The following is a 72,089-nucleotide window of genomic DNA, read 5'->3' on the forward strand; positions in this document are numbered from 1 at the left end:
CAGCCACTCTGGAAAACTCTGTGGAGGTTCCTCAAAGAGTTAAAAATAGACCTGCCCTATGACCCAGCAATTGCACTGTTGGGGATTTACCCCAAAGATTCAGATGCAATGAAATGCCCGGACACCTGCACCCCGATGTTTATAGCAACAATGTCCACAATAGCCAAACTGTGGAAGGACTCTTGGTGTCCATTGAAAGATGAATGGATAAAGAGGATGTGGTCTGTGTATCCAATGGAATATTACTCAGCCATTAGAAGACCTATCGACTATAGAAAGCGCTAGATTGAAGTCACCAAGTATAAGTGTATTATTATCTAAGTATTTCTTCACTTTGGTTATTAATTGATTGATATATTTGGCAGCTCCCACATTCGGGGCATATATATTGAGGATTGTTAAGTCCTCTTGTTGGATAGATCCTTTAAGTATGATATAGTGTCCCTCTTCATCTCTCACTACAGTCTTTGGGGTAAATTTTAGTTTATCTGCTATAAGGATGGCTACCCCTGCTTTCTTTTGAGAACCATTTGAATGGTAAATGGTTCTCCAACCTTTTATTTTTAGGCTTTGGTGTCCTTCTGTCTATAATGAATTTGTAGACAGCAAATAGATGGGTCCTGCTTTTTTATCCAGTCTGACACCCTGCACCTTTTGATGGGGTCATTAAGCCCTTTCACGTTCAGAGTTACTATTGAAAGATATGAGTTTAGTGTCATCATGATATCTATTCAGTCCTTGTTTTTGTGGATTGTTCCACTGGACTTCTTCTTAAAGGGGAATTCGAAGAGTCCCCTTAAAATTTCTTGCAGAGCTGGTTTCGAGGTCACATATTCTTTCAGTTCCTGCCTGTCTTGGAAGCTCTTTATCTCTCCTTCCATTTTGAATGAGAGCCTGGCTGCATAAATTATTCTTGGTTGCATGTTCTTCTCGTTTAGGGCCCTGAATATATCCTGCCAGCCCTTTCTGGCCTGCCAGGTCTCTGTGGAGAGGTCTGCTGTTACCCTAATACTCCTTCCCATAAAAGTCAGGGATTTCTTGTCTCTTGCTGCTTTAAGGATCTTCTCTTTATCTTTGGAATTTGGAAGCTTAACTATTAAATGTCGAGGTGCTGAACGGTTTTTATTGATTTTAGGGGGGGATCTCTCTATTTCTTGGATCTGAATGCCTGTTTCCCTTCCCAGATTAGGAAAGTTTTCAGCTAGGATTTGTTCAAATACATATTCTGGCCCTCTGTCCCTTTTGGCGCCCTCGGGAACCCCAATTAAAGGTAGGTTTTTCTTCCTCAGGCTGTCGTTTATTTCCCTTAATCTATCTTCATGGTCTTTTGTTTGTCTCTTTTTTCCTGTTTCCGTCTTTGCCATCAACTTGTCTTCTATGTCACTCACTCGTTCTTCCACCTCGTTAACCCTTGTCGTTAGGACTTCTAGTTTGGATTACATCTCATTCAATTGATTTTTAATTTCTGCCTGATTGGATCTAAATTCTGCAGTCATGAAGTCTCTTGAGTCCTTCATGCTTTTTTCTAGAGCCACCAGTAGCTTTATAATAGTGCTTCTGAATTGGCTTTCTGACATTGAATTGTAATCCAGATTTTTAACTCTGTGGGAGAGAGGACTGTTTCTGATTCTTTCTTTGAGGTGAGGTTTTCCTTCTAGTCATTTTGCTCAGTGCAGAGTGGCCAAAAACAAGTTATATTGGGAAAGGGAGAAAAAGAGAGGAGAGAAAGAAGGAAAGAAAAGAGAAAAAGAAAAAAGAAAAAAGGAAGAAAAAAAGAAAAAAGAGAGAGAAGAAAAAGAAAGAAAGGGAAAAAAAGTGTGGGGAAGCAAACAAACCAAAAAAAAAAAACCACGGGGCAGTATCCTCTGACTCTGTATACTTTAAGTCCCTTGACTTCCCCTGGAACTGGTCCGTCTAGCTGGTCTTCTGGGGGAGGGGCCTGCTGTGCTGATTCTCAGGTGTTAGCACTTGGGGGAGCTGCTCTGCCCCTGCCTGGTGCAGGGCTCAGTGGGGGTTGTTCACCCCGTGAGGCCCCAGGAGGAACAACCGCAGTGGCGGGGCCAGCTCTGCAGCCCTGGAGTCAGCTCCCGCAGTAGCTCCGGGGCTCTCCATCTGCAGGGCCTGGAAGCTCCGGGGCGGGGCCGCTGATCCGCTCAGCTCGGGGCAGGAGCGTCCTCGCTGTCCTGGGCCCTCCCGGCCTCTGCCTGTCCCGGGGGAGGCCGGATCCTGGGCTGTGTCCCGGCGCCCTGTGCTCCGGGGCCTGCGCTGTTGGATCCGCGCTCCCGCCCCGCAGCCCCCTCCGCGGAGCCGCCGCCCGAGCCCCTCCGAGCTGCTCCGGGTCCCGCCGTGCGCTGCAGCCCTTAGGGAGCTCGGCGCACTCTCCCGGGGCGCAGGTGCCTGTTAGTGTCCCCGGGAGCCCGAGGGCATCCCCGCCCTCCTGGGTCCTGCTCTAACTCCCCGCGAGCCCCTTTCCGCCCGGGAAGGTCGGTGCAGCTCCTGCTCCTCCGGGACGGGGCTCTCCTGTCCTGGGGACACTCGCCCCGGCCTCAGCCCGGCTCCTGGCTGGGCCCCTCCCCCTTGGAGGGCTTTTGTGTCTTTATTTCTTTTTCCCCGTCTTCCTACCTGGATAGAAGCGCGAACTCTTCTCACTGCAGCATTCCAGCTGTTCTCTCTTTAAATCTCAGGCCGAATTCATAGATTTTCAGGATGATTTGAAGGTTATCTAGGTAAGTTGCTGGGGACAGGTGACTTGGGGACCCCACTCTTCCGCCCTCTTGCCCCTCCTCCTACTCAGCCATTAGAAACGACAAATACCCACCATTTGCTTCAACGTGGATGGAACTGGAGGGTATTATGCTGAGTGAAGTAAGTCAATCAGAGAAGACAAACATTATATGGTCTCATTCATTTGGGGAATATAAAAATTAGTGAAAGAGAATAAAGGGAAAGGAGAGAAAATGAGTGAAAATATCAGTGAGGGTGACAAAACATGAGAGACTCCTAACTGGGAAATGAACAAGGGGTGGTGGAAGGGGAGGTGGGCAGGGGGTTGGGGTGACTGGGTGATGAGCACTAAGGGGGGCACTTGATGGGATGAGCACTGGGTGTTCTGCTATATGTTGGCAAATTGAACTCCAATAAAAAAATTTTTAAAAAGAAATAAAAAGAAAAAAAAGATAAAGGAACTTGTGGGTGGATGTGATAGTTTGGCAAGTTTTATATACAATTAGCTAGCTACAGACAACAAGATGATTGCAGATTGTAATAACTGCTATAACAAATAAGAAAACAATGTAATACAACAGAGAGTAATTAATATGTGTATACATGCTACTTTCATTAGGAAAGACCTGATGGAGGAGAAGAAGCCAGCTAGAGTAAATGCCAAAGAGTCTGAGAAATAATTTTCAAAGTAAAAGGGGAAAGTGCAAAGATCTGAGATAAGAAATAGAAAAAAAAATCAAATATGGCTATATATATAGTAGAAGATGAAATTGGAAACTAGATCGTACAGGGTGCTATGTAGACTATCTTTAAAAATTTGTATTTTAAATACAATAGGATGTCGTTGAAAGATTTCAAGCAGTAGAGTGACATTATCTGAATTTATGTTTTCAAACTCTGCCTATTGGAACATAAGGAGGCTACAATGTAAATTAAAAGGCCACTTAGAAGGCAATTACAACTTTCCAGGGAAGGTATGTTGAAAGCTTGAACTGGAGTGGAAATAAGATATTTTTTGAGGCCTGAGTCAACTAGTCAGTACTAGGTTAGACTGGGAGGCCCAGGAGAGTGGGAATCAAGATGACTTACAGGGTTTGGCTTGAACAGCTGAGTATGTAATGGTATCATTTGCTAAGATGGTGGCAAAGAGAAAGGAACATATTGGGATGGTGGGGGGGAAGGAATGCTCCATTAAGGACATAATAATTTTGAAATGCTCGATAGACATCCAGGGGGAGGTGTTGTGTAGACAGTTTGGTTAATGAGACTGGAACCTGGATGAAAGTCTGACCTGGAAATATAAATCACTGTAAGTATATGGTCTTTAAACTATGTAGCTGGATGAAGTCACTCCCAGAGAGTTTATATAGGGAGGAGGACCAGAACTCAGCCCCGAGGCACTGCAACATTCATCGTTTCAGCAATGGGGGAAGCTAGCCAGGGAGCCAGGGAGAAATTGTTGGGAGAGGGAGGAGGAAACCAGGACTATGTGACAGCAGAAAGAAAGTGGAGCCAGTGTCAAATATGGCTGAGGGCCAGAAAGTACCCATTGGGACTGGTAACCAGGAGGGTAAAAGCAGTGGCTTGGTGAGAAAAGTTGAGGAAGGACGGAGAGAGGAGGAAGAGACAATATGGCCCAAAGCAGGCCCCTGACACTCTCCTCTCTTTCAAGATCCTTGCAGAAAAGGAAGTGCTGGTTTGCCCATACAGTGGAGGGAAGGGAATTTCAAATGATCACACCTCAACTGCTTTTCTTACTAGGTGATGGGAAGATGGCTCTTTTTTTTTTTTTTTTTTAAATCTGTACAGTGATAAACATTGCCAAGTGTTGGTTCCAGGGATGGGGGCTGTGTCCTTGCATGTACTGGCATGTTTTTCATCATGTTAGGAGTTGATTTAGTTTGGTCAAATATTCTTTTAACTTTAAAATGTATTTTTTACAGACCTCACCATGGCATTAAGCATGTTTAATGCCTGCTCAGATTTCTTCTAGTACAACCGATGTTCTAAATTGAAAATGGTCACAGCCCCATCTTGTGGACTTGTTTAGCTAAGTGTGGCATATTCTCTATTCTCTACGACTCTCTGGAAGGCAGTCAAGGCTTTTCTGAACTTACAAGCTATCTGGTACATGGAGATAAAAACCAAATGTTTGGCCACTTTGCTTTATTTCTGTTTTGCTTCTAATTTAAGAGATTCTATGTTAAAGCCCATAACTTTATGGGAAGAATAGAGGCTGGTAGGCTAGCGGTGATACAACTGTGAGATCCAGATCCATACCAAGGTCAGGAGGCTGCAGTACTTTCTAGAAAGTGTCAGAATTATAACCATCCTGTGGCTTCTAGAGGCGAAAGCAGGAAGGGCGGCTCTTCCCTGATGTAGAGGCAGTTAGGCAGTTTTCTGATTGTATAGATAACTGTAATTTTTAGAGAAAAAATTTGGACATTAAAATTAGAAAATAAAAGTCATTCATCGTCCCATCGCTTAAGGACAGTCGTTATTACCATTTTTGTATGTTCTGTTTCATATATCCTGTATATTCTGAGCTTCTTCTCAGAGCCTGTTTTGAAGTGTAGGATTTTTTTACCCTCCAAAAAAGCCATTGAGACCATGTAGAGAGAGCTTTGTATTTGGTTAAGGTTTGAGGGCTTTGGGATTATGTAGGAAGTTACAGCTAATCTATCCATTTCTGTTTATGTATCAGAAACAAACTGATAGTCTGTGGCTTTTATAGAGTCAGGCCACAAGGATTCATGTCCTTAGAAGTTTGCAGTGGCCTAATTTGTGCAGTATGATCATGGTAATTTTTTTTTTCTTTCTAACTTCTCATGACCCTTGGCAAACACAGTCTTAGGCAATGTGAGATTTTGACATTGATGAGTCACTGAAATTTATGGCCACTTTGACCACAGGGAAGTGTTTGTTTTTATGTAGCCAGTGTTACAGATGCTGGTCTTAAACTGACGTGGGATGGTCATGGTGCCTAGAAAGGGCTGGCTTTAGATTTTGGATTGCTACAGTTTTATTTTGAACGACCCCCGTGTTTAATAGCCTTGCAAGGTCTCTACAGACAGTGGGCCATGGGGCCTCAGTAACAAGTACATCTGAGGCAAAGATTCACTCAAAAGGACAAGAGCATCTTGATTGAGGGAAATTATTTGCACTTTTGCAATTTGATTTTTCAATCAGGTCTTCAGGCCAATAATTTAACGCAACTAAACTATATGTGTGAGCTTAAGAACTAGCAAGTAAGTGAACTTTAAATTGAGAGCAGGTATGGGTTGGCTACTTCCTTTTTATGATGTTTTGAACTGAATTCAGAGCCAAGGGAGGAATCTATGGATACACACAGTTTATAAATAGCGTTTAAGAATCATTCCCCACTTTGGTCTAGAGAGCCTGTAATATCCCAAACCCGAAGATGTGGTGTCTCTTGAGTAGAAATGATGCAGGGATTTGTTCCACGAGGACTCTAGAGGCACACTTCATCAAAAGTTTCTTTTAATTTCAGGAACTTGCTGAAAGTGATTCTCCAGCTGAAGCAGTTCTGGGGATGAACATTCCCTGGGAAGCTGGGTTCACAGCCCTAAGAAATTCCATAGCAAGTGGCAGCCACCATTGTGGCTCAAGATCAAAAATAATAGTTTATGAGAGAGAGTGCAGGCACTGGTGCCAAATTGGAGCCTACAGCAATGCAGAAAGATGTGACTCAAGGGGAAATCCAAACTTGAGTGAAAATACTGAACAGGAAAAGCTTCTTTTCAGGATCTGATGCCTGGGACTGCTTCCACTGCAAATTTTAAGGGGGAAAAAAAAGACAGGAATATCTCAAATGACAATCTCTGAGAAAGAAAATGAGTGAATCCCAGCTCCTACCACACCCTGGTCCCACAAAAGTGGTAAACCTCCTAGAGTCAAATTTAACCTCTTTTGAGAGGTTCTTCAAAGTGTTCTAAAAACTGAGAATGCTATGAACATTCTTGTGCAATCCTAACTGTTTTTTAGGGTCACAATCATGGGCCCCTGACAAGCATCATGAGCTGACTAGTAAAGTTGAAGCAAATATTTTTTTAGACACTTTTGAGTTTCTATGATGGCTTTTGACAACACTAGGTACTGGGATTTGGAACATAATTATGTTTGGGATAACTATACTAGGAGTTAGAGATCGCTTTATTTTTTAAAACGTGTAGGTGTGAAAAACAATTGCTATGTTAATTTTCTAGGCTTTGGATCCTTCAGAGTGAGGCTCCTGAATGGTGTAGTAGTGAACAAACACAATTTGAGGTCCTGAAATGCAGCCACTCTAAAGAAAGAGAGTCCAGGCTGCAGCTGCTTAAAGAATGCAGATATGGAAAATTCATCTAACTGAAATTGAGCAGAATGAGAAATTGGGGAGAATGATTTTAGACTTTAAACTGGGATTTGGGACTTTAATTTCTCAGATTTGTTTTTTTTAATCTTTTTTTTTTAATTTTTATTTATTTATGATAGTCACACAGAGAGAGAGAGAGAGAGGCAGAGACACAGGCAGAGGGAGAAGCAGGCTCCATGCACCGGGAGCCCGACGTGGGATTCGATCCCGGGTCTCCAGGATCGCGCCCTGGGCCAAAGGCAGGCGCTAAACCGCTGCGCCACCCAGGGATCCCAATTTCTCAGATTTGTAATGCACATGGACAGCAGGATTTTTTTCACACATTAGCCCTTTAGGACTTTAACTAAAAGATTTTGGATTTTAATTTTTTAAGATTTAAATCTTTTAGTTTTATCACTGGGAAATTAATAATGGAAGGGAGTTTTATTTAATTTTGGAGTATCACGATATGTGGACACACGATTTTTGGAATATTTTATTTAATTTTAATATTTCAATGTCTTTTTTAAATCTCATTGCATAAACTCTAGAGGGTGTGTTGGGCAATATAGCTGGACAAAATTTGGAATGGGAAATAGAACAGAAGTAGAATGTTCATCTATAAATTCAGAATGGCCATTGAGGTCATTCAATTAATACACCATTCTGTCCCATTTCAGAGCCTAGAGCAAAATCTAATTCTCTTAGCAGTAAGAAAAGTCTCAGAAAGTCCCAGAAAGATCCACAATAGAATATGGAAGGGCAGTTATTTTCTTATAGCAAATATTTTCTTCACTATGGTAAATGTATTATTAGTTCTAAGCTAATAATGCCTCATGGAGTAATTTTTAGAAGCTGTCTTAAAAAATAATCAGAAACACACATTTAGAATATTTTTTTTAAAAAAATATAGCACAAGATAACTCTTCTATTCAAAGGCAAAGGAAAAGTACAGGGAAGGATAATTATATTCTCACTTACTCTTCCATCTGAGAGATGGAAAGTTTCTTTTGCTGTAGATTTTTTAAGCAGCTAGATTACAGAGACATTCAAATGTGAAAAAAATAGCTCTGGATTTTCCTCTCTTAGCTGAATCACTGCTACTGCTACTGCCTGGAAGTGTAAAAATGATGATTGGACTTTGGCTCTTCAGTGTTTTCTCCTTGAGCCAAAGTGAAAGATAAATTCGGTAGCTCTTCCAGTGTAGTTCTCAACTCTTTCCTGCCAGCATAGGAAAGAGGCTGGAAACCCGGGATGTTCTTCCTGCCCCTCAACTGTGGCATTGTGGGGTTTCCCAGAATTTCCCCACTTGCTGCTACTTTGCATACTCTTCTCTGGAAAGTGAGTCACTTTTCCATTCCTGGTGTTATATCTTAATTAGGTAAGATTGGACCTGTTTGTTTCATCATGGAAGTTTCATCATGAAAGACCTGTTCCTCATTGTTTTTACTTTTTAAGTTCATGTCATTCACTTTGAAGACTGATTTCAAAAGCAATTTGAAAGGAGAGTGCCTGGGTGACTCAATCGGTTTAAGCATCTGACTCTTGATTTTGGCTCAGGTTGTGAATCAAGCCCCATGTCAGGTCCATGCTTAGCACAGGAATCTGCTTGAGATTCTCTTTCTTCTCTCTGGCACTCCTCTTGCTTGAATGCTTGTTCTCTCTCTCTAAAATAAATAAATAAATCTTAAAAAAAAAAAAAGAGAGATTTCAAGAATTTGTGCTTATATGGCCATTTTATCCTGACTCTAGAACAGTTAAAAATGTTTCAGCCTCTCCTTTAAAAAAAAGTCTGGCATATTTGTTTTGTTAATGCATGGTCACCGTGGTAGGTTCTGATGGAAAAAGTCATCTCTGGAATTTTGAACTTAGAGAAAAATTCTGCAAATAATCCCATCCAGCCATCTAATTCTAGCAGTGTTAGGAAGCTCACCTATTTTTTTTTCAAAGATGATTAAATAAAATATTGCATAGTCAGAGCTTCACATTCTACCTGACATATGGTGAGTGTTCAACAAATAAATGTTGGCTTTTATTGTTATTATTCTTTAATATACTCAGCCAACATAGATCATCACACATGATTTTGCCCTATGCTTATGCATTACCCTCTTGCTCTCCCCTCTCCCATCCTTGACTCTTTATTAGCTGTTTTCTCTCTCTCTCCTTGCTGTGGCCAAATCCACAATCATCCTATAAGTCTGCTCCTGTTTCTATTCTCACTGTTTCTATCAATAATTCCACCAGGCAAATAGTGCAAATTTATATATTTACTTTCTTTCTTTCTTTCTTTCTTTCTTTCTTTATTTATTTATTTATTTATTTATTTATGAGAGAGAGAGCACATAGGTGGTGAGTGAGGAGGGGGGGCAGAGGGAGAGGGAGAAGCAGGCTCTGGCTGAGCAGGGAGCCGGATGCAGGACTAGATCCCATGACCCTGAGATCATGACCTGAGCTGAAGTCAGATGCTTAACTGACTGAGCCACCCAGGCACCCTGTATATTTACTTTCTAGTCGTATAAAGCACAAATATATTTCTTATTGAGGTATACTATTACATTGAAACATAAACTATTATAGATTACTGTAAACATAAGCTAAGTTACTATGTCAACTTACACTAGGAGGTCCTTTATGGTAGTATAAATGCATACCATCCAAATATTATCACTTATGGGGAGATCCCTTTAGTCTCATGGACTGATGCAGCCATGGACATACCAGATTGCATTTATAATACAGAGAAAGGCCTGCTTCTGCTTTCCATGGCACCATTTTGTATTCATAGTAAAGGATGCATGTGAATCAGCTCATGGCATTTTCTTTCAGTCTAGTCTATAGATGTGGGGCATTTGGAATGACATTTTGGCTCATGCTCATCTTATTTCTTTGGTCAATCCAGACATTTCTGGGAAAAAAGTATTTTAACACTTCTTATAATACTGTTTTCTGGAAGTCAATCTGTACTTTCATGGACTCTTAAAAATCAAGTCACATGCTATTTCTAGTGCTTGGAACCATCTCTCAAAGACATTTGCTGATTACCACGTTAATGTCTAAAAAATGTCTTAAAGCTTTTTTCCATGAATGCTTTACCTTAGCATTCAGAATTAAGATCTGTCTCTGATTCAAAAATCAAAGTATAATCATGGAAACTATTTTTTCAGGAAATTAGATTTTCCTGGCTGAGATAACAGTGAGTTTGATTGTCAAGGAAAACTCTGCACATTAACAGTATTCTAAAGAAGGGATAAAGAGGCTTTATCTGGGAATTTCAGAACACTGAGGGAAATGATTGTTTATGGTGGGACCTGGTTTTGACAATGATTCATATTGGAAAAAGTGAGATAAAATGCTTATTTTTACTTCCTTATAACCACAAGATGGCACTAGTTTTCCATTTTTAAAAATTTGACACTGCGGCTTTTCTTTTCTTTTTTTTTTTTTTTCAAGACTACAAGCTGTTGGGTAACATTTGATTATAACTTTCCCTCACATACAAGCTCACAGACTATAAGAGTAGAGTTACTGCATTAAATAAGAATTTGTAGGTGGAATAAGATTTATAATATGCATTGCTTATACTAAAGCTTCAATGTGGAGGAAGTAACTAATGAATAAGGTGGGATACTGTGGTAGCTTTGTTCACAAATGTTGAATTGTAGAGTTTCAAACTCAAAGCCTCATATTGGCAGTTGTATGAGCATTTGCTGATACAAACTCATATATATGGGTACCAACCAGCAGTGAGTACTAGAAGTCTATTTACATGTTTTAGGATCTGGCTATATGTATGTCTTGCTTTCGGGACCAGAATTCTAATGTATTTATGAGCTTGGATGACCAAGACCAATAATCAAAACTGATTGTATCTAATTGCCTCCTGCTTCTAGATTATCCTATAAACAGAATTTAGATTTCTCAAAATGACTACAAAATAGATTTTGTCTATACTTTCCATGATCACATTTTTTGTGATGTTGCCTTTAAAGCACCTCAGAGCTGTGACATACTTATGAGACTCTAAGCCCTTGCAACTTTGGGATAGGGCCCAAAACGATGAGATGTCATTAATGTGTCTTATGAGTATTTTCCACATTAGTTTACAAGTGTTAGAACTGTTCCAAAGGACTTAAGGCAGAGGTGAAATTTTCTCATTGAGCTGAAAAGTCCACAGACAGCCTGGCTTCCAGAACAGTTGGATTCTGGCCTCAAAAATATCATTAGGGCTTGATATCTGCCTGACACCCCCCCCCCCCCCCCATTTCTCTCCTTGCACTGGGCTGGCTTTATATGCAAACTTCCTGTCATAGCCCCTGGAACTTCCAGGCTCTCTCCTTGTGGCAAGATGACTGCAGCAGTTCTAGTCTCAGATAAGTTCAAGATTCAAGTCTAGTGGCAACACAAGCCCCTTAACTGGGAAGTACTCACATGTCCATCCACAAACCAAACTCTGTGGATAGGGGGATGTGATGTGCTGTTTGGCGTGGGCCTGAGATACCTGGTTCAACACTGGAGCAGTGGTAGAGCCCACCCAGCATACGTAGACTAGATTGAGGACAGAATAACCTCCAGGTTGAAATAGGAGACTGCTATGAGAGTGATGTGGTGACAGGATCTTACTCTAGAAGACTCTTACACAGTTCCATGCCTAAGGAAAAACAGTACTGGGTGTAAAGGAGATCTCTATGCTTCTGAAAATATTTTTTGAATGAGTATTTTTGAAACTTTAGGAAAAGCCAAAGCTAAAAAATATGTGGCTCGTACACTTGCATTCTTGGATTCTTAGTGCATGCATTGATAAAAATATGTAGGCAGGGTCTTCTTTGGTGCCCCTCACATATCTTTTTCTTATCTGCTCTCTCTGTGGAGGTCCCAGTTCTGTAAGATTTCTGCATACCTGTATGTTCCAAAACTTTCTTACTTCCTGCCCAAAAAAACTTACCTTTCCAGAATACCATTATGTGTTTGATATAAACTAAGGGCTAGATATTGCCTCTTGAACTTTTAGTGCCTTAATTAAAAGAATGACCAATAATATTAATTCTGTGATACCTCTATGACTTACTATGTTGTGAACTTTTAAATATGTGGAACGTGTTTTGTTCATCTTTGTGACTTGTGCTTAGCTTTCGAAATACGTTGGTAAAATGAATGAAGGGATAATAAGGATTTGAAACTAAGGCATGGGATCCCTGGGTGGAGCAGCGGTTTAGCCCCTGCTTTTGGCTCAGGGTGTGATCCTGGAGACCCGGAATCGAATCCCACGTCGGGCTCCCAGTCCATGGAGCCTGCTTCTCACTCTGCCTATGTCTCTGCCTCTCTCTGTCTCTCTGTCTCTCTCTCTCTCTCTGTGTGACTATCGTAAATAATAAATTAAAAAAATAAAAAGAAAAAGAAACTTAAGGCAGATAGCTAGCAGCAATCTGTGCTTCTCAGAGCTTGTAAACATGTGCCTCTTCTGACAAAGAATCCCTAACCTGCCTGATCTTCAAATGTGGTGAGTAAGGCTAATAAAAGTCACTGCTGAACTATTGCTTTGGTGGTGCTTATTAAATTATACTTCCTTATCTGAGTCATGTTTTGCCTTCTTAATTATTTTGTTCATTTTTTAGAGATAGATGGGGACAATATTAACTGTTTACTACATTTTCAAGATAATTTGGCACAGAACAGTATGTGATATCTGTTTGTTTGTTTGTTTGTTTCTGGATTAGAGTACTAACTAATAGCTCCTGCCAGAGAAAGAGAAATGTAATTAACTGGGATTACTATTAAATGTAATTAACTGGGATTTAGTGATTCAGTCCTGGTAAAGACAGTAGAGGGCTACTCCAGTGAAGTTTGGTTGGTTCTAAAGTAAGTAGAATTGGATTAATGAGAAGGTATCTGAACATGTCCAATTGAGAATAATAAGTAATATAAGATATTGTCTATAATTTACTCCAAGGGTTTGGAGAGGGGATATATTGCCCAAATAAACACAAGGGCCATATGATTTTTATTTTACATCAATTAATTGATTTTTTAAAAGATTTTATTTATTTATTCATAAGAGGCACACAAAGAAAGGCAGAGACATAGGTAGAGGGAGAAGCAGGCTCCTTGTGGGGAGCCTGATGTGGGACTTGATCGTGGAACTCTGGGATCAGGCGCTGAGCTGAAAGCAGACCCTCAACTACTGAGCCACCCAGGCATCCCCATATCATTTTTAAATTATATTTTCCTTAGCATGCAAATGTTTTGATCCACTTGAGTGTGTATGTAATGAGAATAAACGAATGCTGTAAAGGCAAATGCTACAGCATATGGAAGCCTCTTTGATACAGGGACAGGATTTAAATAGTTGGAATCTGAAGGGGAGGGAAAGGGTTTTACAAGTGAAAAAAGCATTGGACAACCTAAATTGGGTTACACAAAGAGAAGTCAGATGTAAAGTGGTCTTGGCCAGGAGTTCCCTGTCTGCTCCAAAGCAACAAATTGGCAGAGAATTCATACAGGATATGAAGGATGATAAGAATGTCAGTTGTGCTGAGAGTGGAGAGCTCTCCTAGAAATGATATTTTGATGTGGGGGGAGTACTGAGGGTATTTGAGGAAGGAGAAGGAAGACATCAGAAGAGGAAAGCATACCTAAGGCAGAAGCAGAAAAGTAGAAGGCAGCTCTACCCACTTCTCAGCTCTGGCCTACCTCTGTTAACATATTGTGGTTTAGCATACTGTCCAGAGCCTACAAAAGACAAAAGAAGGGAACCGATGGGGAACCAGCTATCTTCCTGTTATAAATGGTGTTGTAAGGTTGTCGTCTAGCTATAGTCATGAGACCTTCCTCTCCACACCCTCCTTTCGTCATGTTTTCCCTGTCTTCATAAGTCCAGTTTCTTTTGGTTGTAAGTAACATAACCCAGTGCAAACTAACTTAAGCAAAAGTTTTATCAACACATGAGACTTCGAAGTTCAGGGTTTGAATGACTTCAAACAGTGGCATATAGATGCTCCACTGTTGGCTCTGTTTTTTTTTTTTTTCTTTCTGTGTTGTCTTCATTCACCCTCCCATCTGCATCCAGGATGCAGCACTAGACTTTCATGGTTTGCATAGCCATCCATCTCAGAAGCCATTATTCCCTCCCCCAGTATTCCTGTGAAGGACCCTCATTGATTGGTGTGGTTATGTGCCCATGTGACTGACAGCTGCATAAGAATCACATGGACCACTCAAGGTGCAATACTCAAAAAAAAAGGGGGGGGGGTTGTAGACAGATTTTAAATGTAACCTATGTCCATTGTATCTTCCTAGGAAAGTATCGGGACTGTAACATGGCTCCAGGCCAATGTTCCCAATGCAGTAAGAGCTACTCTACTAAATGCAGTGAAAATGCACAGCTTATAATTATGGGTAAGGACTAGATCTAAGTTTGGAGATCTTCTAGTTAGGAGGAAAGTCCCATGGAAAGAATGACAGGCTTGACCTGTTGTTACCCTCCTATTATCTGTTCCTTTTAGCCATTTACTTTTACGGGTAAGCATAATGGTGGGCAGGTTGACTTGAGAAGAATTTCTTCATCCTTCCCTCTGCACCTCCCCTACCTCATCACCAAATGTGACTGGATTTCCCTTGGCCCATCAAATGCAGGACTTGCTCAGAAGGCTGAAATGGGGACATTCAACAGAAATCTTGGAACTAAAGTCTTTGTGTTCAAAGAGGGGGCTGAGGATGCTTCCTTATGCTGACATGTGGTTATATAACTGTGCCATTAATGAAAGCTCTAGATGTAGCTACTTTCATTAACTTCCATCTCACAAAGGTAACGAGTGTTCTGTAGTGTATGCCTGGGAAGATGGCTCTCCTCAAATCTGGAGAAGAATATATGAAGAGTAGAGTTTTTTGGGTAAAACATTCCTGGTGCCAGGTGTTGGAAGCTTCTGTAGAGCTCAACAGCATACTGCAAAGTTTAATTATACACTCATGTATTTTAGACTAAGTTTATTTGATAAATACTCAACCCATTATATTAACAAAATGACTATGCTTTTCCTCTGGAAAACTTGGAAACTAATAATAAATTTTCCCCTCTACTATGAAAACTAGATCTCTTTAGCTTCAGAAAATTGAATCTGGTTTATCACAGTCTCATACAGACAATTTCTAGACTATTCTGGACAGCACTCTCAGAGTATGTAACATACTTTGATGGCAAAGCTGTGAAAAGAAAGGTTCTAATTGAGTGGTTATGAACCAAAGGTAAGAAGCCTGGCTTTTAGGCATAATTTCTACTTTGTTAATCCTCCTATGGATCTTAAGGAAATGAGATAGAGAATAATCCATTTTTAGTAGGCTGAAAAGGAGCAATGTCTGAAAAGTTAGCACTTACATTGGAAGTTAAATTTCCATTTCATACAATTAGAAAATAGGATGGACTATTACAAAAACAACTATGGAATTTAGGAAAAGTAATATTCCTTAAAGATAAGGCATCTGTAAATCAGAGATGTTATCCTAACATTATTTGAAGCTTCAACACTTCAACATTGGTACAATTGGTGATTGACACAGTTAGTGATTGGTACAATTAGTGATGGCAGCCCCTCAGGTGCTCCCTCACGCAGATGTTCTGCACACCACACCAGTAGTCACTCTCAGGGTCATACCTTGCATCTTGCCATCACCCATCACCTCAACTCCAGAGTCAGAAATGAGCATTTTACCCTCTGAGCACAATCTCTCATTATTCTAGTTCACATGGTCATCACTTTCCACCATTTCAAACCTCCCTGGCACTGACAGATTCTGCACACTCTGCTTCTCCTGGTGCACTGGGCTCTGTTCTTACCACTCCCAGCTTGGATTTCTCTTTTGTCAATGGCTAGTCCTCCCACTTGTATTTCAAATTCCATCATCCTGTTTTTTCTCCAGTTCTTTTCAATATTAATAACCCCTTCTCTACCTTGTAACTTCAGTTTACTTCTCACTTAATCCTCCTGTTAACTTTTTAAAATATTAAAGACTCTCCCATTAAATAACTATCCTTAGGGACACCTGGGTGGCTCAGTGGTTGAACATCTACCTTCAGCTCAGGTCATGATCCCAGGGTACTGGGATCAAGTCCTGCATCGGGCTCCATGCAGGGAGCCTGCTTCTCCCTCTGCCTATGTCTCTGGCTCTCTCTCTGTGTGTGTCTTTCATGAATAAATAAGTGGAATCTTTAAGAACAGATCAATGAAAACTAAAATAAAATAACTATACCTGGTCTCATATACTGCTCCAGCTATGCTTCTATATCTCTCTCCTCCACACTCAGCCTCCTTAAGAGAAGATTTGGAGACACAGCATCCATTTCCTCACTTCCCACTAGCTGTCTAATCCATTCCCATTTAACCTCTAGCTCGACAGAGGTATTCTCAACACCTTTCACTGAAGTCACCAGTTTTTAGATTCCACATATAAGTGAGATCACGCAGTATTTGTCTTTCTCTGTCTGGCTTATTTCACTTAGTACAGTGCCTTCGAGGTCTATCCATGTCATGGCAAGGGGAAAGATTTCCACTCCTTTTTATGGCTGAATAATTTTCCATGGTGTGTGTGTGTGTGTGTGTGTGTGTGTGTGTGTGTACCAATCACGTCTTCTTTATCCATTCATCCATTAGTGGACACTTAGGCTGTATCCATATCTCAACCACTGTAAATAATGCTTCAGTGAACAAGGCGATGCATCTATCTTTTCAAGTTACTGTTTCTGTTTTCTTTGGATAAGTACCCAGAAATGGAATTACTGGATCATACGGTAGTTCTATTTTTAATTTTTTGATGAAGCTGCATACTTTTTTCATAGTGGCTACACCAATGCACATTCCCACCAACAGTGCATGAGGATTCCCTTTTTTTCCATATCCTCACCAACACTTGTTATCTCTTGTCTTCTTATTAATAGCCGTTCTAACAGATGTGAGGTGGTATCTCACTGTGGCTTTGATTTGCATTTCCCTGATGATTAGTGATGTCAAACATCTTTTCAAGTACCTGTTGGCCATCTGTATGTCTTCTTTGGAAAAATGTCTATTCTGAGTATCTGCTCATTTTTAAATCAGACTGTGTTTTGTTTTGTTTTGCTACTGAGTTGTAGGAGATCGTCATGTATTTTGGATGTCCTCTCCACCTCAAGTCCTATTTCTATGTCCCCTTTTCATTGACTGGCACCACCATTCATTTGGACATACTAGTTTATCTCTTATCCTATCTGCCACTGAATTCTAAAATTTTTACCTCTTGATTATCTTTTGAATTCTTCTATCAGCTTCCATAGTCTAGACATCATTTTTTAATGTGGTATATTGCATTATTAGTCTTAAAAGTGGCCTTCCTGGATGCAATCTGACCTTCACCCTTGCAGAATAGCCCTTTCAAATATAAATCTGATGACACCACCTCTTAGATAAAACAATTCAGATATTCCCCCTTTACATTTAGGATAAAGACTCCATTTCTAAACATAGCTTACCTCTGCCTATATGATCTGCCCCCCACCTTAGACCCTACCTTTCTCCTGTACCACCTCCCTCACTCATTTATGCTTCAACCTCTTTGTTGCCACAGAACCTTCTCACATGCTTCTCCTTCTTTCTGGATCATCCTTCTACCTCTCCACCACTTACCATGTTGGCTCCCACAAGGAAGACTCAAACTTTATCTCCTCAAGTCTGCCTCATGGATCTTCCTTGCATCTCGTTCTTGGCACTTATCACTGATAATTTTACATTTGCGTCTATTATCATTGTTAATCAATAATACCTGTCTGACTCAAGCTCCACAAGGTCACAAATTATGTCTGTTTTTGCCAAATCATTGTTCCTGTAGTCTCAGGCAAGAGAACGTGATAAGAGCTCAGTAAATATTTGTTAGATGAAAGATTGCTTATATTGCTTTATGACATATTCTTCTATCTAAAAGAAAGCTAAAAACAGATTAATGTTAAGTTTGAGCTGTCTTGAGAGTGTTTGTGAAGTGGCCAGCAGAGACCTTGATGGCATACACAAAAGGGAGAGTAGAGAGAGTAGCAGGCTACTGTGTATGTTCTTTCAGAGGAGGTTGTGGATATAATAACTCATTTCCTCAGAAGAAATAGATTTTTGCTTCCATATTATTTCCTCTCTGGCCACATAAAAAGCAGACTAAATGGCATAAGTTAATTTAATACAGTTTCAGGTGAAGTCTCCCACTATTCCTGGGATAGGATAGCAGAATAAGATAATCAAGATCATCTAAGATTGGCTGTGGACAATTGCAGTTGGTATTCTCCCCTACACATTGGGAACCATGTCAAAATTTCAAGATGTGCTACCAGAAAAAAATCTTGTTTGCCTACCTCAAAAGCTGCTCCTACCTTTTCTCCTGATGTAGAGCCTTTATTTGCATTCCAGGGGGTAGCCCCGACTCATGTGACTTGAGAAAGATACATTACCCATGCCCCAGCAATAAATTCTCTAATTGATTTAAGCCAGTCAGTCATTGTGATCCAGTTTGCTTGTCAGTTATCGTGTCTGAAGTGGGCATGCCACTGCATTTCTGCCCAGGGGGATATGAGAAACCTTCAGGTTCTTGGAGAAAAGGCTCTTCTCTTGTTATCAGAGGCACATAGATGAACAGTCCCTCTCCTTCTGCTGAATGTTCTTGTGCCTGAATGGGGTCCCGAGAAGGCTGCGGCCAGTTTATGACATGAGAACTAATCTGCAGATGAGAGACATGCCGAGCATGGCAGAGAGGAAAGATAGAAAGCCCTGGACCACAGGCAGAGGCGTGTGTGGCGTGAACCCCAAAAGGGATTTTTAAAGAAGTCAGCTGGAAGGGTATCTGTATTGGGGGATATGGCTGGGTAGGCATGAACAGTTTGCTGGACACGCACACATACAAGCACAAGTTTATATATGTGCAGCAAAGAATTTGGCAAAACATCATGTTCTTCAGTTTTCTTCTACTGTTGCGTGTATGTATGTATGTATAAATTATCTCCTTCATGGGACAGAATCTTGTAGTGCTGGGTTTCAGAAATAAAAGTGAAATTCACTTTCATTTACAAGTGAAAGAAAAATTGTGCAATGGCAAACACTGAAAAATTTCCCAGCCTGTCATGGTCGCTTCCACTTTTAAGAACTTGGAGATTATGTTGGGTCCACTTGGATAATCCTGGACACTGCCTGTTTCAAGCTGAGCTGATTAGCCGTCTTAATTCCATCTGTGACCTTAATTCTCTTTCTGTATGTAACAAAGCGTAGTCAAAAGTTCCGAGTATTAGGGCATAGACTCACATCCTTGCCATCCTAATCTTTCTTCCATTTTAGGTTGATTCAAAAATTTATCCATTTGGTAAACATTTGAGCACTTGCTATGGAAGTGTAAATGAGACATAGGCCCTGCACCTCAAGGAAGTAATGATTTAGTAATGTCTTCCTTACAAAATGTTATAATATGTAGCATTCTATTCAATAATAAGGGAGATGTCATTCGAAATAGTCTAAATAGACTGTTGCAGATATTCCAGATGTGTATGTGCGTGTTTTTCATTTTATAGCTGACTAACTGAAAGTTTACTGAGGCAAAGCTACTCTTACCCAGGTGCGCAGCTGGGAAAACTAGTGTATTGTGATTTTCTTGCTTGTCCAATGGTTTTTCCTCCATATCAGTCAATGCTTTATGCATGAAGAATCCGGGTCTTGTTTTTGTTTTATAATGACTTACAGACATGTAAAACAAAATACGAGCAGGGCGTTTCCTGTTTTCACAGAATTTCAGCTGAGAATGTGGGTGACAGATCCTCACTGAATTCTGTGAAGTTCAGTGACTGTCCTCACCAACAGTCTAAAGACGATAAAGACTTATTGAAGTTTTCTTTGATATACATCGAGAATATATATGTATGTGAGTGCCTGTGAGTATATGAGTGGCTTTTCCTCCTTCCTCCTCCTGGTTGAGAGACACTTCCATGACTACTGCCTAAAGAATTCTAAAGGCCGGGCCTTGGCCGGAGTTACCCATTAGCACAGCAAGGAGAAAGGGCAGCAGAAAAACATGCCAGTTTGGGGGATGTTTGGATATGTGATTTCGTGGATCAGTGGCTATTGCTCAGAGGAGCTATGCCTGAGTGGACAGACAGATCCCTCTCTGGAGGGCAGGGGACCTCAGCAGGGGCTTGTGTGGCATGAACTCCACAAGGGATTTTAAAAGAAGTCAGCTGGAAGAGTATCTGCATTGGGGGACGCAAAACCCTACCAGTGAGATCCAAGAGAAAGTGTGCCTTAACAGTGAACAACAGCCATTTCTCAGGAATGACAGTTACTGTGACCGTGCCCCTTCTCTGAGCCAGCAGCAGGATGGAGAGGAGGAGAGGAGGAAAGGAGGAGAGAGAAAGGAAAGAACACACACAGCCCTGCACCTCATTCCCCTCCCTGATTTCAGTGCCTGCATATTCTTCTGTCCTCGCCAACAACTTTGTGCTAAATGGCTCTCTAAAGGACAACTTTTAATTTTAAATGCAGTGTTTCTCCAATTTGGGTTTCTAAGTTTCTGTGAGTTTCTGAGTCTAAAGGCTCAAGTTATGTCTTGGAGATCAGGCTCCCGACTTGGTTATTTATGTTTTTCACAATGTTCCCTCAGTATAATAATTTGTATTTAGAAAGCTATATTCGTTGACACTGAAAAATCTATAAGACCTCACGTTTTAGGGCAGCCCTGGTGGCTCAGCGGTTTAGCACAGGCTTCAGCTCAGGGTGTGATCCTGGAAACCCAGGATTGAGTCCCACGTTGGGCTCCCAGCATGGAGCCTGCTTGTGTCTCTACCACTCTCTCTCTCTATGTGTCTCTCCTGAATGAACAAATAAAATCTTAAAAAAAAAAAAAAGAGAGAGACATTAAAAAAAAAAGGCCTCACGTTTTATAGTTTAAAATAAATAACCTTGGGGATCCCTGGGTGTCTCAGTGGTTTAGCGCCTGCCTTTGGCTCAGAACATGATCCTGGAGACCTGGGATCGAGTCCCACGTCAGGCTCCCTGCATGGAGCCTGCTTCTCCCTCTACCTGTGTCTCTGCCTCTCTCTCTCATTCTGTGTGTGTGTGTGTATGTGTGTGTGTGTCTCATGAATAAATAAATAAAATCTTTAAAAAAATAAAAAATAAAATAAATAACCTTGACTTGAGGAGACTCTTGTCAAAATAAATATCACATGCACAGGCAGGAGTATGTCAAGATTTGTGTCTCATAATTCTGAGTAAACGTAGTAAGAACCTTCACTTTGGGTTTTGCCATTTTGTCCTTGGGATTTGTTGCACAGGCCCAAAGTGGAGGTGGTCTCTGATCTTTAGGAAATGAAACGGGGTCACTGTGGCAGCAGATAAAACAATTTCTTGTTTTGGTGATGGGCACTGTCTCTGTATACAGTGGCTCTGGTCTGTGTGGGTCCATGGCTAGAGCTGGCCAGGACAGGAGGTGACTGAAAGGAAGGAAATCCCTTATGTTCCTCCTTATATAGGATAACTACCTCTGCTCTTTTCAAAACGTACAGACAGGGTTATCATCTTTGCATTTCTGAACATGTACAGGGAAACCTAGGTACTTTCAAACTTGATTTGTAAGTACACCCAACTGCTTTTCAGGACAGCTGACCCTCAAATAAAGCTGGTAAAGTAATATACAGTACAATATAACCTAAATTGATCTTGGATCTTCATATATGCATCCTTTGGTGCTGGCAACCATCAGTGACTTGAAGATTCTTCCTTTGATCAGGTGAGGATCCCTTAGTCAAATTGAGGCAAGTAGCCATTGTTGATTAGAAACTTTCAAAATCACCTATTCCTTCTAACCAACGACAATGGGGACAAAGTGAAGAAAACACAGCATGTGATTAAATAGAGTTTCACCCCAGAAAAACAGTCTGCTGAAAAGTTTTTGGTCTCAAACGCTAATACAGGAGTGAATCAACTGGGAATGGAATTCATATGAAGAAAATAATGAAGCTTTTTCTCAGGGAATGGATAAAGTATTTCTCAACATTCCTGAAGTCACCTGAAACTGCAATGCATTTCACCACATTTCAGCAAGATAACAAAAGCATGTGGTGGGGACAATGGCTTGTCTTGTACATATTTGTCTGTGTGAGGATGAAATAAGCCATCAGTTGTGTGGAAAATCTGTAAATATTATTGCAAAAGTTATTGAAATTATAGATTATGCTTATTCATTGCTTACTGGCAAAGGAATTGTGCAACACACTAGCTTTTATTCATTTTATTATTAACAAATTGTTGGCAAAAGGCCTCGATAATGTATTTCCTTTTAAACATCAGAGAAAGTATTGAAATAAAAGCAAGCTATTGTTTGTTTTTAAATTTACCAAATTTCTGTTCCAGAAATATTATGACCTTTACTTTTAAATCGTATAGATAATGTAGGAAATGAACTATATTTCTTGGTCAGCAATCTGAAAAAATCATAAAACCCTGTCCCCTCTTTGACTCTTGAACCTAGCAGCAGTAGTGTGTTCACAGAATTTCCATTAGACTTGATGAAAGTCACAGGTGTGCTTTTAGAGGGAACAATATCTGGTGGCCTGTTATTTGAATAACATTGTAAAAGACTGCTTTAGAGATGTAACCAGTATGGGTAGAAGACAAAAACCAAGAAAAAAAAAGGTCCGTGTTTGCTGACATGGGTGTATATTTGTATGATTTCATTAGTTGCCTAGTTTGGAGAATACTTACTGAGAAAATAATTGTGGGGAAAATAACTCAGTAAAAAGAAAAATGGAAAGTAAAACCATAAAGGGTTAATATATTTGGGAATCTAGTTTACAATTGTGTGTGTGTGTGTGTATATGAGAGAGAGAGAGAGAGAGAATGGTAGAGAGAGAGAGAGAGAGAGAGAGAGAGAGAGAGAGAGAGAGAAGAGAAAGAGAAGGAGAAAGAAAGGTAGAGAGAGAAAGTAAGAGGGAATAATGACTGCTACTTCTATTGGTAACATCTATTCAAAAACTACACATACCTACAAAGGGTGTTCTGGCCCAGCCATCTCTATGCCAAATATCTGTTTCTTCAATAAATGACTTTTTAAAAACTTCAATAGCTCTATCATGGCTTGCAATTGATTCTTGGCTCAAGATATAGTTGGCTTTGGGTTTTTATTGATGAGTTGTGTGTTTTTCCTATTAACATTTCTTTTATAATTTCCATAGCAGTTTAACACCTGGAATATAGTTTTTATTTTGGAGGAAGAAAACCTATTTATTTCATTTTATTAATTTTTTTCAAGGTCTTTTAACATCATGATCTTGCTGATTCTTCTCTTTGTGTTGTTGATGATAGTTATTATTTGAATGAATTGACTGTCATATGGGCTTAGTCAGCCTGAAGCTTTTAAGTGTGCGAGTTTTATTTTGTTGAACCCACATTATAACAGAGAATGAAAAATATCGTACCATTCTGAATCCCTTAAGAAAGGCTCTGAACATCTGACATGCCTATACAAAACATAATCACTTATTTTGCCTGAAAGCATATGCCAATGCCTTTTGCTATAGTTTTCTGTTGCTAGATACTGGATTTTGTATCCCTAAAGTCACACTGCCTCCAAGTGCTTTATAGTGTCTGCTTTGCTGATTACCCACAATTGTTTAGGGCACAGATATCACATTGGACTTGAGAAAAAATGTCCCTTTGGTGGAATTTTGTTGTGTTACATTATGGGATTCCTTTTTTCTCTTCTACTTTCAAAGAGGTGGTCCTCCATAAAACAAATTTAATGATTCCTGCATTTTTAAGAGTATCCTTCCACACACCAGAATGTGCTGAAGATCTGGAGGGCTTGGCTGGAGTGTCCAGTGAGTGAAGACTTCTGTTATGGCAAAATAACGAGGTGTGGGCTTTTTATTATGAAGTCCCCCTGGAATGTCAGGTTTTTAAAAAATGTTCTCTGCTTACTAAAAACTAAAAACCTTACAGTGAACCCTTAAATCTAATACATTCTGTTAAAATAAAGTACATACTTTATTATTCAAAATCAATTTCCACGTTGGTACCCAGAAAGTTGATGCTGTTCCCAAGCCATTTTAGAAAAGAGAATAAAGTAATAATCATGATTGATAATATGTAGGAGTATTGAACTTCCTTTACCTAAATTTATTTTCCAGGTTAATGTATGTTAACATACTTATAAGAATAAGCTTTCATTTCTTCCCAGTTCGGTCATATACCAAAGTGGCAATTTCCTGCCCTGCTTACTAACACACGTGTACACACACACAGACACTAACTTGTGTATACAGGTACACACACATTCCTATTTAGTGATGAGGTCTCACATTTTCTTGCTGGGCATCATAGTAATTGCTATTAGGTTGCTCCCTAACAGTTACAACCTCCTAATTTACTGTGTATTTAATTATTTATCTTGTCTGTTTTCTTCCTCAGCCACTAGAGTGTAAATTCCATAGGGACAGGGACTTCTGTTTATCTCGTTCATTGCTTTATGGTTTGTATCTAGAAGAGTGTCTACCACAATGCAAATATTTTTGAAAAAATATTTGTGAAATGATCAAATTGCATGCTTTTGACACTAGAAAAGAGGTTTAGATAGCTGTTGCCAAAAAGAAAGAAGTGTTAACAACTACCTTCTCTTCTACCTTCTCTCTTGTAGTAGGATATTCTCTGAGTCTATTCTTCCTATCAGGACCTAAATGCCTAACAAGAAATGTGGTCATAATGGCTCTTCCTGGATTCTGATTCCATTTGCAATTCCTGATCTATGTCTTGAAGAAAATCTGGGCAGAAGGATTATGTCTCAGGGCATCATCCGTGCAGACTAAAGATTATGAAGTCCGCAGCAGTTCCACTGTATGATTCAGGTCAGATACCCTCTAACAAAATCTTGAACTTTAGAATTTGTAGAGCCTTTTCTTTTCAAAGAAAAGAATATATTCAGTTATCTATACAAAAATAGAAAATAAATGCTGATATTCTCTATTGACGCTAGAAAAACAGATCATTTTAAATGTACGATTGCTAGGAATATCAGTTTTCCTCTGCACAGTATCAGATAATAAGTATTTTATTATGTATTATGTACAAGGTATGTGTGCATATATACACATATACACATATATACATACATATATAGTACAATAACAGATATCAGTTGTTGACTGAGTGTCAAATCAAAATGGTAATTATAAGTGCCTGTATATTCTTCTTTATAAGTATAGCCATGTTATAATTTGATTACCTTTTTCTTAAAGTTATTCTCAGCTGACATTTTTAAATTTTTATTTATTTATTTTTATTTTTAAATATTTTATTTATTTATTCATGAGAGACACAGAAAGAGAGGCAGAGACACAGGCAGAGGAAGAAGCAGGCTCCCTGCAGGGAGCCCGATGTGGGATTTGATCCTGGAACTCTAGTATCATGCCCTGAGTGGAAGGCAGATGCTCAACCACTGAGCCACCCAGGCTGAGGCAAAACATAATTAGAGAAAAGATGCTAAAAAGTTACCCAAGCTCATAGAGAGCTGGGGGATGTTTAAGTTTTGACCAGCCAGAATGCAGAGTCCTTACTGGGGCTTTCAGTAGAAACTCAGGAGAATTTTGCCTCATACTGTGGCAAAACTAGCCCTGAACTAAATGAGATCATTTTTTGTATTACATGGCTATTAACTTATTGAAAGAGAAAAGGGATTTTCCAGATATACTGAAGTCCCCTATAATTAATTTACTTCAAAGCCTACTTCAAGAAGATGAACTAGAGTGAACCCAAACAGTAAACTCAGATAGCAAAATGAATGACATAAATAGGAAAAAAAGGAGATTTCTGTTTCCAGCTCTGATAACTGAAAGACCGCCCTCTTACTGTAAATAATGGGACAAAACGTATTGAACAACTGTTTTCAGAAACTGGGCAACAAACAGTGGAGGACTACAATCCCTGGAAAAAAGGAAATAAATGAGGTGAACCATAGAATCTCTCTGACCTCCTTAGAGACATTTTCCAGACTGCAGCCCAGGAAGGAGAATCTAGGCAAAACACAGCATTTTCTCTAAGTTGAGGAGAACAAGCAGAGTTTAGGGGGAATGCGGTGGCTGGAATATGGGAGGCTGAGTGCCAGGGAGGAGGCAACTCTGAAGATAAAATGCCTCAGAAATGTGCAAAGGGTTCCCTTGAAGTTTGTCTTCACATCCTCAGTTATGGATATGGATGACGAATTTCCTTGAAGTCAGGCAAAGCGTAGCCAGAGTCTGTTACTAAATACTTAACCACACATGCATGGGATAAAACCCCATGGGCTGAGGCAAAACATAATTAGAGAAATAGATGCTAAAAAGTTGCCCAAGCTCATACAGAGCTGGGGGATGTTTAAGTTTTGACCAGCCAGAATGCAGAGTCCTCACTGGGGCTTTCAGTAGAAACTCGGGAGAGTTTTGCCTCATACTGTGGCAAAACTAGCCCTGAACTAAAGACTACGCTAGACTTGACCTAACAAGGCTTAAAAACAAGTATTATGTATTGACCTCATATATAAATAACTTCCTATCAAATCAAAGTCCAATAGCATTTAAGGGAAGCAAAGAAATCTAGTATTAAATATGCATACTCTACAAGGTCCAGCATCCAATACAAAATCACTAGGTATGCAAAGAAGAAAAATCTGGCCCATAGCTATGGTAGAAAACAACAAACAGTAAATAGTAGCCGGACTTGATGATGGCTCTCAATTGTCATCACCTCCTGATATTTATACCCATTAGTCTCCTTGCATATTGAGTTGGAAATTAGTTGGCATGACCAGTAGAGTTAGCATTAGAGGTGCTCCTGAGTGACATTCTAGGCTGGGACATAAAGGACAATTGGATTCCTTATTCTGGGAGAAGCCAGCAGCTACATAATGAGCAGACCTTTGATGAGGCCCAGATGGAGAGGAATGGAGGCCTTCAAAAAAATAGGCAACTCAGCTTGCCAGTCCCGTGAGTTAACCACCTTTTAAGTGTATCTTCTTCCCTCTCAAGCCTTCAGATAGATGCATCCCCAGCTGATGTCTAAATCTCACAATACTACAAGATAGCACATCCCATCAAAGCCCCAATTCCTTAACCACAGAAAATATGAAAGGCAATAAATTTGATGATTGTTTTCTGCTGCTGAGTTTTGAGATAATCTTTTGGAGAAAAATAGAGAATTAACATAGACTTTGGTACTGCTACTATAACAAAATCCAAAACATGCAGGAGTAGCTTTGGGACTGAGTAAGTAGAGAAAAGCTAGAACATCTTGAGATTTTTAGCGAAAGGCAAAAAGCCTTGAAGTTGCTATTAACAACCTTGTGGCCCTTGAGGAGGCTGCCATGGAGGCTGTCAAGTAGGTGAGAATATGACTGGAGACTGGTAAAAAGAGAATCCCTTGTATATGGTGGCAAAAAATTGAGAGGCACTGTTTCATGTGGTGTCATAGGAACTAGAAAAGGCACTGAATCGGCGGGATGGTTAAACTAAAGAATCTTTTCGGGCAGGATATGAAATGTGCAATCTAGCTTCTTTTTGCAGTTTATTGCATGATGGAAAGGAGAGAGGGAGAGAGAGAAGTTAAAGAAAGAGTTGAAAATGAGGAACTTCTAGGTTTGAAAGTTCCCAGCCTCTTCAAACAATGCTAAATTTTAGAAATGGCTCTAGGATAAGATCAAATGTCAGGAACTGTTAGGAAAGCATGGTCTAAAGATGAAACCAGGCGTGGAGGGGACTGATGTCATCAAGATGGCAATACAGGTGGTTCCCAACATCAGTCCTCCTCACAAGGACAGCTGGCAACTATCCATTGGCAAGACACCATTTGAAAATCCTAGAATGGGATTAGGGCTGAAAAAACCCCCTCTAACACAGAGACTAAAAAGGATTGCATTAGAAGGGCAAGAGGAGCAGTTATACTGATTGCATTACGCTCCCCAGACCAGCACAACGATGCACTGAGAGGTCCCCCCTCCCCCCTCCAGGCCTATGGTTTCTCCAGTGGGAAAAAGGAGAGAGCTCAGGGTGAACATCTAGCTCATGGAGCATTGTGGGATGCTTCCTGGGAGACCCACTTGGGTCTTGCCTCACAAGGATCATAGGGGAAATCTGGGGGTTTCAATCCCTGGGAATCAGATTGATACAGAGGAGTTGGGGTAGGGTTTATAGCAACTAGTGCCCAGATCTTGGCTGACAGCATTTTTCCTTGCAGGAGCAACCAAGTAGATACTAGAGCCAGTGGCTCTGCCCATCTGCAGAGCTGAGTTGGTGGCTCTGTGTGGCCAGGGAGCAGCTCAGCTTGATTTAAGTCCATAGCAAATGAGCCATACACACCTTGGAGCTTGTTCAGTCCTTCTGCCCTGGCAGGGAAGCAAGCTCAAAGCCCTGGCGAATGCTGCCTATAGCCCTCTGTCCTGCCAGGACAGGAGGCCTAACTAGAGTGCCTGGGGAACTGCACAGACAATTCTACAGCCCCATCTATGGGAGCAGCTGCACAGAGAATCCAGTCAGTGCTCTGCCGATCTACAGAGCCGAGCCAGTGGCCTGTTGGGCCAAGGAGCTTGTTGGGAAGTTTTGCCAGATTCACATACCCATCCAGATCGTCATACCAGCTTGGAGCCTGTTCTCCCACTACATCCAGGCAGGAAAGTGAATTCACAGCCAGTGTAATGCAGAAAAGAACCCATAGTGCCCCCACCCCAGCCCAGAAGCCCGATCAGGGAACCCGGGGAGCTGTGTAGCCCATGAGCTACATGCGCTAACCCAGGAGCCAGCTTAGCTCACTGGAGATGAGAAGGATATGTGATTGGAGAGGGCTAGACATTTTTTTAATGTTTTATTCCACTAATTTTGCAACACAATTCTTTCATTCCTCCTTCTCCCCTTCCTTTTTGTTTAAGAGATGTGGTTTGGCCTCCAGAATAATGGGATTAAGAGATAATTTATTAGAGTTACTCACTCATTAGTATTCAAGTCCCTTTACCTCCTGGGGTCATCTTTCTCCTCTTCCAATCTATGCCCAGGTCTAATTGTCTCAAGGAACAGGGCTGACTCCCTGCTTGGCTCTTGTGTTCAGCCTGTGCCCTGACACCCAGAGCACTTCCAGAAACTGCCCTGATGCTGGTCTCCACTTGGTTTGGGACCCCTGATCTGATGTCCCGAATACTTGTGAACTAGGTCTGGATGTTTGGTTTGGATCTGGCCCTGGCCTCCACACTAACTTTTCTTCTGGAGCTCATCCAACCCTTCCCTTGAGGATCCCAGCTGCTCTGACCCCAGTGCTGACTGATTACTGCTGACAACCCCTCTCAAGTTGACAAGCAGTCCTGCCCTCACCTCCGACTCCCCTTCTGGCTCCAGTATGGCTCCCAATTCCAGCCTGGTTCTTGGTTCCAGGCTTCATCCTGGGTAGTAATCACATTCTTCTCAGGAGCAACCTTAGAGAGAATAAGGCTCATTTCCCAGAAGGTAAGGATGTTCTCAAACTCAAGCATAGGTTAGAAAGCAGATACTTATAGGAGTACCCATCTCCACCCCACCTGACGGTTTCCTGGAGAAATTCTAAGGATGTCAATTTGAGCTCAGCTTGCTCATGATTGGATCCTAGCAGCTTCCGTGGAGATCCAGTGGTCTGAGCAAAATTTGTTTGTGGTGTGCCTGTCATTTCAGGAGTTCAGTTAATACAATAAATGCTTCCTAAGGGTACATAAAATACATATGTATTCTACAGGACTCACAGGTTTTTTTAAAAAAGATTTTACTTATTCATGACAGAAAGAGACACAGGCAGAGGGAGAAGCAAGCTTAGCTTCATGCAGGGAACGCAACATGGGACTCGATCCCGGATTGATGGGATCATGCCCTGGGCCAAAGGCAGGTGCTAAACCACTGAGCCACCCAGGGATCCCCCAGGACTCACAGTTTGCTGACAGAATTTGGCTTGTTCACAGACATGCACAAGTTCTAACTGGCAGTTTTTGCCTTTCAGGGGACCATCCAGTAGCACAGTTCTCACATAAGGCTGTTGTGAACCTGGTACACCTTATTTAGTTATTTTTATTCTCTAATTACAAAAGTAATTGGTGCATTCATTCTCCTTGGAAAAAGTTAGAGGGTGTTCATCCTTACAAACCCTTTCTATGCATTTACACATTTCAAAATATGTGCAAGTGTATGGTTTTCATAACTGTTATATACTATTTGTGCATGCAAATTACATTTTTCATCTAATACATCAAAGGATCTTAACATGTCCGTGCATATAGATATCTTAGTATTTTGAACTGCTCTATCATTTTCCAGTGTATGAGTGAAACATAAATTAATCATAACCTTATTGATAGTTCTGTGGGTTGTTTTGAGTCTTTTCTGTTATAAAGAATGCTAAATGAATGAATTTTTTTTATTCAGACTGCAAGAACTGTATCAGTGAGATAATTTTTTAGAAGTAGATTTACTGAGCCAAAGGATAGCTCCTTTTAAATCTCTAGAGCTATTGATAAATAATCTTAGAATTTTATCAATTTACACCCTCAAAAGGAGAGTATGAGGTTTTGTTTTGCCATAGCCTATCCCAGAATGTCAGAAAATCATTTGATTTGTGCCAGTGGTATCTTATTTTGGTTTTATACTTAAATTATTGCTTAGAATCATATTTCTTCTTTGGGTGAACCATCATCTTATGTGTTTTTCTGGTTTACCTTTTGGACTGTTGGGATTTTTTCCCCTTGATTTAAAAGCACCATTCATATATTAAGGAAATGATTACCTTTACCTATGTTTTGAGTCATGAGCTCTTCCCTCCACCCACTCACCCCTGCCACCTTTGCTGGTTACCATGGCACATGTTTGTAGGTGAATTAAATAATGCTATAATGCTTTGCTTTTATGAGTTCTTGTGTCATAATAGACAGACTTTTCCCTTTCTGTGATTATAATTATCTACTTCATAGAAAAATTAAATAATCATCTGGAGTTTATTTTTGTGTGGTATAAGAGGTTAAGAATCAATGACACTGAGTGCTTGTTGTCAACAAAAATGGTGCTATTTTTCCATAACATGGTATGGCAATTGAAAGATGGCTGTCCACTCAAGGACTACATTTTCTAGTCCCTTTGCCCTACATGCATAGTCATGTGGCCTGTAATCAAGTACAGAATATAACAAGACGTGATGTGTGTTATCTTATTGGCCAAGACCTTAAGAAGTTCTCTGTTCTGTCTGCCATCAAGACATATGCAACAGAGGAACCCATTTAACACTATAAGTTGCCAGGAATCTGGGTCCCTGAACTATTGTAGTCAAGATGCCTAACACTGACCAGGAACATCTACTGTGATTCTTACATGAATGAGAAATATACTTGTATTGGAATAAGCCACTAAAATGTTGGGGTTTATTATTAAAGTGGCTAGTAAGGCTTTACCAATAAAGCATCCAATGAAGAGATAGCTGTCCCTAACCACTCATGTCTGAGCACACTTCATTTTATTCAGTGAGCAATATGCCAACTGTCAGTAAAAATGAAGTGTTAGTTCCATGGTGTCTGTAGAGGATCTGGAAGGGAGGTGGTTTATCAGTGGGTGACTTTCAGAGTTAAACACATGTTAAAGTGAGTACTCTATTCGGTGCACCTGTGTCATCCGCATCACTAGACCAGACTGTGGCAGAATCTGAAAGTAAAAAGCAGAGGTATATCAAACCAATCCAGGCTTATTTTAATTCAACTGTTAATAATAATACTTCATTTAAAATAAGACATCCAAATTAAAATTACGTGGTATACCAGGACAACAGTGGAAAATGAGTTTTGGCTGCTGGAGATAGAGTTAACAGTCACATAGAAAACTTAATGACCTATACTAAGCAAAATAGGCTTCATTTCTAAATATTAATGGATGATCAAAGATTATATCTGAGGAATACCTGCAGAAGGAACAGATGAGCTAATAAAATACCTAACGTAAGTGAACAACAAATTGATTAAACTGAAGTTGAATTTAAAAATATTCAAGGATGACAGTATGTGCTGTCCAACATCAGCCAGATTTTTCAAATGCTTGACTCTTTGAAAAACTACTTTGAAAATCAATCTAGGTCCTACAATGGTATTGGACTAGTTTGTGAATGAATTCTCTATTTGTTCTTATTGCAATTTATTCAAACTCAGATGTGAATCCTTAATCAAGTGTTCAGTGAAGGAAAGACCACAGAAACTTAAAGTTTTGAAACCTTTAGTAAATTGGAATTATTGAAAAGAAACTGTGTGAATAGGGAGCCATTGAATTTGTCACTACAAAGGTGAGGAAGGAAATGGACAAATCAAACAAGGAGAGCTCAGACAGTGTACCTGATTTAATTTTGCGATTTTACAATTGTGCTTTGTCGTTTCTTAACCCGAGAGAAGAATTTTTTAATGAGCTTCCATTTTAGGGATAAACTTACATTCTGTAATGAATGGAATGAAAGTGAAAAGACCTATTATTTTGCAGCATCTCCAGTTGTTTGCCAAATATTCAAGATAATCAGATACAGTGAGAACTTATTTGATGAGTTTTGTGTTATAAAATATTTGTCTAAGGGAGGATGGGCAAGATGGTGGAAGAGTAGGGTCCCCAAGTCACCTGTCCCCACCAACTTACCTAGATAACTTTCAAATCATCCTGAAAACCTACAAATTCGGCCTGAGATTTAAAGAGAGAACAGCCTGAAATGCTAGGGGGAGGGGCCCCGCAAGGAACCGAGCAAAGACCTTGCAGCGAGTGCCCCCAGGACAGGAAAGCCCAGTCCCAAGAAGCAGGAGCTTCACCAATCTTCCCGGAGGGAAAGGTGCTAGCAGCGAGCTCGGGCGGGATCCCAGGAGGGGAGGGGGTACCCTCAGGCTCCCGGGGGTCCTGACAAAGCAACTGCACTCTGGGGCAGAGCCCTCCACACACTGTGGGCCGAGCTCCCTAAAGGGCTGCAGCGTGCACCCGGCGGGGCCCCGGGAACAGCTCGGGTGGCGGCTCCGCACCGAGGGGGCTGCGGGGCCGGGAGCGCGATTCTAGAGGCGCAGGCCCAGAGCCCAGGGCGCCGGGACACAGCCCAGGATCCAGCGCTCCTCCTGGGACAGGCGGAGGCCGGGAGGACTCAGGGCAGCAAGGACGCTCCTGCCACCAGGGGGCCCGAGCTGTGCAGATCGGTGCTCCCGGCCCCGGAGCATCCAGGCCCCTGTGGACCGCAAGCTGTGATAGTTACTGCGGGAGCTGACTCCAGGGCTGGAGACCTGACGCTGCCACTCTTGTTGTTCCTCCTGCTGTCACCTTGTACCTGGGATTGGGTAGGGGCCTCACAGGATAAACAGCTCGCACTGAACCCTGCACCAGGCAGGGGGCAAGGGAGCTTCCCCAGGTGCACACACCTGAGAATCAGCACAGCAGGCCCCTCCCCCCAGAAGACCAGCTAGAAGGACAGGGGAAAAGCAAGTTATTGACCAAAGAGCACTGGAAAGTTCCAGGGGAAGCCCAGGTATTTACAGTACATAGAATCAGAGGATACTCTCCCCTTGTTTTTTGCTTTCTGTTTGCTTCTGCTCCCCCTTTTTTTTCTTTTTCTTTTCTTTTGCTCTTCTTTTTCTCCTTTTCCCAGTAAACTTGTTTTTGGCCACTCTGCACTGAGCAAAATGACTAGAAGGAAAAACTCACCTCAAAAGAAAGAATCAGAAACAGTCCTCTCTCCCACAGAGTTACAAAATTTGGATTACAATTCAATGTCAGAAACCCAATTCAGAAGCACTATTAGAAAGCTACTGGTGGCTCTAGAAAAAAGCATAAAGGACTCAAGAGACTTCATGACTGCAGAATTTAGATCTAATCAGGCAGAAATTAAAAATATTTGTCTAAGAATGATAATCTCGGGCAGCCCAGGTGGCTCAGTGGTTTAGCACCGCCTTCAGGCAGGGTGTGTTCCTGGAGACTGGGATCCAGTCCCACCTCAGGCTCCCCGCATGGAGCCTGATTCTTCCTCTGCCTGTGTCTCTCCCTCTCTCTCTCTCTGTGTGTCTCTCATGAATAAATAAATAAAATCTTAAGAAAAAATAAGAATGATAATCTCAATGAAATAAAAAGGGATAGTAATGATTAACATATATTGACTGAAATGCTTAAATCCATACACAGAAGCATAATTAATAATGTCCCATAGTATAATATTTCTGAGCTTAACAGGAATCTCACCATAGGTAGAAAGACTGTTTTTTCAATAATATATGGGCTATAGAGAAGAGTCTATTGAAGGCGTCAACAAATTAATTAATGATAAAATGCAAACTTGAAGAATATTACAACTTTATCCACTAACTAAAAATAGCAAGAACATCTTTCTAATCTCCAGAAGGAGAGGGTAGAGACAATATGGAGAAAAACATTTGAAGAAATAAAGGCTAAAATATTTCCAAATATAATGGAAACTATCAAGCAACAGGTCCTAAAAGCTTAAGATACCCAAGAAAGTTGAATAGAGATACTAGCCAATGGGATCCAACAGAATATTAAGAAGATTATTCATCACGACCAAGTGGGATTTATCCCCGGGATACAAGAGTGGTTCAATACTCATAAAACAATCAACATGATAGATCACATCAACAGGAGGAAAAACAAGAACCATACGATCCTCTCAATAGTTGCAGGGAAAGTATTTGACAAAATACAGCATCCACTCCTGATCCAAACTCTTCAGAGTGTAGGGATACAAGGAACATTCCTCAGCATCTTAAAAGCCATCTACAAAAAGCCCACAGCAAATATCATTCTCAAAATCCCAGAAGCACTGGCAGCCTTTGCCCTAAGATCAGAAACACGACAGGGATGTCCGCTCTCACCACTGCTCTTCAACATAGTACTAGAAGTCCTAGCCTCAGCAATCAGGCAACAAAAAAGAAATAAAAGGCATTCAAATTGGCAAAGAAGAAGTCAAATTCTCCCTCTTTGCAGATGACATGATACCGTACTTAGAAAATCCCAAACTCTCCACCCCAACGTTGCTAGAACCCACACAGCAGTTCAGCAATGTGGCAGGATGCAAAATCAATGCCCCAAAATCAGTGGCATTTCTATACACTAACAAGGAAACTGAAGAAAGAGAAATTAAGGAGCCGGTCCCATTTACAATTGCACCCAAAAGCATAAGATACCTAGGAATAAACCTAACCAAAGAGGTAAAGGATATATACCCTCAAAACTACAGAACACTTCTGAAAGAAACTGAGGAAGCCACAAAGAGATGGAAAAGTATTCCATGCTCATGGATTGGAAGAATTAATATTGTGAAAATGTCTAAGCTAACCCAGGGCAATTTACACATTCAATGCAAGCCCTATACAAATACCACAGACTTTCTTCAGAGAGTTGGGACAAATCATCTGAAGATTTGTGTGGAATCAAAAAAGACCCCAAATAGCCAGGGGAATATTGAAAAAGAAAACCAGAGCCGGGGGCACTACAATATCGGATTTCAGGTTGTACTACAAAGCTGTGGTCATCAAGATAGTGTGGTACTGGTATAAAAACAGACACATAGATCAATGGAATGGAATAGAGAACCCAGAAATGGGCCCTCAACTCTATGGTCAACTAATATTCGACAAAGCAGGAAAGACTATCTGCGGGAAAAAGGACAGTCTCTTCAGTAAATGGTGCTGGAAAAACTGGACAGCCACGTACAGAAGAATGAAACTAGATCATTCTCTTATACCATACACAAAGATAAACTCAAAATGGATGAGAGATCTAAATGTGAGACAGGAATCCATCAGAATCCTAGAGGAGAACACAGGCAACACCCTTTTTGAACTTGGCCACAGCAACTTCTTGCAAGATCCATCTATGAAGGCAAGGGAAACAAAAGCAAAAATGAACTATTGGGACTTCATCAAGATGAAAAGCTTCTGCACAGCAAAAGAAACAGTCAACAAAACTAAAAGACAAAACTACAGAATGGGAGAAGATATTTGCAAATGACATATCAGATAAAGGGCTAGTATCCAGGATCTATAAAGAACTCATTAAACCCAACACCCAAGACACAAACAATCCAATCATGAAATGGGCAAATGGCATGCACAGAAATCTCACAGAGGAAGACACAGACATGGCCAACAAGCACATGAGAAAACGCTCTGCATCACTGGCCATCAGGGAAATACAAAACAAAACCACAATGAGATACCACCTCACACCAGTGAGAATGGGGAAAATTAACAAGACAGGAAACAACAAATGTTGGAGATGATGTGGAGAAAGGGGAACCCTCTTGCACTGTTGGTGGGAATGTGAACTGGTGCAGTCACTCTGGAAAACTATGTGGAGGAGGTTCCTCAAAGAGTTAAAAATAGATCTGCCCTACGACCCAGCAATTGCACTGCTGGGGATTTACCCCAAAGATACAGATTTAGTGAAATGGCAGGACACCTGCACTCAAATATTTATCGCAGCAATGTCCACAATAGCTAAACTGTGGAAGGAGCCTTGGTGTCCATTAACAGATGAATGGATAAAGAGGATGCAGTCTATGTATACAATGGAATATTACTCAGCCTTTAGAAACGACAAATACCCACCATTTGCTTCCACGTGGATGGAACTGGAGGGTATTATGCTGAGTGAAGTAAGTCAATCAGAGAAGGACAAACATTATATGGTCTCATTCATTTGGGGAATATAAAAATTAGTGAAAGGGAATAAAAGGGAAAGGAGAGAAAATAAGTGGGAAATATCAGTGAGGATGACAGAACGTGAGAGACTCCTAACTCTTGGAAACGAACAAGGGGTGTTGTTGGAAAGGGAGATGGGTGGGGGGTTGGGGTGACTGGGTGATGGGCACTGAGGGGGCACTTGACAGGATGAGCACTGGGTGTTTTGCTCTATGTTGGCAAATCGAACTCCAATAAAAAATATACACAAAAAAAACCTTTAAAAACTTCAATTTATCAATATACACCATTAAAAAATGCATATGAACCTCCAGTCTTGGAGAATAAATAATAAGTTGTACTTTTACATAGTAATGAAATAGGAAGTACAATGAAAATAATATTCCATTTATATTATAGTATATAAAATACTTGAACTCCCAGGCAAAAACATCTACCAATGAAACAAAAGGAAAAAAATAATTGGAAAGTCATACCTTATGCTTATAGTACAGACTATAATAAAGATGACAACACTTCCTAATTTAGTAAAGATATTTTAATGTAAGACTAACTTTTCTCAGGATATTTTAAATAACATTTTAAAATGGGATTTCCAAGCCAAGGAAACATGCCTTTATTTTTTTAGTTTATTGACTATTTCTAATAGTGCATTTTTTATCAGATTGGATTGTGGCAATCAGGAATTTTATAATTGGTGTTTGATTTGTTAGTGTATATTCAAACAAACCTTCAAAAAAAGGTTAAGAATACTGGGATAAAAATTAGGCCGTGAGCAGCCCCAAATAGCATAACAAGAAACATAATCTTAAAAAATGTCCTGAAGGTGTATGCTTTAGCTACAGATATAAAAAAACACACCCCTATTACTGTTGAAAGTGCACTTTGTAACACTGGGTAGCCTAGCAGATACAATGCCTCAATTGTTTTTTGATTTACTGAGGGCTTAGAACCGGAAACAAATGCATAAGAAATGTGTGCAGAAAAATTGAACGAAAACCCTATACAAATAGCAAGATTAATCATGGATATGGAATCAAAATTGACATTCCAGAATGCCATGAAACCTGTTACTCCCACAATCACAGAAGCAATAGCAAAAGTTACCTACAAGGAACACAGTGGATGAGGAATTAACAAAAAGGAAACAATGAACATAGCAGCTGATGCAACGACATTTCGAACAGTGTTTTCTAATATTGCAGTGTACTGATCAAAATATATGAATGCCTGGTTATACACCATTAGTGGAATTTCGCATTTTTCAGCTCTGCTTCGTAATTGGAGTAACATCTACTTTTTATTGGTTGAAGAAGAAACATCCACAGTCTGAATGAGCCCCGGGAAGAAATGATTTCATTTGATGATGAGATATTAATATCAATACATAAAAAGTGGAAAATTTGTTTAAAAAGTAGGCAAACTGTTCATAAATGTATCCTTATCATTTACATTTTGTCTGCTGTTTTCCATATATTGCACATACTCTCATAACCAAAATTCTATAAGATTTTTATCTACATAGTCACTGTTTTCCAAATCTGCCAGTCATTTTTCCAGCTTTTGCCTAGCATCTTCATCCCAGTAGTCAAAAGTTTCAGTAACAATAACCATAACCCTTGGACCAAACTCTGAAAAATAGTCTTCTTCTACATTAAAATGTGGTGTGTTGTAGGAACCATCACTTGCCAAATTTCGAAGGTCTAAACCTTCCTGTAGTTGGAAACAACCATAAATACTAAATATGATGTACAAAATGTATATAAGCACTACAAAAAATTTGGACTCAGTGCATGTGAGAAAAGGGCCAAAATAGTCTTGAAAGAACAAATTCATTGGATGGGTATCAGTTTCTTGTTCATGTGGGAGAGAATCACATGGGAGACAGCAGGATCTTAATGAAAAACATTTTTGGTTAGGAGTTTTTGCCTCTTTAAACCAGTGTAGATAGACTATTTCTCTTTTACCATCCAGGGCCATAAATGCTCCAAAACAGGTGATGTTATAAAAATAACAAAAGAGCAAGGTTGTTCCTGTATAGATGCAAAAGTACTGTACAGACCTGAAAGAGGTCATAATCCCTGTATAGAAGGCCAGAACACTGGAAATGGTGGTAAATGTTATAGACACCGCCACCTTGGAATAGACAGTAGAAAGCCTCTGGCTCATGCTCTCCTTGGCACTGGCCAGGCAGAAATCATTATAAACATATCATCAACCCCAACACCTATTAAAACAACAACAATCTTTATATGTATTAATATCTGTTAAAAATGAGACACATAAGCTCAAACCTTCCTCTCTGTCCATCTCTTAAGGTCTTATGTATCTTGCCCAGTCTGTGCTTTGGTACTACTTTCCCCATTGCTTTCTCTGATTGCCTCTGAATCCACAACAGAATTCATCCCTTCCTCTGTGATAACTCTGTGCTCTGAACACACTCCCATTATCTGTACATAGCCTGGATACTCTACTCTGAGTCTTCATTTAGGGTGTCTTATTTTAGTTTTTTAAAAAGATTTTATTTACTGATTTGACAGAGAGAGAGAGAGAGAGAGAGAGACAGCCACAATCAGTGGGAGCACAAGCAGAGGGAGTGGCAGACAGAGCAAAGCGGGATTAGCAATGGATTTTGATTCCACCTGGATTATTTGAGGGACCATTTTCTCTCATAAACCGTTTTACACAAATGCACAAACACATCAAGCCAACATTCTGTTGCTTGAAATAGAAGTTGGACTCAACTGTTCTACAGTTAAGCATCTAACTATCAATATGGAATGATTTGAGAGACGCCACGTAGTTCACACACACACACAGACACACACATCATTTTCCCACTAGCCTGTTTTTGATACCCAGAATGTTATCATTCAAACTTACTTTCCCAGGTTAAGGCATTGTTATTAAAATGCAAGTACTCCTGAGATCAGACATATGCACCAAAAGTACATCTTAAGAATCCTTTACATACTAATGCTCACTAGGTAATTCTTGTCCACAAGGATGTTTCATGACTGGCTTGGAATAGAGGACACAACATTTGAGGACTTTGAAATCAGCACTGAAATCCAGGAAAGGAAAACTAGAAAGAAGGAAGGGGATTAGCAAGGACAGCATGAGATGTCACAGATAAATTTTACCTCCTCAAGCTTTCTACTGGAGTTGACACTACTTTCACTCATGTATATTGATACAAACTCAATAAAATAGACAGGTAAATATATAAAGTGGAGTAAAATGCTGATCTTAATTTCAGTTTGGGAGGATCTTCTCTCCATGGGAGGGTACTAGGAATTGCAACTTTGCCTTTGATCAGATGTTCTATAGGTATGATCAAGAAAGTAGAAGGATCTAAATTAACACAAGTCTATATAGTCTGTCATAAACTGCCTCCTGACATTCCACAGCTACTGGCTTTGAGGACTTCATTTGTACTTAGCTGGACCAAAGGGAAAAATCAGAAGTACTAAGGACCAAGAATGAACTCATGGTATTTATTAGGTATTTAAAAATTAGTTTTATTATAGAACCTTATTCAGAAATTGTCCTCGCACATTCCTTGCTTGAGTTGCTTAAATCACACACACACACACACACACACACACACACACACACACACACACAGTCATTCACACTCCTATGAATACACAGACTATAGGATACTGGTTTACATTAAATCAATTATATACACTTTAACAATAGTTTTTAATGGCTGTGGGGAATAGTGGGTGACCAAAAATCCCCCAAAATCATATTTTGGATTTTTGGTGTGTGTGTGTGTGTGTGAACTGCCTGTTCATGTCCCTTGTCTGTATATTCCCATTTGGGGTACTTGATTTTGCCAACTCGAGAGATACATAATTCAATTTGATTTTCTTCTTTCCTGTCACCTCATTTTGGATCCATAGAGCCACCTAAATGTAATTATTTTGCTTAATCTAACATTAACTCCTTCCCTTATCTACCCCACACCCTCACATACACAATGTGTAGCGTCATGGTTTGTTTTACTCACCTAGAATAAGAAATGGTGAATTTGCAACTATGGTCACAAATGGCACCCCAATATATAACATCAGGCCAAAGCCACTCACCATTGCCAAGGAAACAGAAATCACCCCAAAGGCTGCAGCCCATATTTTGTTTTGTACACAGTCATACCTGTAAATTTGGAGGGAAAAATCACGGGATTTGTGGTGGTAGCTTCCATACTGAAATTCCATCAGTTTATAACATTCTCGACTTGGACACCTCTTCATAAAGCCCTTGGGCAATAATTCTCATAATTGTCTAATGGAGACCTTTAATTCCTGGGCACTATCCCAGACCACGTGGGAAAAAGCAGAGAGGGAACAGAAAAGTTGTCTATACTTTTACCAAACTTCCTGGGTGATTCTTCTGCGACTGAGCAAGCACTACTCCACTGACTGGCAGTGCAGAACCACAAAGATATATGAAATCACTTCAGATGGTTAATTCCTCACTGCTCTTCAAAAGGTGTAAATGGAACACAACAGCAAGGGGAGGACAAGCCAAAGCAGAGAGGGTACCCCAAAACCACAACATTACATATTAAAATATTGACAACAATCTCTGCTTTTATATTTCACTTGTTTCTTTCTTTTTTTTTTAATTTTTTTAAATTTTTTTTAAATTTTTATTTATTTATTTATGATAGTCACAGAGAGAGAGAGAGAGAGGCAGAGACATCGGCAGAGGGAGAAGCAGGCTCCATGCACCGGGAGCCTGATGTGGGATTCGATCCCGGGTCTCCAGGATCGCGCCCTGGGCCAAAGGCAGGCGCCAAACCACTGTGCCACCCAGGGATCCCTCTATTTCACTTGTTTCTTAACTGCTTTAAAACAAATCACTGATCCTTGTCTCTAGACATTGTTAGGAAGAGAGAGAAACTAAGTTTGGATTGAAAACTAGGAGAGTCAACTATGGAAATGGAAGCACTGATTCTAATACAGCAAGAACATGACCAAAGACCTTTTACTATAGTAACAGTAAAATAATGAAACTTTATTATTATGAAAAGATTTTCTACACCATAATCATGGCTCACCTTTTTTCAACACACTAGTGCTAGGAGTTAAATTCAGGGCCCCAAATCAACCATACATACAAAATTCCAGCAAAAGTAAATTGCTTTTGGGGTGCCTGGGTGGCTCAGTCAGTTGGGTGTCTACCTGAATTCAGTTCAGGTCATGATCTTGGGGTCCTGGGATTGAGCCCCACATTGGGCTCCCTGCTTTGTGGGGAACTTCCTTCTCCCTTTGACCCTACTCCCTGCTTTACTCTCTGTCAAATAAATAAAATCTTCAAAAAGTAAATTGGTTTGTTAGAATAAAATTTGATAATGAATACTTTTAAAAAAAATACTGGTTTATAGCAGTTTAAAATATGAAATAACAAAGATGAACTTCGAAATCAGAAAGATTAATGAGGATAAATGTTACATATAACACATTTATTTCCATTCTCTCTTTCAAGTTTCTGGGTTTTTTGGTGTAAATTTTTCAGATAGGGAAGTATGACTTTACTTTGATTAGTTGCTGAGTTGACTTTCTCTCAGTGACCTTTATTTTAATGTTCAATAGACAATGGAAGAAAAGATTTGGAAGTGGAACACTGTATTCCAGTCCCCAAGAAGGATTTTGTTTTAAGCAGTTTATCAAAATTACTTGGAAGAGTTTTAGAACTTTAGAATTCCTGGAATCCAGCCATGCAGATCCTGATTCAGTTGGTTTATAGTGAAGCTGCAGAATCTATATGTCTAAAACTTTCCTCATATGATTCCAGTGCTCAGGCCAATTTGGGGATTACTGGCAGCAAAATGGTCAATCTTCTGAAATTTTTATTCATTTAGCAGGGAAGGGGTAAATTAGAAATTATTGCTCTTAGAAAACAACCTGTATGTTTGGTGAGAGATCCACATCTTCCTTGAAAGGTAATGATGTCTCCCATGAGTAAACAATAGTTTACAGTGTATTTGAGAAGAGAAAGATTTTCCAGATTGTTTCAGAAATATTTGATATAAGTTTTGTCATTTCCAAAATGCTAGACAATTTTGAAACAGTCTAGAAGCTCAATAGACCACTACTTACTATAGAATGAGGTTCACATTAGAGCATAAATTTGATAAAGTCTTACTATTGTTCATATAACTTCATTATGAAGAAAATAAGTATAAACCCTAAAAATGGGCAGCCCCGGTGGCTCAGTGGTGTAGTGCCGCCTTTGACCCAGCGCCCATCCTGGAGACCCAGGATCGAGTCCCACATCAGGCTCCCTGCATGGGGCCTGCTTCTCCCTCTGCCTGTGTCTCTGCCTGTGTGTGTGTGTGTGTGTGTGTGTGTGTGATGAGTAAATAAAATCTTAAAAAAAAATAAACCCTAAAATGTGTTCAAATAAAGGCTCTACGGGAGGCAAATGAGTGTATACAAGGAATAACCTTCATATACAGGTATATGAGACAAGCAGAATGGCCAGTGTCTTTGGGACTGTCTAGGAGGTCCTGCCCAGAACATAGACAAGAGATTTTCAGTGATAACAGAGAGGTAGGTAGGAGTGCAAGATGTCCAAGAAATTTAACACACTCACAGAAGAATCAGTTTTATTTTTGAGCCCAGAGAAGGCACATATTGAACCATCATGGCAGCATCTGTGCCTTAAGAAATTTCCTGCTCCCTTTCCTCTTCTCCTTGGGCATGCTCCAACCCAGAAGTCAGCTTAGCAAGACAGGAAGTAGGAAGAGAAATGATAGAAGAGGGCTGGGGAGTCCCTTTTTTTCTCCATGAAGGACTATCCTAAGCAGCATGCTCCAGCTAAGAGTGCTGGGGTGGGGGTGGGGGTGGGGAATCCTTAGCTTCAAATCAAGTTATCACTTTTGTTTATTACATGGACATGGAGATGGACATTTTAATTCTGACTGGAGGATTTAGTCTTACCTAAGAATGATCACAAAAGTCACAGGGCCTACCTGAGTTTTCATGGGGCAGAGGAAGAGCTTGCTTTACCTACAAGACTCAACGGGAACAAAGGGAGACAAAAATAAAGTTGCTTTATGCTTATACTTCATGAGTTCTAGTGTTCAGTATGTTGGTTAGATAAACATAAAGCCTTCAAAGAGAAAGAAATATAAATCATTTTATAATTGCCTTTGGTACAAGATTTTCTGTATTACTGTCCATAATCATGTGTAAAGATAAGCAGGAATTGATAGAAATTTGTATCTTCAGAACCAACTAGCTAGTAGAAAAATTTTTGACAAACCAGTTGTTGGTGCCTTATAGATTCCATGCTAGGTTAACTTTATTTTTTGCTCTACTGACTTTAACAAGATTGAGTTTTGTCTCTTCCCCTCCCCATAGTTCTTTCCTCCTTCCCTCCTACCCTTACTTCTAGTTTTTTAGTTTGTTTGTTTTCTACAGGATGTGGGCTTTTGTTCCAGAAAAACAAAGTTGTGAGGTAGTTGACTCTAAAGAGTTACCCATTGTGTTTAACTCCCTTCACCTACCTAAGCCTCATTTGTCTCTTAAAATCTAGAGTTGAATGACATCATTTGTTCCTAAACCAACCTACACATGATAATGAACTAGAGAAGTTTTTGAAATGTTAATTTTCAAATTAAACCCCCAGAGACTTGATTCAATAGGTCAGGGCCTTGGAATATGTGGGTTTAGAGTGACTTTCCTGTGAGAATCACTGGAGTGATACAATCTGTGGGGCTCTTTCTACACCTAAGTTCTTTTCTTTGCTGATATTTTTCATATTCTAGCTTTCTGATTACAAGAACCCGAAATAACCCTAATGCTTAGATAACAATTTTTAAGTGCTTGCAAGGTAAAACCCCACTCCAGAACAATGGAGATACTTAAATAAATTAGAGATTAATTTTTTTTATATAGTTAAAAGTGCCAGTTCAAACTTATAATAGAAATAAGGACTTCTTGCTTAGTTCTATCTGGATATACTGATACAGGACAAAATAGACTTTATTCTTAAAATGTGTAAAAGAGACAAAGAAGGGGGTGCCTGGGTGGCTCAGTCAGTTAAGCACCTGCCTTTGACTCAGGTCAGGATCCTGGGGTCCTGGGATTGAACCCCATGTCAGACTCCCTGCTGAGTCTTCCTCTGCCTCTCCCCTTCCCCTGGGCTTGTGCTGTTCTCTCAAATAAATAAATAAAACCTTTTTAAAAAAAGAGACAAGTAAGGATATTATATATTGATAAGAAGACTAATTCATCAAGAATATATAAAAACCACAAACACACATGCACTGCCAATAGAGATCCAAAATACATGAAGCAAATATTGACACACTTGTAGAGAAAAATAGATAGCTCTACAATATTGGCTGGAGAATTCAATATACCACTTTCAATAATGGATAAAATATTTAGGCAGATAATCTATAAAGAAAGAGAAGAAATGGACAACACTATAAATCAGTTAGACCTTGCAGAGTTATATAGAACACTCAACCCAACAATAGCAGAATATACATTATTCTCAAGTGCACATGAAACATTCTGTTGAATAGATCATGTGTTAGGTTACAAAACAAGTCTGAAAATGTAAAAATATTGGAATTACAAGTATCTTTTCAACCAACAATGGAATGAAGCTTCAAATTAATAATAGAGGGAGAACTGGATAATTCAAAATATATGGAAATTAAACAACTCACTATTAAATAACTAATGGGCCAAAGAATAAATCACATAGGGAATTAGAAAATACTTAGCTACAGATGAAAACAAATATGCAGCATACCCTAACTTATGGGATGTAGCAACACCAGTGCTCACAGATAAATTCATATATTAAAAAAGAAAAAAGTTCTTAAATCATCTTATGCCACTAGACATCTTGTAGAAATAGAAACAAAACAAAACAAAACCCAAGGCTAACAGAAGGAAGGAAATGAAAAGATCAGAATAGAGAAAAATAAAATTGAGAATAAAAAACAATGGAGAACCAGTAAAACTAAAAGTTGGTTATTTTAAAAAATCAGCAAATTGACAAACCTTCATCTAGAGTGACAAAGAAAAAAGAAGATACAAATAACTAAATCAGATATGAAAATGAAGACATTACTACTGACCTTAGAGAACTTGAAAGGATTATAAAAAATACTATAGACAACTTAACCAACAAATTAGATAACCTAGATGAAATGCACAAATTTCTAGAAACATACAAATGACCTAAACCGACTCAAGATAAAACTGAAAATCTTGACACGTAACAAGTGAAAAGATTGAATCAGTAATCAGAAACCTCCCAACAAAGAAAAGTCCAAGACCAGATGGCTTCACTGGTAAATTTTACTAAACACAAAAGGAGAATTATCACCAATCCTTCCAAAAAATTGAAAAGGAAGGAATACTTCATAACTCATTCTACGAGGCCAGCATTACAGTAATACCAATTCCAGACAAACACTAAAAGAAGAAAACTACAAATCAATATCTCTTTTGAATATGGATGCAAATATCCTTAATAAAATTCTAGCAAAGCCAATTCAATAGCACATTGAAGGGATCATGAACAAGTGGGATTTATTCCAGGAATGCGAGAATGAGTCAACATGGGAAAATCAATCAATGTAATATAGCACCCTAATAGAACAAAAGTTTAAAAGCCACACGATCATCTCCGTAGATGCAGAAAAGGCATTTGACAAGATCCAATACCCATATGATGAAAACACTAAAAAAACAAGGAATAGAAGGTAACTTCCTCAAAATGATAGGGGCATTTATGAAAACTGCATGGCTAATGTTATACTCAATAGTGAAAGACAAAGATTTCCCTCTAAAATTGGGAACAAGATAAAGATGCCCACCTTCACCAATGGCATTCAACACTGAAGTAGAAGTGCTAGCCAGATAAATTAGATAAGAAATAGAAATAAAAGGAATTCTATTCCTTTTTACAGATTACATGATTCTACCCATGAATGTTCCAAAGAATCCACAATAAAACTAATAGAGTTAATAAACAAATTGAGCAAAGCTGCTCAAGATCAACACAGAAAAATCAGTTGTGTTTCTATCTATGTGCAATAAACAATTAAAAAATGAAAGAAAGCAATTCCACTTAGTATCTAAAAGAATAAAATACTTAGAAATAAATTTAATAAACCAAAGAGATGAAAGACTTTTTTTTTTTTAAAAGAAAGGTTTATTTCTCTATTTGAGAGACAGAGAGAAGAGAGCATAGGGGGCGGGGAGAGAGAGAGAGAGGGAGAGAGAGAATCTTAAGCAAGTGCCATGCCTATCACTGAGCCCAATTTGGTGCTTGATCTACGACCCTGAGAATGACTGTGACCTGAGCTGAAACTAAGTGCTGGACACCCAACCAACTGATCCACCCAGGCACCCCTACAAATCATATATTTGATAAGGGTTTAATTTCCAAAACACACAAACTACTCATCAATAACAGGACTCAACAACAAAAAGACAAACAACCCAATTAAAAATGGGCAAAGGACTTACACAGACTTCTCTCCAAAGAAGATGGGCAAATGGCCAATAAGCACAGGAAGACCCTCAACATTATTAGTTGAGTACTTTGCCACTACTTTGCCATTGCTAAGATGGCTTTAATCAATAAAACAAAAAGTAACAAGTGTTGGTGAGGATGTGGAGAAACTGGAACCCTTATACATTGCTTGGTAAGATACAAATGAGGTAGCCTTCATGGAAAGCAGTGTGGCGGTTCTTCAAAGAACTAAAAACAGAATTATCATATAACTCACCAATTCAACTCCTATGTATATATTAAAAATAATTGAAAATAGGAGCTCAAACAAATATTTGTACACCAGTATTCATTACAACATTATTCACAATAGCCAACAGGAGGAAACATTCCAAGTGCCCATCAACAGATAAGTGGATAAACAGTGCTGTATGTATATATGTATATATATGTGATGAATTATTAGTCACAAAAAGGAATGTTTTTATACATGCTACATCATAGTTGAATCTTGAAAACATTAGGCTAAGTGAAATAAGCCAGTCACTAAAGAACAAATATTGTATGATTCCATTTATAGAAATCTCTAGAATAGGCAAATTCATAGGGATAAAAGGTAGAGAAAGGTTAACTGGGACTGGGAGGTGGGTGCCATGGAGGGTTACTGCCTAATGCTTATACAAATTCTGTTTGGGATGATGGAAAATATTTAGAAACAGATAGCTGTGATGGCTGCACAACAGCGTTAATGTAATTGATACCACTGAATTATACACTTAAAAATTATTGAAATGGCATATTCTATATCTTTTTTATGTATTTTCCCACACACAAAGATTTTTTAAAAAGAGTTAAAAACCAATAATAAAACTGTTTTACCTGTAGCATGATGTGATTGTAAATAATATGATTAGAAGGTATGCCACATGAAACAAGGGGATCACTGTCATAGAGGTTGCTTCAAACTCCAGTTGTCTAGAAAGTGATGTAAAGTAGACCATCAGGATCCCTGCGTGGCTCAGCGGTTTAGTGCCTGCCTTCGGCCCAGGGCATGATCCTGGAGACCCCAGATTGAGTCCCAAATCAGGCTCCCTACATGGAGCCTGCTTCTCCCTCTGCCTCTGTCTCTGCCTCTGTCTCTGTGTCTCTCATGAATAAATAAAATCTTTAAAAAAATAAAAAAATAAAAAAAAATAAAGTAGACCATCTGCCAAAAAAATATACTCCAATAAATAACTTTTAATTCCAATATGTGTGTGTGAGTTACAAACACTATTGAAATGCTATCGCTTATTGATTGAAATGTTAAAATTTAGTAAAATATCAGTAAGTGAATTATGACTTTAGAATAGACAATATGGATTTGCTTCTTCCCACAAATCTGGCCTGCTTTCCAGTTTCTTGCAAAAACCCAAAGTTGAAAACTCCTGAGTTCTCAGTTCCTCAGAACTCAAAACCTGAGTTCTATATAAGACTATGAATCATTAATAACTACAGAAACTGTCACTTTTTCTAAGTTTTTATTAGGCTGTTGTCTATTTAATTGCATTGATATTTCAGAAACATATGGTATTCAAGGGCTTTTTAAACTGCATTGATATTTCAGAAAGATCTGGTGTTCAAGGGCTTTTTTTCTAGTAGTTTTCTCACTTTGACCAGGCTTACTCACAAGTATTAGCAGGCTTGCTGGCCCAACAATTACAGAGTAGCTAGCATGTGCCTGGCACTATGCTATAACTTACTTGGAAAATGCTGAGCTAGTTATCTTTTCAAAGACACCATGGAGCTTCTGCTTAAAGGTTTGTTTCTGCATTAAAAAAAAAAATTATTGATTGATTTATTCATGAGAGACACAGGGAGAGAGGCAGAGACATAGGCAAAGGGAGAAGCAGGCTCCCTGTGGGGAGCCTGGTGCGGACTCCATCCAGGGTCCCTGGGATCATGATCTGAGCCAAAGGCAGATGCTCAACCACTGAGCCACTCAGGTGTCTATGTTTTTGCATCTTAGTGAACTTCAAACTAGTTTTAGGAGGCTCCCCCAAACAGCAAAGACTTTAACAAAGAGTAGGAATTTCAACATAATTTGACTAGAAAACCTGATAGTCGATGCCTGTACCGAACACACCGGCCTTGAGGATGTGGGATTTGTGTTTTACACCAGATTATTACTAAGGAGTTAAGATTTGTGGCATCCTTTGATGTGTGAGATTAAAGAAATTGGATTAAGTACCGAATGGAGTAGAGCACTCCGTGCTTCAGGTCAAGGGCTCCACCAAATTATCAGGAAGTGCCACTGCTATGGTCCTCAGAAAAAGTGTTATTATCCCTCCCACGTTTCCCTGGCCTCCCTATAAAACCCAGCCACCAGGTACCTGGATCTTCTTTGAGGCCAAACTCTTTTCAATGTTGTTAGATTGGTTCAGGAAATGGATCAACCACATCTTGCTAAGCTCATTGTCCTTCACATCCTCAGTTTTCAGGTAGTACAGCAGCCACATGGCTTTGCCTTTCACGAATAATTGGTTCCTTCCCGGCCTCTTGCCTAAAAGTGTTCCTCCAATGGTGCCAGCCAGGTAGATGGGCTGACCCGATAGGCTGAAGACCGGGAAAGTGATGTTTGTCAGGTCAAGGTCCTTGTTCATGCGCCAGGTGGACAGGAGAGGGATGGAGGGCACGCAGGCCCCTGGTATTTAGCGCACACCCCAACGTAGCCAATCTGGGTCCCCTTTTCCTTGGCCACATACAGATCCTGCACCATGGTGTCCAATGTACTAATTATTCTAAGATTTCTTGTTGCAGCAGCGAGGCAGTGCCGGAAACCACTAGGGTGGAGACAAAATTGACCCCGGTGCTCTTCCTGGAGTTGGAGAATCCGTAAGAGTCGTTGGTGGTGAAAATGCCCCTGCACAAAGCGCCGCTCAGCCTTGGCCGGGCGCCCCATGGGGGTGTACTGCTCCTCGAGGTTTTCTTTTCTTTCTTTCTTTTTTTTTTTTTGTTCATTTATGATAGTCACACAGAGAGAGAGAGAGAGAGAGAGAGAGAGGCAGAGACACAGGCAGAGGGAGAAGCAGGCTCCATGCACCGGGAGCCCGACGTGGGATTCGATCCCGGGTCCCCAGGATCGCGCCCTGGGCCAAAGGCAGGCGCTAAACCGCTGCGCCACCCACGGATCCCCGCCAGAAACACTTCTTAATGCTGCGTGAGATGCGTGCCGGTTCTACAAGACTCACATATTTTATTGGGGAAATTTGACTTGTCACCCCACCCCTTACCCCCCGCCCCCAACACACACATGCTAATCTTTCTGGAGACCATCCAGTAACACACTTCTTGGGTAAGGTGAACCTGGTACACCTTATTATATTGTATTAACTACAAACGTAACAGATACATTCCCCTTGTAGAAAGTCAGAAGTAAGTGTGTAGAATGAAAAGTGAGGATAGGTTTATCTTTGGTCTGTTCCACAGCTCCCAGGATGGAGGGACCCCTGGGTTCATGTCACCATTTCAATGGAAATCCTCACCTACCTTTTAACATGCAGGTAACTGAAAGGCAGGTGGAGAGAGGTTCCCAGAGTTAGGAAAATTGTTTGCCACGTTTGCCATGGTTGGCAGTTACTTAGCATGAATAGTGATGGTGTTTTTATGTGGGTAGATAGAGAATGTTAATGAAATCTCCAGACTGCAAGAGTACCAAGTCCAAGAGTATAAGGGAGGTATCTTCAACAGCATTTTAGAGGAGAAACAAATAGGTGATTTCGTTAAGTTGGCTTTCCAGAAAGTCATTGTTTAAGAGTGGCCTTAATAACCACAAGGTGGCACCTGTTGTCTATTTTAAAAGTTATGGTCAGTGGGCCTGAGGATTCCTTTTCTCCTTTATCTGCATGTTGCAAGTCCTAGTTACATGCTGCGTTTATGGTTGGTGTGCTATAAATCTAGTGGCATCTGTAGCACATTTAAATGGAGGAACTGATTTGGGATTTCCATTTGCCAAACTGTATCTACCTTATGAAGAGAAGGGCTCAGCTGGCCTCCTAAAGATTTTAGGATGAAATGTTAGAGGGAGGGTGATCGCAAGTAATCTGTAATGTTCAAAACCAAACACAGGACCTCTTAGTTCAAAACCAAACACAGGACCTCTTTACAGTATTTCTTTAGCACAGCATCAACTTATGTTTTTTAAATCTCAAAATACAACCACTAAATTTCTACAATTGCTCATAAATCAGCCACTGTGAAGTACCAAATTCTATAGAAAAATATGTGCCTCGGGATTTGATTTTATCTAGTTTCTTCATTCTAGATGATTGATTCTAGATTATTTTATTTTACTATTCTAGTTATCTAGATTACTAATGTTTGTATGAGTTTAGAATGTCAATCAAAAATACCACTATTAAGTATTTTCCACCAGTTTCCATAAAAGGAATTTGGCATTTTTAATATGAGCTCATCTGCTATTTTTGAGTTGTGAAACCCTTTCATATTTGTTTCAGAACTCCAGACTACTCCGTGCAGCTGTAACATGGCTGAGAAGTGACTTGTCTGTCCTGAGTGATAAGTCTCTTAAATCCTTTCAATGCAGACAACCCTCTGGCCTTTAACCTGAGAATGGTGTCTACTTGGTCAGGATAGGATTCTCCATACTCTAGAAAATGCCTTCTGGATGAGAAGGGGGTGGTGGGTATTGGGAATTTAAGAATATAGTGTAAAACTTAAAATTTTATCTAGTCTGCTTCTTATCCACCTTCAGTCTAGATAAAATGAATCAGACAAAATGTTACCTTTTCTTCATCTCTCATCACTATATAGATTCCATTTCCTTCTATTCCCCAGCTCTTCTTTGGCAGCCCCCGTGACCCATTTTTTTCTCTTGCCCCTGTTTCTTCTTTTCTAAGTCCCATTCTCTCAGGTTAGCCAAAGTCAGTTTGGCATAAATTAAGGGCAATTGCCCATTATTTTAAATGTTTTATTAATTTTTTTTTTGCCCATTTTTATTTACAAGATGTTTCTCTTTTAGCTGTTAGTTACATGATAGTCTGTTTCCAACACTTGACTATGTGCTTCTTAGAGACAAGGACTGCATCTTATTCATCCCTGCATTTGATACTCAGAGGACACTCTAATGTTAGTCATAATTTAGGTGGTCCTGATTGTCTTTCCACAGCTCTAGGAATTATATCACTCAAATATGGCAGACATAATGGCTGAAATATATTCCATGCATCTTGTAGGGTCTGCTCAGATGCCTGTATTCTGAGACACCAGGTACCAACCTGGTAACCATCAGTTTGTTCTTATAGTTAAAAGTCTGTTTCTTGATTACTCTCTCTCTCTCTCTCTCTTTTTTTTATTCCTTTGCTGGTCTGTTTTCTTTATAAAATTCTACATATAAGTGAAGTCATAGGGTATTTGTCTTTCTCTGACTGACTTATTTTGCTTTGCCTAGCATTGTACTCTCTAGATCCATCCATGTCATTGCAAATGGCAAGATTTCATTCTTTTTACAACTGAATCATATTCCATTATAAATAATATTCCATTATATATAACATTTCATTTCATGTATATATGGACACTTGGTCTGCTTCTGTATTTTCGCTATTGTAAATAATACTGCAATAAGCATAGGGGTGCATGTATCCGTTTGAATTAGTGCTTTTGTATTTTTTGGGTGAATATTCAGTAGTGTAATTACTAGATCATAGTAATGAATTTGGATGTTTTCCTTCCCTTTCTATTTTTGGGAATAGTTTGAGAAGAATAGGCATTAAGTCTTCCTTAAATGTTTGGTAGAATTTGCCTGTGAAGCTGTCTGGTCCTGGGCTTTTGTTTTTTGGGAGTTCTCTCCTGTGACTTATCTGGGTCTATTAAGAGATGGAAATTTTTACCAACCAATTAAATTTCTTTGGTAGTATAAGGTGAATCAGGTGTTAAATTTCTTCTCAAGCCAACTTGATAATTTTTCTAAAAATGTGTTTATGTCACTAATTTTTAAATTGCCAGAACATTTTCATGTATTTTTTAAAATTTAAAAAAAAACTATTTTTTATCTGTATTTATGACCCCTTTTCCATTCCTATTATTAATTTGTGTTTACTCTTCTTTTTCCTTAGGAAGGCTTTTAAAGCACTTTTTAAAAAAAATATTTAATATTTTAAGAGAAGCCGGTTTTGATTTTGCAGTTTAACTCTATCTTAAAATTCTTTGATCATTGTTTTTTTAAATTTCTATCTTTGCCTTTATTTCCTTCTTCCAACTTTTTAAATTCTTTTTCTAACTTAAGTTGACTGCTTCCTATTTTATAATAAGTGCATTTAAAACTACGAATTTTCACTTATGTACTGGATTAATGACTGTAGGTTTTGATGGATAGTGTTCTAAAGAGAAATTTTCAAGAATTTACTAATTTCCCTAGAATGTACCCTATTTTATGTCGTCTTTTTGTCAAGCTTTTATTCCCACTTTCTTTTTCTACTTTTATTCCTGCTTTTATTGTTGGAGTACTACATTTTTTCTTAATTCTCATGGCTTGTTTTAAAAATTACTCTTAAATTTTCTCTTCTTTTATTTTTTTTTATTTTTTTTTTACTCTTAAATTTTCAACATGTATCTTAGTTTTACATTTCTCTAACAAATTCTTTTCTTTTTTTAAGATTTATATATTTATTTTAGAGAGAGTGAGAGTGAGTTCACATACAGGGGGAGGGGTAGAAGGAGAGGAAGAGGGAGAGAGGCAGACTCCCTGATGAGTGGGGAACCTGACTCGGAGCTCAGTTTCACAAGCCTGAGATGATGAACTGAGTCAAAATCAAGAGTTAGGCTCTTAACCAATAGAGCCACTCAGGCACCCCTTTCCAACAAGTTCTAAGGGTATTAACTATTCTTTTCCAAAAGCAACAAAAATATTTTTAATTTTTTATTTCAATTTGAACTACCCTGCCATCAGCTTTCTGAGTATTGTTATCTAGAATTTTCCAATTTTTAAACATCTGTGAAAATTACTGTTGTTATTTTTTTTCTTTTAAGATGTATTTATTTTTATTTAAGAGAGAGAGAGAGAATGGAGGAAGGGGCAGAGGGAAGAAGGAGAGAAAAATCCTCAAGCAGACTACTCACTGAGTGTGGAGCCTGATCCCAGGACCCTGAGATAATGACCTGAGCCAAAAGAAAGAGTTAGACACCTAACCAACTGGGCCACCAGACACCTCATACTGTGATTATTTTTTTCACACTCAATACTTCATTTAGTTTAGCTATGGTTTTCAAATGAATTTGCTCACCTGTTGAATTTCCTCTTTCCTTCTCTGACTCAGTTCTATGGCTGATGCATATTCTTTAGTAGTTTCTTCACAAATGCCAGTGAGGAGTAAACTCTTGGTTTTTCAAACTTTTTAAAAAATATTTATTTATTTGAGAGAGAAAGTGAGTGAGAGAGAGAGAGAGAAAGAAAGAAAGAGATCACACACCATCTGGGCGAGGAAAGGGAAGAAGCAGGCTCCCTGCTCAGGATCCCAGGACCCTAAGATCATGACCTGAGCTGAAGGCAGACACGTAACCTACTGAGCCACCCAGGTGCCCCTTTCATACTTGAATATATATTGACTTATCTTCCTTTTGAATGATAATTTATTATATATTGAATTCTATGTTATGAGTTCTTTACCTTAGGTATATTAAAGATACTTTCCTACTACCTTTCAGCATTTATTCTTGCTGATGAGAGCTCTGCTACCAACCTGATTGCTACTTTTTTTCTGGTAATCTGTCATTTAAAAAAAGAACAGAGTGTCACCTGGTTGTCTTAGTCAGTGGGAAATGCAACGCTTGATTTCAAGGTTGTGAGTTCAGGTCCCCTGTTGGGTGTAGAGATTGCTTAAGAATAAAATCTTCTGAGTGCCTGGGTAGATCAGTCAGTTAAGCATCTGACTCCTGATTTTGGCTTAGGTAATGATCTCAGGGTCATGAGATTGAGGCATGGAGCCTGCTTAAGATTCTCTTTCTCCTGCTCCCTCTGCTTCTCCCCACCCCCGTTTGTGCACACTCTTTCTAAAATATTAATAAATAAAAATTAAAAAGGAACACCCGAATGGCTCAGTCAGTTAAGTGTCTGCTTTTGCCTCAGGTCATGATCCCAGAGCTCCAGGATTGAGCCCGACATTGGGCTCCCTGCACCATGGGGAGTCTGTTTCTCTTTCTGCTCCTCACCCTGCTTATGCACACATGCTCTTCTCTCTCACTCTGTCTCAAATAAATAAATAATATCTTTAAAAAAATAAAATAAAATAAAAATAAAAAATAAAATCTTAGAAAAAGAATAGAAATTAATTCTTAGAGTAATTTTAGAGTCACAGAAAAAGTAAACCAAAGGCTCGGCACTTTCTTATTTACCTCCTGCTCCTGCACATCCATGTCTGCCTCATTATCAGTATCCCCCACCAGAACTATAAAGAGTAAAAGGTGAATCTCCTCTTTGCCCTACACCACTTTACTTTTCAACTTGCCAATTTTTACTCTGTCCTATTGTTATCAAGTTGATGTGCATCCTTTCTGAACTCTCTGTCTACATACACACATACACACACATGCACACACCGTGCAGCAGTGCATCTGTATCATAATACAAATGTGTATGTAAAGTCACATGCATGATGGTTGGTTTTATGTGTCAACTTGGCGAGGTTATATGGTTCCTAATAATTCCATCAAACACCTATCTAGGTGTTGCTTTGAAGGTACTTTGAAGATGTGATTAAAGTCCATAACCAGTTGATTTAGGAAGGGATATTATCCCAGATAACCCAATTTGAAAGGTCTTAACAGAACTGAGTCTTTTCTTAAGAAAAAATTCTGTCTGGGGGCATGAGTTTCAGCTTGCAACTGACAGATGTAGATTACTCCCTTCCTAATGCCCTGTGATTTTCCAGCTTGCCTAGCCAGCCTTGATAATTGCATGAGACAAGTTTTTGTGATCCATCTCTTATTACATATTTCTTACTAATTCTGTTTCTCTGGTTGAACCATGATTGACATATATCTTTCTGCAACTTACTTTTTCACTAACAATATGTCTTAGAGATGGCGTTATGATTAACTGCTGAATCATAGCTCATAATATGAATGTACTGTATCTCATCTAATCATCCTGTTACTGGTGAATATTTTGTTGTTTAGATTCAAATTTATATTTTCATTTGCTACTTTGAAAATTTAATTTATCGACTTCTTGTATCCAGGATTGCTATAGTAAAATTTAATACCAATTGGATCCTCTTTGCAGATAACTATATTTCTTCTTTGAAAGCTTTTAAGATATTATTCTTTTTTTTTTTTTCATTTCATAAGAACATATTGGGGAGAAAAAAATTTCTTCTACTCTTCAAGGTTATTTGACTGGTCTCATAATTGAATTAACATATGATAGATTAATAGGAGAAAACAAATTTGATTACATATTTATGAGAGGGGCTGTAAGAATATGAGACATAAGGTCAAGCTGGGCAGTTCCTGTTTATATGCCATCTTCAGCTAAGGAATGGGACAGGGACCTGGGGCTTCAAAGGGAGGAGGATGATTCACAGGACAATAAGGAAAAAAGATGTTTGGCAGTTAGATGTTTGCCCTGCCATACAGATCTGTCACTAAGATTAAAAAAAATTATTCCTAAAGGAGAAAAAATGAGTGGGAAATATCAGAAAGGGAGACAGAACATGAGAGACTCCTAACTCTGGGAAACGAACAAGGGGTGGTGGAAAGGGAGGTGGGTGGGGGGTGGGGGTGACTGGGTGATGAGTACTGAGGGGGGCACTTGATGGGATGAGCACTGGGTGTTATGCTATATTTTGGCAAATTGAACTCCAATAATAATAATAAAAAAATTATTCCTGATAATAGTTGTCTTTCTGGGCTAGGACTCTGTCTAAATTCTTTCAGGTAGTTAAGGGAGCAGTAAGAATTTTTCCTGAGTTTTCTTGGTCTTGATTGTTTTCAGTTTAAAATAGTCCATGTGCCCAAATGACACATTTTGGGGAGACTTGTTTTGAACCTCTTTAATATCTATGGTTGTTTTTCATCCTGCTTAATTTTTAATAATCCCTTTAAATCTGGAGACTCACTTTTGATGTTTTCCTGTCATTACTTATATTACTTTTTTTTTTTCAGTCCTCTTTCTCTTTTTAACTTGGAACTCATATTTGATAGATGAAGGATTTTCTGGGACTTTCTCTCAAGCCTCAATTTTTTTTAAGATGTATTTATTTGAGAGACAGAGTAGGGGGAGGGGCAGAGGGAGAGAGAGAGAGAGAGAGAGAGAGAATCTCAGGCAGACTGTGCTGAGCACTGGTGCCACATGTGGGCTCATGACCCTGAGATCATGATCTAAGCTGAAACCAAGAGTCGGACATTTAACCAGCTGAATCACCCAGGCACCCCCTTCTCAAGCTTCAACTTTTGTCATCCTTCCTATCCATTCATTCTGAGCTGGGTAATCAGCTTATGTGGAGGCCGAGAAAAATTAAGACCATTGCCTTTGTCAACAGGGGCCCAGGACCCATGATTGGGTCCTGCAAAGGATCCTCTGAAAAAGGGGGGAATGTGGGACCCAGGAAATCTAACAAAAATCCCCTACCCCTGGACAAGCAGAGCAGGACTAACTCCATTTTGTGCTATACCCGCCATCTCATGTAAAACCCTCACACGACCTGCCTATTGTTTAAGGCACTCCCTCACCCTAGTTTAGCTGTTAAGCACACCCTTATCAGAAACCAGCACACTTAGGAATGCAGGACCTCTGACCTTTAACCAGCCAAGGAATGAAAACCCCTCTTTTGCCCGCCAAACCTGCATCCCAATTCTAACCAGAATAATAGGCTAGTTCAAATGGTCACTATAGGGTGAATCATGATTCAATTGGCCACCTGCGTGTGGACCGACATGACTGTACAATCTGCTTTGCACAATTTCTGCGTTGTTACAATCTCAAGCCAATGGCCCCTATAACACTGCTGTGCTTCTTAGTCTCGGGGTCCAAGCCCCTGTTCTGCTGTATGGAGTATACTTGGACCAAGCTCGAGCTTGTAAATAAACCCTCATGTACTTGCATCGGTGTCGGCTCCTTGGTGGTTTCTCGGATTCACAGTCTTGGGCACAACACTTATTAACTTGCTCTTCAGTTGTGTCAATTCTATCATTCAGTCAATATACTGAGTTTTATTATAATAATAACATTTTTTTATTTTTAAGATCTAAAATTGTATTTTTATAAGACCTGTTCTTTTTTCATAGTTATAATGTTCTTCTGAGGATATTAATTTCACTTCTATTAGGCCTTCTACTGAGCATTTTTTCCCTCTGGTATTAGGTTCTGTTCATGAAGTTTGGAACATCTCTTTTATGATACTTATTTTCCTCATATATTTGGCAGTTCTGGGTTTGGGTACTGTATTTGTTGAGATCTGTCTCCAGTGATGAGGAGAAGGAATAGGATGTGTTACCAGATGAGGAATGGTAGGCATTCATAGCCTTAGGAAGGATTGCTTTGTTCTGCTTGACTGACACTGTTTGCAAGGGGCAGCTGAATTGTCCACACTCACTTCTCCAGCCTAGAGCAAATGCTTCAGATACTTGCTCCTTGTCTTTGCAGGAGGAGGAAGGGGCTCCAACCATCTCCCTCGCATCCATCTTGCACCCATCTCCTCTGAGTTTAGAAACTTGCAGAGCATCCAGTTTCACAGCAGTTTTTTTCCTCTGTGTTTTTCCCATGGCTGTTTCCTCCACCAGTTCTATCTCCTTTCTGTCTCTTAGAAATGCCTCAAAAGTTTTTCTTCTCTCTTGCTTTCCAGCACTGTTATAGATTTTAATCTTTTCCCTGTCATTTCTAGGAATTTGGGGTAAGAGGGAAGGTAGAAGAGTGTTCATAATCTTGATTTTACCTCTGCACTGGATTACCATTAAATATTTTGGAGAGGATTTAAGTTAATTTGCCAATAACTTTGGAAAAAAACATACCTTCGTCTTAAATAATAATAATGAGAATTAAAATAAATGACTTGATTAATAATCTAGAACTTGAAAAAACAACAAAAAATAATTTTAACAATACCCTATACCCTTTTTGTCAATCACATTCACACATGGTGCCATTAAATTGCTAAAAGTTACAAAGGAAAGAATAGCAGGTGTCTTGTTATGGACGATGTAATAAAAGGAAGCTCTAAGGAAATGTTTAAAAAATTGTGGGCTCAGAGGTTGAGAGAAAAGCTAAGAAGAATAAGATGTGTGTTCATGTATATGTGTTCGTACATTTTTATTAGGATGCTTAATTAGGAGAAGTAGAGTTTCTGGAGAAGTGATTAAGAATGCAAAATCACTATCAGAGAAAATGGACTGTAAAATTTCAAAACATTTATCAATCTAGTTTGGGGATTAAGAGGACAGCTGGTAGATTTCTGCTGTGATTTCCATTGATAATAAGAGCTGTATTCAAAGATTGCATATACCCCCTGGACTTAAATTCTTAAAAGTAGATGTGTGATTGTGTTTTCTTATTCAAGTGAGCCCTAATTCAAATGTCTGTTTCTACAATAAGGATAAAAGCAATTCTTTGGCTGCTTTATCATGAATCTCAATTGACTCTTGGACCAAAATTTAATTGGCTCTGGGTTCCTATTGATGCAGTGTATGTTTTTCCCATCAACCACTTTTGTTTGTGGATTAGATTCCCCTCCCCCATGTTCTTTGTCTTTGCTCCTGGAATAAGTTTCCAAAGCAAGGTCACCAGTGATGTCTCAGGGATACATTGTAAGTATTTTTATGTATAATTCAATCTCTTTCTATGCTGAATGTTCAACAAATATTAAATGTATTTTCAGGACCAAATATTGTCTAGTTTGGAAAAAAAACTTTTCTTGTCTACATTGTTGCAAAGTTTCTTTCTTTATTGCCTTCCAGCCATTATTAAGATTAAAACACACTTGGAGCTTTCCTGGGTGGCTCAGTCTGTTGAACATCTGACTCTTGATTTTGGTTCAGGGTTGTGATTTGAGCCAATGAGCATGGAGCCTTCTTGAGATTCTTTTTCTCCCTCTCTTTCTGCCTTCCCCGCCCCCATTCTCTCTTTCTCTCTCTCTCTCTCTCTCTCTCTCTCTCTCTTTCTCTCTCTCTCTCTCTAATAAATCTAAAAACAAAACAGGGACGCTTGGGTGGCTCAGTGGTTGAGCGTCTGCCTTTGGGTCAGGGCATGATCCCAGAATACTGGGATCCAGTCTCGCATCGGGCTCCCTGGATGGAGCCTGCTTCTCCTTCTGCCTGTGTCTCTGCCGCTCTCTCTCACGCCCTCTTGAACAAATAAATAAATAAAATCTTTTAAAAAAACAACAAACAAAAGTAAGCACAGCAATTCCTGGATACCACATGAATGTCCTTCAACTTACTGGGGTGTATTGACAGGCTTAGGTTCAAACACTTCAATTATATAGTGATAATATAACAAGAATGTGAATTCTGTTTTGTTTCTTGCAACTTGAAGGATGGAATCCTTGTATTTGTTAACTCTTAAAACACATTAAATCCCTGGGGTGCCTGAGTGCCTCAGTCAATTAGGAGTTGGACTCTTGATTTTGCCTTGGATCATGGTCACAAAGTCATGATCTCAGGGTTGTGAGATTGAGTCCCACACTGGGATCAGAGCTCAGTGTGAGATCTACTTAACATTCTTTCCCTCTGCTGTGACCCCTCCCCTCCCCCTTGCTAGCAAGTACATGCCCATGCATGCGAGCACTATCTCTCATCTCTCACACAAAAAATTTTAAAAAGAGAACAGATTAAATTCCTAACTCTGTCACATAAAAATCACTAAAAGCACATGTTGTACAGTTCAAAAGAAATTTCCTTATTACACTATAAAATGATGTATCCTTATCTGCTGCATAAAGAGAAAAGATATCAAGTTTGGGTAAAATTATTATATTGCTTTGCTGTAATGTGTTTGTGTACTAACAGGGGAGTATGTGATGTGGGCAAGCTTTAATTCAGTTCTCTTCTTTTTCACATTCCCTGCTCCAATCTGCAAAATAGTATTGAGGATACAGGTCATTCATGGTTGCATTTCTAAAAAATCTTTTTTTTAAAAGATTTTATTCATTCATTTGAGAGAGAGCAAGAGAAAACACAAACAGGGAGAGTGACAGAGAGAGGGAGAAGCAGGCCCCCCGCTGAGCAGGGAACCTGATGCGGGGCTGGATCCCAGGATTCCAAGATAGATCGTGACCTGAGCTGAAGGCAGATGCTTAACTGACAGAGCCATCCAGGTGCCTCAAAAATATCTGGTTTTCAGTAACAAATACACATTAAGTGCTTTTTATCTAAGATTTCAAGTGATTGCATTATATTGTCAATAAAAGTTGATGTTTTTAATTCCTGTTGTAACAATACATTTGAACTCAAATGTGGGGATCCCTGGGTGGTTCAGCGGTTTAGCACTTACCTTTGACCCAGGGCATTTTCATTTTAAAGTCTGGTTTGTTTTTAATTAATTGCGGGTGCCTGTGTTCACCTCCTGCAGCAAGCTCCTACACCCTGCAGCAAGCTCCTACAATACTGATGATCGTGCTTTCCAGGGCTGCAGACTGAAGGTATGAGCAGTCTGCCTTCTCCTTCTGCAGACTATAGTCTGAATTTGAGGTCATTAGATATAATTCTTGGTTTTCTCTCTTGGTAGGACTTGAGTCTACCAAACAAACAAAATATATTGCAACAGCACCACTAAAACTGTTATAAGGAAGAGATCTCAGAGCTCTTTAATTTTAGAAATTAGATATTTAGAAATGAAGGATTTTACAGAAATAAGGATTTTACATTTTACAGAAATAAATTAAAATGATTACAATTTTAAAATGGTTTCTAGAGTGAAGCTCTGGAAGTGACAATGTTCAGGCACTAATTTTGATAACAGGTAATTTAAACAACATGTGGTAACTTTTATAGAAATGTGTAAGCAAAAATTAAAATAAATTCATTAGACATTCATATTTCTGTCATGTACTTTGTGTAGGTGTTTCTTTATTCTGCAGAATCAATGGTTGTTTTGGTGACATACCTTGTAGCAGATGCAAAACATTAACTACTATTTTCTGTACTTGTCAAAATGTTTGGTAATCATTACTCTAATTGCATATACATGTTATACTAAGTCACAGTGAAGAAAATATTGATAATAAAGTGAACCACTGGTGTGAAATTAAAAACAAACCAGACTTTAAAATGAAAATAGGGATCCCTGGGTGGCACAGTGGTTTGGCACCTGCCTTTGGCCCAGGGTGCAATCCTGGAGACCCGGGATCGAATCCCACGTCGGGCTCCCAGTGCATGGAGCCTGCTTCTCCCTCTGCCTATGTCTCTCTCTCTCTCTCTCTCTCTCTCTCTGTCTCTCTCTCTCTCTGTGTGACTATCATAAATTAATTAATTAATTAATTAATTAAAATGAAAATAAATGTGAGTTGGATCTTGAGCTGAGTAGCAATCTTAAATTAAAAGCCATACAGAAATAAAGTGATAGGGACTTAACTTTGCCTTCTTGGATCTGTATGCAACATTTCTATGTATTTTTAGTATCTAAAATGCATAGACCATAACTTATATTTCACAAATAACATCTGAGAAGTAGTAACAATTTGTCACTAACACAAATTTCTGAATTAACCCATAAAGAATATTCTGAAGTTGTTGGTCTGATTTTACTGTTGGAACTAAATCAGCTAAGACCTCCATTTTTGACAGTTGTGTTCAATATGAAAATCATGTTTTTAGGACTTTCAAAAATGTATGCATTACTGTTGATGTTTTTAACATCAGAGCTAAGGAATTTTAGAACTAATGAGGGAAGCGCCTGGGTGGCTCAGTGGCTTAAGGATCTGATTCTTGATTTCGGCTCTGGTTATGATCTCAGGGTTGTGAGATCAAGTCCTGATCCGCTGCTGAGTGTGGATCCTACTTAAGATTCTCTCCTTTTCCCTCTGCCCCTCTCTCTCTGTCTCAAAAAAAAAAAAAACAACAACTAATGAGCTTGGCAGTTATCTGGTCTACCATTTTTATCTTACATAAGACAGGAAGTTACGTGAAGAAGAGTTTAAACAGTTTATTCCTGTTGATTGGGATCCTGTTGATTCCTACGTTATTTCTCAGTTTTTTTCCCTCTTTATTTTTAGCAAAGGAAGTTCTACAATTCTGATGACTTTACCTTTGTCTGCTTACTAAATAGATTATATGTCTTGGTTTGCTAACTGTGCTTTCTTTTCACTGTTCAGTAGAAATATTTGTCCTGGGTCTGTAACCTATTAAGCTTTCAGTGGCCATCAGAAAAACAGTCCTCACTATCTTGATAGCTGCCTTGTAACTTTTTAAAAGTATTTTATTTATTTATTTATTTATGAGCATGAGGAGGAGGAGGAGGAGGGGCAGAGGGAGAGAAAGAGAGAATCTCCAGCAGACTCTGCACTGAGCATGGAGTCTGCTATGGGGCCCAGCCCTGAGATCATGACCTGAGCCAAAATCCAGTCAGATGCTCAACCAACTTAGCTACCCAGGTGCCTCTTAGCTGCCTTGTAATTATTTACAGCATTGCCTGCTGATTCATTGACAAAGAAATTAGAACTCTGTCAGGTAAAACTGAAAGAAACTTATTTTTTAAAGTATGTTGAAAATAATTTGTTAAATGTAGGCTATGGATTCTTACAAGCCAACTTAGTTTCGATAAGGTCTGGGGTGTTGTTGGGCCTTAGGAACATCTGAAACCAAGCCTCAAATGCCATCAAGACTCTTGTGATTCATCTGTTTTTCTTTCTGCTTTGGCTTCCTTTTTTTAAATTTTTTTGTTTATTTTTTTAATACAAGTGGATTTTTCTCTAAAAGTCTAGTAGCAAGCATAAGTTTAAATCTTAATAGATTGCCAGGTCTAGTTCTAAGATTTTGGAGAAAGGACACTAATTGGCTTAGCCTGAGTCATGTTCTTGCTTAGCCTGAGTCATGTGCTTACTTACAGAGTGATTAGCTGAGGCCAGGAAATGAATTGCCACCAGAGCAATGTCTTGACTCAGGTAACCACTCTTGGCCCAACCAACTGTGTCCCAAAAGCCGGGTCATATTGCCTCCCACCGTAACCATGAGTTTGGGGAAAAGGATAGTTTGTAGAAAAGGAGTGCCGGATAAATGATTGTCATGCAGGCCACTACATGACAAAACTTGAGATTTGCTTCCCATGGGTTCCCAGAAACCATCCCAATCTCTCCTTTATCCAGCCATGTTGGAGTAGGTCAAAAATTTTAAAGCAACCTAAAAAATGTGTCTTTAGATTTTACCCACTCATCTTTATACTGGTATCAGGATTTTTTTATAGTTTTAATTGGGCAGTGGATGATACATATGAAAGGTCATATGTAACACCAATGTAAATTAAGAAGCACAAAAATAAACACCTAGGAAGCCATGAGCTAAACTGAGGAAAAAGTATATTACAAACACTACCCAAGCCCCTGGTGTGCACACTCTGCAGCACTCCTCCAACATCTAACTTAATCTATTAAATAAAGATTAGTATATTTCCCCTTTTTGGTAGGAAGACAACAAAAAGTAGTCAAGAAATATAAGCTGTGGATTAGAATTTTGTCTTTTCCACTTACTACATGAACTTATTAGCTAGTTACTTCATTTCCCTGTGCCTCTCTATTCATATGTAAAATGGGATTAAACAAAGTTCCCATCTCACAGAATTTGACAATTACATGAGAAAAGCAACATTTTTTTGTAATAGTGAAAACCTGGAGCCTTGGAAACCACATAATATAAATATTCATTAACAAAGGACATTTTTTAAAATTATTTATTTATGATAGTCACAGAGAGAGAGAGAGGCAGAGACACAGGCAGAGGGAGAAGCAGGCTCCATGCACCGGGAGCCCAACGTGGGATTTGATCCCGGGTCTCCAGGATCGTGCCCCGGGCCAAAGGCAGGCGCCAAACCGCTGCGCCACCCAGGGATCCCAACAAAGGACATTTAAACAAATTGGTAGACTCAAACAATTGACCATGATGAAGCAATGAACATCATATAGCTATAGCTTATAGCTATATAGAAGGCAGAGTACCTTCTGCAACATATTTGGCTGTTTCCCTGGTTCTGCTTTAGTTTGCAACAGCAAGGCCAGAGCTTAGTCGGGAGCTACGAGGCTCCAAGTGCGATTGTGTCATAACGGAATGGAAAGAGTGTTACTGAGTTTTGGCTTTCTTCTTGGAGGAAAAATGAATAAAAACAGGGAGCTTGGGACTTGAAAAGTGAAGATGCAGGGAAACTCTAATATGAACAGTCATTGGTATGACAGAGTCAAGGTGTGAAGCAGCCAGTAAGGGATAACCTATGGTGGTGATGATGGAGGATGGTGGGGCAGGTAAAGGCAGATTGTTGGCAGACATCAGCCTGTAAGGCCAAATCCAGCCCATCACCTAGTTTTGTATAGCCTGGAGCTAAGGACGTTTTATTTGTTTGTTTGTTTCTAAGGATGGTTTTTAACACAAAAATTTTTGAGAAATCAATTTTTAAAAATAATATTTCATGACACGTGAAGATTATGTGAAGTTCTGTTCTGTTTTTCGGTGTCCACAGATCACGTTCTGTTGGAATATCCCATGCCCATTCCTTTGCCTAGTGCCTCTGATTGCTTTCCCCCATGGCAGAGCTGAGTAGTTGCAACAGCCTCGGTGGCGCAGCGTTTTAGTGCCGCCTGCAGTCCAGGACGTTTTCCTGGAGACCCTGGATGGAGTCCCACGTCGGGCTCTCTGCATGGAGCCTGCTTCTCCCTCTGCCTGTGTCTCTGCCTCTCTCTGTGTGTCTCTATGAATAAATAAATAAAATCTTAAAAAAAAAAAAAAAAAAGAAACCATATGGCTCCCAAAGCCAAAAATATTTACTACATGAGTTTTTACTGAAACAATTTGCTGATTCCTGCCTTATGGCATAACCCGTGGATTTTAGGAAGAGATGCTAAAACTTAATTCATGCTGAGCACTCACTGTTGTCCAGTGTGGCTCTAAACTCTTCACAAATATTTAATATAATCCTGTAACACTAAAGATGGGTGGTAGTGTTACTATCCCCATTTCACCCATGAGAAGTCGAGACACCCAGGTGATTTGTTCAGTGCTGTACCATTAGGGAGTCGAAAAGCTAGAGTATGAACCTGGGCTGTCTAATCCCAGAGCAGTAATGTGTAATTTCCAGTTTGTTTTATGTCTTGTCTGTTAAGTAATTCCTTCCAGTCCCCCTCTGAGTGTCAGTACTGCTATGTGATCAGTTGCCCCCTGGGTCTCTGTCTTACTGTAGAGACTTGTAGGATTGCCTGTGCTTACACTTCAGGCACAGCATCAGTGGAGGAAGATTTCAACCTGGAGGAATGGTTCCAGTGTAAGCCTGGGTTTTACATTTGATGGCATCCTAGAATGGAGGAGATAGTGTGTGTGTGTGTGTGTGTGTGTGTGTGTGTGTGTGTGCATGTCTGTGTGGTACACATAGAACATGTCCAGGATTCGTGCCACACAGCAGATAGTTGCCCTTGAAGAATGAATAGGTAGTGTAGAATTGGCAGATTTCTACATTTTAATTCTATGTAGTTTGAAAATTTTAAGCTACTAGTCTTTGTATTGTCATTAACAGCAACAACAGCAACAACAACCCTATGGAATATGGTGGAAAGAACTCTCTGAACTGGTTTTTCCTTTTGTGAGGTAAATTAGCCTAAGTCTCCTGTGGTTATCTTAGATACTGAGAAGAGACAAATTGTTTAATAATTCAATTCCCCAGGATATGGCCTAGATGGAAGAGAGATTCTCCAACCACCAAAAAATGTCCTGTTTTTCCAATTGGGATATACCCAACTTAATCATGAGTGGGGGACATCCTTTCTTCTTTTCAAAGATACACAATGGCACTAGGCTTCCTCTTTATTTTACTTTATTTTAAAATATGGTATAGTTAACATACAGTGTTATATTAATTTCAGGTGTACTACATAGTGATTCGACAATTCTATACATTACTCAGTGCTCATCATGGTGAGTGTACTTTTAATCCCCATCACCTATTTCACCCATCCCCCCACTCACCTCCCCTCTGGTAACCATCAGTTTGTTCTCCATAGTGAAGAGCCTGTTTTTTTGGGGGGGGGTGGAGCACCTGGTTGGCTCAGTCGGTAGAACATGCAACTCTTAATGTGGAGTCATGAGTTACAGCCCCACATTGGGTGTAGAGTTTACTTAATAAAAATATTTTTAAAAAAGAATCTGGGGTTCTTGGGTGATTCAGTAAAGTGTCTGCCGTTGGCTCAGGCTGTGATCTTGGAGTCCTGGGATCAAGCCCCACAACAGGCTCCCTGCTTAGCCCCACTGTCTTTTTTTTTTTTTTTAATAATGCCCACGGATTCTGTTATAGGTGGTCGTGGTGAAGTCAGAGGACATGGAAGCAGAATTAGCATGCCCTGGTGGGCAGCCTTCCCCAGCAGGTGCCACTCCACAAGTGGTAACCCTCCACATGGCAGAGCCGGGGGGCAGCGTGGCAGCAGAGAGCCAGCTAGGCGCCCCTGACCTGCAGCAGATCACCCTGGCACCAGGTCCGTTTGGTGGGACTGGCTACAGCGTCATCACAGCACCCCCTATGGAGGAGGGGACGTCAGCTCCTGGCACGCCTTACAGGTGAGACCTGCTGCCTCCAAGGCCCCCTTCAGCCACTGTCCCTCTGCCCCATCGTACTCTCTCTTTCTCTCTCTCTCTCTCGCTCTGACTCTCACTCTGTCTCTCAAATAAATAAATAAAATCTTTAAAAAAAAGAGTCTGTTTTTTTATTTGTCTCTTTTTTCTTTGCTGGTTTGTTTTATTTCTTAAATTCCACATATGAGTGAAATCATATGATATTTGTCTTTCTCTGAGTGATTTATTTCACTTAGCATGATACTAATTCCATCCATGTTGTTGCCAAGGTAAGATTTCATTCTTTTTATGGCTTTTTATTCATTCTTTTAGTACTATTCCATTGTATACCACATCTTCTGTATCCATTCATCTATTGTTGGACACTTGGGCTGCTTCCATATTTCAGCTATTATAAAAATAATACTGCAGCAAACATAAGAGTGCATATGTCTTTTTGAATTGGTGTTTTTATACTCTTTAGGTACATACCCAATAGTGGAATTACTGAATATATGGTAGGTCTATCTTTAATTTTTTGAGGAACCTCCCTCCAGACTGTTTTCCAGAGTGGCTGCACCAGCTTGGATTCCCACCAACAGTGTAAGAGGATTGCTTTTTTGCCACATACTCACCAACACTTATTGTTTCTTGTGTTTTTTATTTTAGTCATTCTCATAGGTGTGAAGTGATATTTCATTATTGTCTTGATTTGCATTTCCCTGATGATGAATGATGTTAAGCATCTTTTGATGTATCTGTTGGCCATCTGTATATTTTCTTTGGAGAAATGGCTGTCCATGTCTTCTGACTGGGCTTTCTCTTGACATAAGATATTCACACATGTTAGAGCATAAAGCTCCATGCAAATGGCTTTATCTACTCCATTTACTGCTGGTGGGAGTAGGAAAGGAAGTTTCTTCTTTGCTGAAGATATTTGCTCACATGTGATATCTGCCTCCCCTTTAAGATGGTAAGGAATGTGCTTTTCTTCCTAGATAACTGTGTACTCAGAAGGATTACATCCATTTCTCTTGTCTCCTCCCCTCTCCCAGATTCATACCCCCCACATCCCCAGGACCAAGAGAAGGAATACTGCTAGATGTTTGGCTACTCAAGGCTGGAAAGATATGGCAACACCAAAACATCACTCATACCTGGCTCTAAGCCCTCAGCTTTGGACAGAATGAGGAGTGGGATCTGGTCTTCTGAGTTCCTCTTGGTCTCTTGGAAGACTGTTTCAAGTTTAGTAAAAAACAGTAGTCAATGTTGCTTCCATTTTTTATATAACCTTAAAAAATGAAGTAACTAAGCAAGCTGGGCATTTCAGTTCTACTTCTCTTCAAATGTTGAATACAGACTCCCATGTTAGAAACATATCTAAAGGAAAATAATCATATGACACACAGTGTAACCTCACTTTTTTTTTTTGCATTTAAAGTTTAAAAAAAAACAGTATAAAGTCAAACTTTCTTTCTTGGAAATGACTATCTTTTTATTTCTGAGATGATCTTCTTTCTGTTTTGGTGGCAGTGGGGGGGGGGAGTGCCTTTTTATGAAATTAATTAAGAATTCCTATAATTTGCAAGAAACTGTTCTAGGTCCTCAGGTGTTAGCAGTGAACAAAACACAGAATGCCTCTTAACACAAGAACAAATTCCAGAAAACAAACAAATACATAATGTTATGTATTAATTAGGTAATAAGTGCTATGAAGAAAAATGAAGCAAGGTCAGGAGTTTAAGCAGTGGGGCTCAACCATGGGTCAACACTGGAAACTCCAGGGAGCTTTAAGAAATGCTGAAGCCCTCATCCCACCTGGATAGATAGATTCTATTTCACTTGCTCTGGAGTCCCTCTTGGGCATCTGGATTTTTGAGCTCCTCAGGTAGGTCTACTGTAAACCAGAATTGAGAACCATTAGGTTAGAGAGTGACATAAGTGCTACTTTAGGTGGGTGTTCAGAAACTGCCTCTCTGGCTTAGTCACATGGGAAGAGACCCAAAAGAGGACAGACTGTGAGCCAAGAGCCTAGCTGAAGTGCAATCCAAGTAAATGGACTACACAGGCCAAGTCCTGGGGTATGTGCTCCATGTGCTCTTGGGATGGGCAGGTTGTATAATTTGGGTGCAACAGAGTGAGCCAGCGGGAGAGTGAAATAGCATCAGGTTGGAGGGGAGAGCAGGAGCCAAATCATTTAAAGCCCTGTAAGCCATGGAAGGAACTTGGGTTTATTCTAATGTGATGGAGAAGCCACAGGAGGGTTTTGAGCAGAGAAGTGAAATAATTTAATCCATCTTTGAAAAGGACTACCCTTGCAGCTCTGTGGAGAATAAGCTAAATATCCGAAGCAAGAGGGGATGTGGGGGGCCAGTTAGGAACCTACTGTTACAGATCAGCCTAAAAATAATGATAGTTTAGACCAGAGTGCTAGGAGATCAAGATCACTAAGAAGTGGTTGGGTTGGGAGTAATTGGCAAAAGTAGAAGGTAGAGCCAAAGGAATTTACTGTTAAATTGGATGCCAGGTGTGAAAAATTTTTTTAAAAAGTCAGGAATAACTCCCAAGCCTTTGATTTGAGTAACATTTTTGGGTGAATCGGCGGTGCCATTTTGCAAAGCTGGATGACACCAGAGAAACAGATTTGTGTTGGCAGGAAGGAATCCGGAGCTTTGTTTTTAGACATGTTGCATTTGATATGAAATGATGTTGAGATAATAAATGGTAGAGTTTTACTTGTTGTTGTTAATATCCTCAATTGACAAACAGTTGATAACATTGGCCCCTTAATTTCAGAAGTTACACTATTCCATAAATATTTTAAAGCCGTGCCTTTATGTCGTGGAGCATGATTAGGAATTGTGTTAGTGTTTATAAATATGTCCTGGTAAAATGTGTCTAAAAGAAATCGGAGGATTTCTGGTTTTAAGAAATTAACAATCATTTACTAATTAGACTCTTAGACTAATTAGACTCATTTTATTAGAAATAAAATGTTCCTTGTTTTATCATTTCCCTGAAGGATTTACATTATGGCAAAATTAAAGCATCAGTCTAATGTTAGTCTCGGATTTATTTGGAATATATTCACAACAGTGGCTGAAGCCTTTCAGTTTCATGCCACTGTGTAACACTAAGACATCTATGATTTTATGACACCTCTGTATCCATTGTAGCATCTCAAAAGATGAAAATCAAGTATTTATGTAAACTAGAAAAATCTTTTCTTCCAGCACCATGGATGATACCAGAATTCAATGTGTAAGAGATGCTAAGAGATGCTGTTAATATTTAGTAGAGTCATATCGAATGTCTGGATTTTTCCCTATTATTTAGACAATGGAATAATAAAATAATTCCCTATGACGTCAGCAGCCACATTGTGAATTTGAGTGTTTGTGAGTAGAGTTCCCCTGTAGCTAAGAATGCCTGAATAGGAGTCAGAACCTAGAGTGTGATATTACAATACCTTTCAAATGCAAATAAAACGAAGAGTGCTTCCATGTTTCTCTGGCAATTAAAGCAAAAAAACTATTACATTTTTCTTTTAGAAAAAAGAAGATATGAAAGAAAAAGCTGAAATTCCCAAGAATCTGAATGTCTTTCAATGTAGCTCATTTCCTAACATGCAATGGTTTTTATCACTGGGTATACCAGAATCTATATTGAAAATGTACTTGGCAAAATTGATACAAAAGCAACAAAACCATCGCGTGGGGACAGAAACTGCATTTTGTAATTACATTTATCGTGAATTCATTTGCAACTGAACTTTAGCCATCTGGACACTAGTGACGTTAAAAGCTGTCGTGCCCAAGATTGCGAATCCGAGAAACCACCAAAGGAGCCGGCACGGATGCAAACACACGAGGGTTTATTTACAAGCTCGAGCCTGGGTCCAAGTACACCCGACACAGCGGAGCAGGGACTTGGACCCTGAGGTGGGTTTTAGCTTAGTTTTAAGGGCTGGTCTAGGGGACCTCCAGAAAGGGTGGAGCAATTCCTCAAGTTCTGTTTACATTTTGATATGGGGCCTTCAAGGGCATTGAGCTCTGTTTTTTTT

General features: G+C 39.5%; 1 protein-coding gene across 1 annotated transcript; it reads right to left on the reverse strand.

Annotated features, from left to right (window-relative positions):
• Positions 1 to 37,531: 37,531 nt before the first annotated feature.
• On the reverse strand, positions 37,532 to 59,059 carry PTCHD3 (patched domain containing 3). The gene is given in 12 exon segments (XM_026000786.2): positions 37,532 to 38,136; positions 38,139 to 38,181; positions 38,183 to 38,985; positions 38,988 to 39,026; positions 40,818 to 40,963; positions 48,179 to 48,308; positions 49,665 to 49,982; positions 49,985 to 50,077; positions 50,080 to 50,194; positions 50,196 to 50,279; positions 55,691 to 55,743; positions 58,891 to 59,059. Coding segments are annotated over 12 exon segments (2,598 nt in total).
• Between the last annotated feature and the right edge of the window lie 13,030 nt (positions 59,060 to 72,089).

Source organism: Vulpes vulpes, chromosome 2 (genome assembly GCF_048418805.1).
Source record: "Vulpes vulpes isolate BD-2025 chromosome 2, VulVul3, whole genome shotgun sequence".
Classification (NCBI taxonomy): Eukaryota; Metazoa; Chordata; class Mammalia; order Carnivora; family Canidae; genus Vulpes; species Vulpes vulpes.